The 60,037-nt window shown below is 48.9% G+C and overlaps 4 protein-coding genes and 1 pseudogene across 9 annotated transcripts; 1 reads left to right on the forward strand and 4 right to left on the reverse strand.

Moving 5' to 3' along the window:
* Nucleotides 1-5,530: 5,530 nt before the first annotated feature.
* LOC103642243 (glucose-1-phosphate adenylyltransferase small subunit 2, chloroplastic/amyloplastic/cytosolic-like) lies at nt 5,531-6,406 on the reverse strand (annotated as a pseudogene).
* Nucleotides 6,407-11,304: 4,898 nt separating this feature from the next.
* Nucleotides 11,305-12,869, reverse strand: LOC103640661 (acetylserotonin O-methyltransferase 2). The gene is made up of 2 exons (XM_008664145.3): nt 11,911-12,869; nt 11,305-11,790 (listed from the first exon to the last, which is right to left on the reverse strand). Exons 1-2 carry the CDS (start codon nt 12,802-12,804, stop codon nt 11,491-11,493), a joined length of 1,194 nt encoding a protein of 397 aa, XP_008662367.2. The 5' UTR covers nt 12,805-12,869; the 3' UTR covers nt 11,305-11,490.
* A 4,311-nt stretch (nt 12,870-17,180) lies between these two features.
* LOC103640660 (probable calcium-transporting ATPase 9, plasma membrane-type) lies at nt 17,181-23,898 on the reverse strand. Of its 2 annotated transcripts, XM_035963279.1 has the most exons (8): nt 23,254-23,614; nt 22,858-23,089; nt 21,603-21,657; nt 19,543-21,506; nt 19,306-19,464; nt 18,961-19,132; nt 18,515-18,813; nt 17,181-17,809 (listed from the first exon to the last, which is right to left on the reverse strand). In XM_035963279.1, exons 4-8 carry the CDS (start codon nt 21,466-21,468, stop codon nt 17,501-17,503), a joined length of 2,865 nt encoding a protein of 954 aa, XP_035819172.1. In that variant the 5' UTR covers nt 21,469-21,506; nt 21,603-21,657; nt 22,858-23,089; nt 23,254-23,614; the 3' UTR covers nt 17,181-17,500. The 2 variants fall into 2 exon arrangements, with proteins under 2 accessions (XP_035819172.1, XP_020401355.1); XM_020545766.2 differs by lacking the exon at nt 22,858-23,089 and having other exon boundaries at nt 23,254-23,898.
* A 363-nt stretch (nt 23,899-24,261) lies between these two features.
* LOC103640662 (uncharacterized) lies at nt 24,262-25,807 on the forward strand. The gene is made up of 3 exons (NM_001157922.2): nt 24,262-24,504; nt 24,591-24,919; nt 25,499-25,807. Exons 1-3 carry the CDS (start codon nt 24,373-24,375, stop codon nt 25,662-25,664), a joined length of 627 nt encoding a protein of 208 aa, NP_001151394.2. The 5' UTR covers nt 24,262-24,372; the 3' UTR covers nt 25,665-25,807.
* Nucleotides 25,808-26,142: 335 nt separating this feature from the next.
* Nucleotides 26,143-35,410, reverse strand: LOC103640663 (heterogeneous nuclear ribonucleoprotein Q). Of its 5 annotated transcripts, none has more exons than XM_035963280.1 (10): nt 35,158-35,409; nt 34,235-34,606; nt 34,043-34,147; nt 33,321-33,461; nt 33,061-33,234; nt 32,774-32,978; nt 32,462-32,685; nt 27,314-27,365; nt 27,137-27,216; nt 26,143-26,606 (listed from the first exon to the last, which is right to left on the reverse strand). In XM_035963280.1, exons 1-10 carry the CDS (start codon nt 35,392-35,394, stop codon nt 26,544-26,546), a joined length of 1,653 nt encoding a protein of 550 aa, XP_035819173.1. In that variant the 5' UTR covers nt 35,395-35,409; the 3' UTR covers nt 26,143-26,543. The 5 variants fall into 5 exon arrangements, with proteins under 5 accessions (XP_035819173.1, XP_008662372.3, XP_008662370.3 ...); XM_008664150.3 differs by having other exon boundaries at nt 34,235-34,633; XM_008664148.4 differs by lacking the exon at nt 27,314-27,365 and having other exon boundaries at nt 34,235-34,633; nt 35,158-35,410.
* Between the last annotated feature and the right edge of the window lie 24,627 nt (nt 35,411-60,037).

Below are 60,037 nucleotides of genomic sequence, written 5' to 3' on the forward strand. Positions count from 1 at the left end.
ACATTTTCATCTCTCGTAGCGGTTTCCCATATACCTTATTATAACCACATTTCTTATATCTACTTTTTATTTACTACAAATTTTTTATCTACTAACAATTACTTGTGGACTCACTGCTATAGGAACAAACAGTGATACGCTATATCCGAAGAGAGAGAAGAGGGGACAACGCGTAGGGACGGCGCTGCGAGCGTGGGGCGCCCCCTACAGGTGCCATGCAAGGGGAGAGGGCTGGCTGGCGACAACTGCTGCAGCCAGCCTTAGGCTATCCGCAGCGGTTTCCCCTAAATTTTTTTCTCCTATATCACTTTTTTGCGTCACATCATCAACATTTCACCTCCTATTTTTTTCATCTCCCGCAGCGGTTCCCCCTAAATACTCCTCCTATACCCTACTACAACTATAAAATATTATTTTCTATATCTACTATCAATTTTTTATCTACTAACAATTACTCGTGGACCCACAGCACAGTGTCGTAGGGGATGAACAGTGAACCTCTGGATTGAGGGGGAGAGAGAAGAGAGCCGGCACATAGAGTGGCGTGTAGGGGACAGCGCTGCGGAGTCAGGGGAGGGAGCAGTAGCCTCTACGAAGGGGAGGGGCTGTTCAGCGCTCTCGGCTGCGGCCAGCCTTAGACTGTCCGCAAGGGATGCCGCGCGACGCCCCCTCACCTTGCCCTGTAGCTTGCATGACGGCTATAGGGCGGCCCCAGTGCCACAGCGGCTCCCCCTAGGAGGTGCCTTACGCGGAGGTAAGCTTCTCTCTCCCCTTCGTTCTGTCGTGTGTATGGGTGCCCTCCAATCACTGTTCACGTGGGCTCACTTCCAATTGTTAGTAGATAAAAAATTTATAGTAGATGAAAAGTATGTATAAAAAATGATATTTTATAATGTAGTGAGATATATGGAGAGTATTTAGGGGAAACCGTTGCGGGAGATAAAAAAATAGGGGATGAAATGTTGATGATGTGATCTAAAAAGTGATACAGGGGAAAAATTTAGGGGTAACGCTTGCGGATAGCCTTAGCGGCCATGGCTCTCAGCTCTGCGCTCTACGGCTGTGCTTTGAGGAAGAATCACTCTCAGTCTCTCACACGGTTAAAAAGAAAAAATAAACTGTTTCATGATGGGAGCAGACTTTATACGAGAGAGTAAGAGAAAAAATACAAGCTTTTTGTCGCTTCCAATTTATTCCTCACTCTTCAATCCCTCATCAGAATCGCAGTATAAATCGGAGAATTAGCTTTTCTAAACTAAATAATTATAGAGCGGACCTCTGCAAACGAACCCTAAAATAAACAACATGTCGGTGCATAAAATTAGGCTAAGATAAGGTTCCTGCATGGCCCCTTTTGAGGCCGTGGTCACGTCACGTGGACAAAGTTTATGCCGCTAGCTCATGACAAAGGCAAGAAATAAGAAGACGATGAACAAACACGTGACTGATAATTGCTATATATATTGTGTTGTTAGTATTGCATTATTTGTCCTTATAATTGCTGTCCTGACTGGGCTAGTGTACCAGACGCTGGGATAGTGGCGGTTACTGTAGACCCTGAAAGCGTACTCTCTCACGAAGGTTCGTCCTAATTTAATATTTTGACTAGATATATGCCCGTGCGTTGCTACGGAATCAATATATCCATTTACGAACATAGTTGTTTCATAAATTAAATTATTTGAAAGGAATCAAAGTTATATGATATGATCATTTTAGAATTTGCATGATTAAGAGAGCTGACATAATCAGATAAGGACATGAACACATATGAAATTTTACCAGTCATCCATGAAAATTTAAAATGGCAAAGATGTCATATATAGAAAGCAAAAAAAACAAGAAATTACCAATATACTCACTATCGGAAACTTCACACAAACAACATCATACCCCATACATAACCTTCCTTCTTCAACTCCACATTCACTTCTTGTCTGCCATGCTAGAATTAAGAAACACCTTCAGCACAAAGCACACAAAACAAATCAAGTAATCTAAGTCATTGGGTTAGTCATTAGTGTTTACCGGTACAACGAAAAACCGTGTCATCATGTTTGGTGACTTGCGCAGTAGCCATCACGATTGTCGCAACACACAAGCCAAAGAGCCTATACAATGGCCATACGCTGCAACGACACACAAATTATTTGATCAAATATACAACATAAATTCTATACCAACAACCTCGTATAGTGGAACATCACATAATATGTGGAAAACATCACATAATAAATTTAGTGTTGCGGTTTAGATCAGTTAGGACATATGGTTGCTATTTGTACTAAAATAAACTCTCTACATCACCATAGCCAGGAAGACCATCCACCCAGTCCCACTTGCCACTGCTCCCCATCTCATCTTCCTCCCACATTGCAAGCTTCCCGCGCACTCGCTTACCTGCGAACCACACCTTCCCATCGCCTCCGAGAACTTTGACCTTATTATTGCCCCCGGCACATCGGTCGGTATGGCGCCTCCCTGCGAGGCAGCCTCGCATAGGCCAGTGAAGCAGCAATACATATTGGGCGGCATGCGCCCAGCTTCCTCCCACTCCATGGTGGCCAGATCTTGGCGGAATATTAAGACCGTGGAGCACGGCGCGTCCATGGCGAAGGAGGACCTGAGCCCGTCGATCATAAGGACCCGCCGATCATAAGGAATGAAGAAATGTTGGTGGTCCTTTTTAACGATTCCTTGTGTTGAATCAGGTAGCTCATACAGTTGCATTGTTGACAATTTTGTTTCCCCGGCACTCTCATACAGTTCATCAGACGGTGGGGCCCTCAAATCTGAAGTAACTTGATCGTCGAGTGTGCTAACTACGACTTAGGCCCCGTTTGGTTTGAGGGACTAAAGATTAGTTCCTCCATTTTAGTCTCATTTAGTTCCTAAATTACCAAACAGTAAGACTAAAATAGGAACTAAACTGTTTTAGTCCCTAGTCCCTTAAGATGTGGCTAAAAGGGACTAAAACATATTAATTCCATATTTTCCCCCTCATTTAGTTCAATTGTAATAATAACAAGAGAATGTTTAAGGACATTTTAGTCTTCTTATGAGTAATTTAGTATATTCTTACTAATTTTAGTCCCTAGAACCAAATAGGTTAGGGACTAAACTTTAGTCTCATAACTAAACTTTAGTCTCATATCCTCAATGTAGTTGCTCAGGATGTAATTGCTTCAATTCATGGTGTGATTTACAACATCCGTGAGAGTATCAAGTTCATAAAAGCTTCTCCAAATCGTGAGGAGAAGTTTGCTGAGATTGCTCTGCAGCTGGAGATTCCCAGTACCAAGACTCTCTGTTTAGATGTTACAACCCAGTGGAACACAACTTATTTGATGCTGCTGGCTGCCTTGGACTATAAGCAGGCGTTTTCTACACTGGAGACATGTGATGATAATTACAATGAATCTCCTTCAGCAGAGGACTGGAAGAAAGTTGAGGCTACCTGTAATTACCTGAAACTGCTATATGACTCTGCACATAGTGTCATGGCTTCAGCAAATCCTACTGCAAACATCTTTTTCCATGAAGCTTGGAAAATTCAGCTTGAGCTAGCCAATGGCACAGAACATGAAAATCCCATCTTCAGCAGTATTGCCAAGGATATGCATGAGAGATTTGACAAATACTGAAAGATTGCAGCCTGGTATTAGCCATTGCTGTTGTCATGGATCCACGTTTCAAGATGAAGCTTGTTGAGTTCAGTTACTCTAAAATTTATGGTGCTGAGGCTATGAAATATGTTAAGGTTGTCAATGACTCTCTGCATGAGTTGTATAAGGAGTATGTGGCACAACCACTCCCCTTGACTCCTGCTTATGTTGAAGCTAATAATGTGGCTGCTAACGCAAGTGTGAACCAGGGAAATCCTTCTTCCACTGGTGATGGTCTTCTTGACTTTGATATGTACCTTTCTGAAAATAGAAACAAGTGCAAACTAATCCAAGCTACACACTACGGTACTGACTAATATAATCCGCTGGTATAATAAAATCTGGCACTGGCTACTTCCTGATCTTGTCTACAAAGGCCCGATCGATGTGACACTGCTGTTGCTGCCATCCTTTGAAAAGGCATGTGCTTTAGCTTCGAGATGGTAAGCTTCCTTCTCCTCTGTTTCTCGCTTCCAGATCTTCGTCCACAGTGCCGTCGGGGATTTAGAGCCACGGGAGCAGCACTGCCAAAGCCGCGCGCTGCCACCTCCGTGTTCAAGTAACACCCGTGTTCAGGAACAACGAGAAACAGAAAGACACAAGGCTGAGACCTGTACTCGTAGAAGCAAGCGGTTTGCTCATTCTCAGGCTTGTCCCAATTATGCCACCCAGCAGGCTCTATGCATAGATCCATAAGTTTCTGCAAAAACAACCCTCCCGAAGGGCTCCCAGGGCTGGCCTAGGTACATGTAGGTAGCTTCTCCGTTACCAGTAATAATACACCTAGATAGTGTCATGTCATTGGGCAGGTAAGTTTGTTAGTAAGAAGGAAATGGTAAACACGCAGCTTGGAAGATTATCTACCCTAGTCTCTAGATAATCATGTAGCGGGCAGGATTGAACAGACCCTTAAAACTGCAACCACTTTCATGTAATTGGCGCACAAATGTTTCTTCCAATAATTGATGATAAAGCATGTGCTTTTCATCTGTCCATCCAGTAGATGAGCATACCACGAGAACATCCTGGGGCATGAATGGAAGAACTTTACCATAGGTCCTCCAAAAGAAATGATGACTACAAATTTTAAAAACTGAGATATGAGTATTTGTGGTCTTTGGACTCTTGGTCTCTAAGTGACATGATAGAAATCTGGGAATACTGCTCAAGCATTACAAGGGTACATCCAGAAGAAAAATCTGCATTAAAAAGAACAGTTAAATAACCAGCTACCACCTCCACCACCACAACAACAACAGTAATAAAAGATTTAACCAAAATGAGATAAATAACAACTAATCCATTAAATTGGTAAGTACAACTCAAATGAATTACCATTTTCTACATGTCTACTTGGCCCTTAAACGAACTTGAGCAGGTCCATCTTCTTCTTGGTGTCTGACCTTAGTCGCACGCTGTCAGCAACCTAATCTCACGAACTCAACCCAATATCATGAAGAACGCTAAGCATATAATCTAGTACAAATCGGAGAAGAGTTTGGAAGGGTAGCAGCTAGGGAAGTAGAATGGAGAAGCACAACAGCTATCCTCTTCTAGAAGGGAGAGGATCTGGGTACATAAGAGAGGAGAGGGAAGGAGAAGATGAACAACAGTAATCTGATGCTTCGGTGCCTCTCCTCCTGGTCCTCCCTGCTCCTATGTAGTGTTCCTTTTAGCTTCCTGGGCCGGCATGGGCCGTGTGGGCTCACATTTCCTAACATTCCCCCCTTCTTAAAAATCGGCTTGCCCCCAAGCCGATGTGTAGCATTACTGCCACCCGGATCCTAGGGAAATTGCAAGCACGCCCCAAAAGCACCAGGAACTTGTGTTGTAATGTTTGCCGCTGCAGCCTCCGCATCCATGGCCTATGTAACCCGTGCTGTCTCTTTAGGATTCTGCCTTGCACCTGGAATAACCTCACTTCCAAAGTCATTGGCTTCAGGAAATTGTTCACGGAGGAGCTGAAGCATTGCATCTTTGCTAAAAACATAGATACCCATGCTAGCAATATAAGGCATTTCCTTTGCCCTCACGTCATCAAGGCTAAGTATGGTGGTGTCAACCATCATTTCTGTGAACTGCTCTCCTTTCGTTTTCTCAGCAAACTCAATGATCCTCCCTTCTTCATCGATTTTCATGAGGCCAAATGCAGTTGCACGTTTCTCAGCCATCGGTAGGGCAGCAACAGTAATATCAGCATATGTTTCTCTGTGTGCCTAAATGAATTTTTCGTAGTCCATCCGGTACAGATGATCACCAGCAAGAATTAGAAACTCCATCACATTATGCTCCTCAAACAACCACAAGTACTGCCTTACAGCGTCTGCAGTACTCTGAAACCAGTTTGGATTATCTGGGCTCGGCTGTGCAGCTAAGACTTCAACAAACCCTTCATTCTTGTACCCTCCAATGTTGCTCCCATAGGCTCTTGAGAGGTGACGGTTGAGGAAAGCAGAGTTAAATTGCGCTAGCACATAGATCTTGGATATGTTGCTGTTGAGACAACTGTTGACAGGAATATCAATCAGTCTATAGTTGGCACCCAATGGCACTGCAGGCTTGGCACGCTTCTTTGTCAAGGGGTACAATCTAGTCCCAGCACTACCAACAGAAGCCTCATCATCGCTGTAATCAAGCCGCGGCGGGACTGCCCTTGGTGGCGGCCATGGTTGCTTAATTCCCCTCACAAGCTTTGCAGAACCAGGACCAAAGCGAGCAATGTACTCCTTCATCGAAGCCATCTGTTCCTGCTCCCATGGGTACTGCTTCAGTTGACACTCTTCAAGCTTCAATTCAAATCCACAACACAGTCATGCCCCTGGAAGTAATTTGTAGGCTCCTCATCATGGGTAGCCAGCAAGCCATCCTTCTTAAACAAACCGACGAAAGTCCTAGCATTCCAGACCAGCATAAGCACCCGGACACCTTCTGTCAGCACACTGCTCTTGAGCAACTCGCCAAAGGTAACATTGCCACCAGGTTTTGGCCTGTTGTTGTCCCTGAGCAAGGTAATCTCTGTGTCCACGATCCAGTCCATGATGTCAACCAATTGTCGAGTATTGTCTGCACAAAGGCCTTCCATATTTGCACCTGTGCAGTAGCTATTGATCAGAGCATTGTACATCACCGCAGATGGTACCTCCTCGCCCTTAGTCAACATTTCGTCGAACACCTTCGCGGCGTCCTCCATCCCATCCACCAGGTCTGTCCCCGTTCTGACTATGGACGACAGCAGGCTGTCCACCATGCCTTTGCTGATGCTTTGGGGGTTCACCTCCACGATGTGCTGGCCTCTCTTCACCACCACGGGTTCGTTGTCCAGCACGTTGTCGAGATGGTCGAGCATCTCCTTGTACCAACAGGAACCAAAGTCCGGATCTGCCTCGTTGTGGTGCTGCGTGTAGACGACGGGAGGAGAAGCCGCTGGCTCCCTCCCCACCCCGCCGGTCCATGTAGATGTTCTCCATGTCGTGCTGCACCAGGAAAGCGTCCAGTGTGGCACTATTGCCGTTCCCGCCGGTGGGGGGCGCAGCCAGCCCGGTGAGCCGCGGCCTCCCCCAGAAGGAGCCTGGACGCGGGGTGGGGTGGGGGCCGTTACTTGACGGTGACGGCTGGAGCAACTCGCATCGGCGAGGGGAACGGACGGGGACGGCCCGCGCCAGTGCTGGACTGCTGGTAAAGCAAGCGGTGCGGGTGGCGTTGGGCTGCAGAATGTAGATGCAGACTTGAAGGCCGCCGGGTGGGGGTGGTGCGGCCGGCGTGGGTGGATGGGCTCGCCCCCCAAGTCTCGCTCGCGCATCCCTGCTTGATCTGATGGCTGCCAGGCGTCGGAGACGATGCAGCTCGCCAGCGGAACCGGGGCACCGCCCTCCCTGTCGAAGTCCTGTGGATCCGCGCTGAGGCAGAACACGGGCCTTTCCTCCCGCAATCCCTCGAAGAGCGGCGGGAAGAGCGCACCGCGGAGGAGGTCCCGCACCTCGCCGAGCTTGGCGGACGCGATGGAAATCCCCGAGTCATCGCCGCCGCTCTGGCCGACCGCGCAAGGGAGAGACGGGAGCCAGTCGGGACTTGCCCACGGGGTGGTGGTAGAGGACCCGGCTCCACCGCTGCTTCCGCTTCTCGGCTGGGGCGGTGGCGGGCAGTCGCGGACGTGGACGCGACGAGGAGGCGGACGTGGGTAGCCCGGAAACGGCGAAGTAGCGGCAGAATCGAGGTGCCTGCTTTCCTTGTGCCTCTGCTGCCGCCTCGGCTCGCGACGTTGCGGGCGCTGGCGGGCGGGCGGGAGTAGGGAGGCGCTGGCGCGGGCGTGCAGGAGCTGGATTCGCGGCGGATGCGGCGCGCGGGAGCTGGATTCGCGGCGGGTGCGACGCGCGGGAGTGCGGAGGACGGCGGGGCGTGAGGCGCGGGAGGCGGTTGCGGGGCAGGGAGCGGGGGCAGTCTACACTGCCCCCTTAATAGTTAGTAGAGAAAGTTTGACCGTTAATAACAAAATATTTATAAATATTAACTAAATAAAAATTAAACTATTACATTTATTATTAAAACATCTACTATTATAATATATAATTTCTTAAATTTAAAATAATTATTTTTATAGGTATTGTTGGTTAAAGTTTTAAAACTTTAATTTAAGATAAACTTTCATGACTTTAAGATAGAACAGAGGGAGCACGTTATAGTGGTGGTACTGTAGACGCTATTGTGTTTGCTAGGAAGAATAATAGACTAGAGTTAAAGCGCGCTAAATGTAGTCCACTAATTGAAGTTTCTATTATAATAACTGATTGTAAACTGGCTTGGGATGTGACGATCATATGGAAACTTTAGAAGCGATTGAAGTTTCTATTATAATAGATGGTTGAGAACTGGATTGGGACGTGACGATATGGGATAAGGTGCAACAGTTTCCTTTTGAGGATAATGTTGATAGAATCAGAGCTTGTTCTGTTTCATCAAAATCCATATGGATTATATTTAAAAGGGGACTGGATAGGTTTTAATTATATCAAATCAAAGTGCTTTATAATTTTTTCTCAAACCCTTTCAATCTATAATGTATAGGAATAACCGAACAAGGTCTCGTATCGGAACTTAGGAATAGATTCAAGTTTATATCAAATCCCTCCATAACGCTGACCGGTAGCTAATGGAAGCGATAAGAATTTCAAACATATCCGCCTGCGCACGCGCGTACGCGCCGAGCGACCGTTTCTGGCGGGCCTGGCTCAATCTGGTTATCCACATAAGTGAAACAAACAAAATGTGTTTTAAGGATTTGTGGATGCAGTTTCTCCCCCCGTACAACCAACCAAACGGACGGATAGTGTCAGTGCCTGGATGACACGTGTCTAGTGTCGTGCATGGACCTTCACCCGGCACGATGGGCTGGCACGAGCACGACACGATTAGGCACGGCTTAGACCAACTTATAGTCTGTAGATATGATTGTGATATATACATGTGGTTGTGTTTTGTTATGGTTTTAAGCATAATAAATTCACTTTATAATGGTATACTTGTTTAAGTTCTAAAATTGTATATATAATTTTAAAGATCTTCTATGTTTTTTGAGCTCTCAAAGTAAAATAGTGTCTGGGCTGAAATAGACGCTATTAGGTGTTAGTGCCGTATAGTGCCGGCACGACATGATTATGCACTATAGTGTAGTGTCTGGGCCGATGGCTAGACACTAGTACCGACAGAGCACGACACAATTATTAATAATGCCTAACAGTGTCGTGCATAATAGTATCATGCCTAATAGTGCTAATGTCAGTGTCGTGTCGGGTGGCCTGTTTGGCCTCCTATAACTATAGATAGCCAATAAGCACGAGGCCCGCGAGCCCAGCACGAAGCCCGCTGTTTGGGTCCGGTCCGAGCCCGGCACAGCCTGGTTCTATGCGGGCCCGGGCTGGCCCGACACGAATAAGCGGGTTGGGCTCGGACAGGAAACTAGGCACGGTGGGATAGCCCGGCACGGCCCGTTTACCTCTAAGCCCGTTTTTTTACACTAAAACGTGCTTACCGGCCCGTTTAGCCCGCTTTTCGGTCTGTTTTTTCGTGCTAAACGGACCAGCCCGGCCCGTTTAGGCCCGCTGCAGGTCAGGCTCGAACAGGAAATTGAGCCCGTGTGCTTATTAGACGGCCCGACCCGGTTTTCTAACCGTGCCTAACGAGCCGGGCCTAAAACGGGTCAGACTTCACCATGCCAAGGCCGGGTGGCCCGTTTAGACATCTCTAGCTACCTATAACCTAAGGTGATAAATAGCGCCACCTCATATAGACATGGGTTCGGCAGCTTAACAAGGCACAAGCAAGCAGCATGGCCATTCCGGCAGGTCGACAGATGTGACCGTGCGGGGGCGAGACTCGTTGTTCGGTGCGACGGCGAGGCTTGGCTACGACGTTGTCGCGGCGAGGCATGCACCACCGTGGCACGAGCACGAGTGACCATATTGAGATTGGTAGTGATAGTGATTCAACCAAAGCGAGATTGGTAGTGATCTATAATAACCTGCATTGAGTTGTTGCATCTAGTGGCACTAATAGTGACCGTATTGAGCTACATGATTTTTGTTACTCGTGTTGGTTGCCACCACCTAGATTGCTTGGAGATATCAGAAGATTGTCGAGCGACTTTTTGGTGATTGTTGTCGGTTGAACATTATATTGTAAGGGGCTCTTGTGGTAGTCCTCGTGGGAGATTCATAAATACCAACCATAGTAAGGCCATGTTCGTTTGATCCCAAAACCATAGGGATTGAGGGGGATTGGAATGGATTGGAGAGGATTTTGACTTGTAGGGGATTTAATCCCCCTCAATCCCTATGGATTGGCACAAAACGAACATGGCCTAATATGGTGGCTTGTTAGGGTGCCTCATTATAGTGGTTCTTACACGGTGCTCTTTCTGAGCTTGGCTTGTTACGTCGATTAAACATGTGAATCACCTAGTTTAGACTCGCTACAATGATAAGCAATCAATCCCCAAAGTTAAATATCATGCATGTTATCTCTTGTCTCGTGTGGTTTGCTATCCAAATTTATCCTTGCTATTATATATACATATTCATATATATCCTTAACAAGCTACTCTCTCCGTTTCTTTTTAGTTGTCGCTGGATAGTTCAATTTTGTACTATACAGTGATAACTAAAACGAAACGGAGGGAGTATCAGTTTGTCTAGGGAAAAAATAGCCCTTAGAGCAAGTAACAGCTTCCACATATCTTTTATATACATTTCTTGTATAAAAACGTTTCATAGGATATTTAGCGTCCTCTAGGCATATAAAGGTCTTTTTAATTAAGTGGTATTTAGCGTCCAGCTAGCTACATTTGGGATGCATCTCCCATCAGTAGCTTCAGACGATAAGTTCGATGTGCAGCAGGGATGCATGGGACAAAGCTCTACCTAGCTGGACATTTCTCGATCTATGCATATGGGTCTGGCAAGTGAACCAGCATGGGGGTGTCTATGCCATTTGTTAAGCAAACAAATAAATTGGAAAACATATATGGGGCGAGATGGAAATTCCAGACGACGTCAGTGTGACGACTCCTTGTCAGCAGCATCTTGATTTATCTCCGTATATATATGCAATTATTTTATGCATGTGCATGTTGCATTTCTCTAATCAATTAGCAACGCCGAGATTCTCAGTTCGTTCAGGGGTTTTCAGTTTTTCCATTTCTGCTGGTGGTACAAGTACACAATAAATTAAAGCCTTGCTTGCCCTGGTTGCTTATGAACAACAGTAACCACTTGGGTTTCATGCATGGGAAAACCTTATATAACGATAGAATAATGCATGGTAACAACCTTCATCATGGGAAAACCTCAATGATAGAATGGAAACCTATCGTGGGCGTGATCTTGTAGTCACTGAACCCAGCTCTCGAAAATATTTCTCTCCATTCGTGCTCCTCCCGCTCGGACCCATCGTACCGCATCATGTACATATCAAACAGCACCTGCGTCTCCTTCACAAGCTTGTCCGGTGATCCATAGCCGACCACCACGTTTATGATGATCACCTTGCCTCCAGCTTCTCTGCCGGGAATTGCTCGCTTGCACTGTCCCAGTATCTTCACACAGTGTTCGTCATCCCAGCAGTCCAAAACATGCTGAAAATTAAATTATTCCATATGCTTATATATATATAGCTAGGTCACTCTCTAGCTACTAATGTGTATGTAATAATGATGAGGAATATATAATACACGCATGGATATGTACGTACTTACCCTTAGGAGAACAGCGTCTGCAGGTGGAATAGACTCAAACATGTCACCGGCGACGAACTGCACCGTGCTATTGATGATACGATCAGTACCGGCGGCGGCCGCTGGTGGCACCTTGTTGTCGATCACTTGTTTGAGGTCTAGCACAGTGCATTTGATGTGCGGAAAGGCGTTAGCGATGGCAATAGCGGCGGCGCCATGGCCCCCTCCAACATCGACCAGCGAGGTGAGCCGGCCGCCGCCGAAGACACTGCTGGCGCCTCCGCTGGTGTCTTTCAGCATGATGTCCATGGACAGGCTGGTGTCCGCGACGCAGGCTTCGTTCATGGCTCTGTTGTACGCGGCGTCGCTCTTCGTCAAGCTCCATGGGGGCACGCCGAGTGCCGTCTCGAAGAGCGTCGTGGTCCCGCCGTCTCTGAACCACTCCTCCATGTCGAAGAAGGTGGACACGGACGTGCTCGGGCGCGCCAGGAGCCGGAGCAGTGCCGACATGTCAGGCGAGGACGCTGACGAGGTCGCTGATGCCTCCTTGTCCTTGTCACCGACGAGGACGCTGGACACGGGGGTCAGCGTGTAGACGGTCTCGCTCTCACCCTCGTCGCCGCCGGCGGCACCAAAGATGCCGAAGCAGGCAAGCATGCGCATGAGCCGACGGAGCTGCGCGCGCTTGGCCGGGTGGACACCCGTGCCGCTGACGAGGTCGGAGACCGTTGCTGCGCCGCCGCGGCGGTGGATGGCGCCGGGGATGCCTAGTCCAACCGCGCACAGCAGCGCCGACGACTTCACGTGGTGAAGGCCGTGGTGGTACAGCTCCACGTAAGTTTGGTGGCGATGGTGGTCGTTGTGGAGAGGCGGAGCGTCAGGCTCTTGCTGCTCTGCATGGGCACAAGGCGACATGACGGCGATGAGATAGATGTTGTTGATTACTTTTTTTTTTCTTTTCAATTGCCATTCATCGTTCATGGACATCCATTGGCCCCCGTTTTATAGGCGAGAGAGGCTATGTTTTCATGAATTATAGAAGCTACATATTATGGTGAAAGGATAGGAGAACAAAATATCACTTTAGAAAAATAAATAAGCTCAAATAAGCTAGTATTAAGTACCTTATTCCAGTTTATTTATAACCCTAAATTGATATTTTACTCTTCTATCCTTTTACTATAATCCAACTTATATAATTTAGAGGAAAATAAACACACCTAGAAATCTAGCTATCTAGCTAGCGGGCAGAGACGTGGAGATTATAAAACTCTAATAATAACACGTTCATGAATAAAATCTTAGATTGGTTGTCTACACACCACTTGACATGGCGTGACAAATGAACATAGTCGCGTCACGTTCGCTGGCGTGGCTAATAATAAGGGGTGTTTAGTCTATCCGCAGCGGTTTTCTCTAAATTTCCTCTCTATATCACTTTATTGTGTCACATCATTAACATTTCATCTCATACATTTTCATCTCTCGTAGCGGTTTCCCATATACCTTATTATAACCACATTTCTTATATCTACTTTTTATTTACTACAAATTTTTTATCTACTAACAATTACTTGTGGACTCACTGCTATAGGAACAAACAGTGATACGCTATATCCGAAGAGAGAGAAGAGGGGACAACGCGTAGGGACGGCGCTGCGAGCGTGGGGCGCCCCCTACAGGTGCCATGCAAGGGGAGAGGGCTGGCTGGCGACAACTGCTGCAGCCAGCCTTAGGCTATCCGCAGCGGTTTCCCCTAAATTTTTTCTCCTATATCACTTTTTTGCGTCACATCATCAACATTTCACCTCCTATTTTTTTCATCTCCCGCAGCGGTTCCCCCTAAATACTCCTCATATACCCTACTACAACTATAAAATATTATTTTCTATATCTACTATCAATTTTTTATCTACTAACAATTACTCGTGGACCCACAGCACAGTGTCGTAGGGGATGAACAGTGAACCTCTGGATTGAGGGGGGAGAGAAGAGAGCCGGCACATAGAGTGGCGTGTAGGGGACAGCGCTGCGGAGTCAGGGGAGGGAGCAGTAGCCTCTACGAAGGGGAGGGGCTGTTCAGCGCTCTCGGCTGCGGCCAGCCTTAGACTGTCCGCAAGGGATGCCGCGCGACGCCCCCTCACCTTGCCCTGTAGCTTGCATGACGGCTATAGGGCGGCCCCAGTGCCACAGCGGCTCCCCCTAGGAGGTGCCTTACGCGGAGGTAAGCTTCTCTCTCCCCTTCGTTCTGTCGTGTGTATGGGTGCCCTCCAATCACTGTTCACGTGGGCTCACTTCCAATTGTTAGTAGATAAAAAATTTATAGTAGATGAAAAGTATGTATAAAAAATGATATTTTATAATGTAGTGAGATATATGGAGAGTATTTAGGGGAAACCGTTGCGGGAGATAAAAAAATAGGGGATGAAATGTTGATGATGTGATCTAAAAAGTGATACAGGGGAAAAATTTAGGGGTAACGCTTGCGGATAGCCTTAGCGGCCATTGCTCTCAGCTCTGCGCTCTACGGCTGTGCTTTGAGGAAGAATCACTCTCAGTCTCTCACACGGTTAAAAAGAAAAAATAAACTGTTTCATGATGGGAGCAGACTTTATACGAGAGAGTAAGAGAAAAAATACAAGCTTTTTGTCGCTTCCAATTTATTCCTCACTCTTCAATCCCTCATCAGAATCGCAGTATAAATCGGAGAATTAGCTCTCTAAACTAAATAATTATAGAGCGGAGCTCTGCAAACGAACCCTAAAATAAACATCATGTCGGTGCATAAAATTAGGCTAAGATAAGGTTCCTGCATGGCCCCTTTTGAGGCCGCGTGGTCACGTCACGTGGACAAAGTTTATGCCGCTAGCTCATGACAAAGGCAAGAAATAAGAAGACGATGAACAAACACGTGACTGATAATTGCTATATGTATTGTGTTGTTAGTATTGCATTATTTGTCCTTATAATTGCTGTCCTGACTGGGCTAGTGTACCAGACGCTGGGATAGGGGCGGTTACTGTAGACCCTGAAAGCGTACTCTCTCACGAAGGTTCGTCCTAATTTAATACTCCCTCCGTTTCTTTTTATTTGTCGCTGGATAGTGTAAAATTGCACTATCCAGCGACAAATAAAAAGAAACGGAGGGAGTATTTTGAAAGTTTGACCGTTAATAACAAAATATTTATAAATATTAACTAAATAAAAATTAAACTATTACATTTATTATTAAAACATCTACTATAATATATAATTTCTTAAATTTAAAATAATTATTTTTATAGATATTGTTGGTTAAAGTTTTAAAACTTTAATTTAAGATAAACTTTCGTGACTTTAAGATAGAACAGAGGGAGCACGTTATAGTGGTGGTACTGTAGACGCTATTGTATTTGCTAGGAAGAATTATAGGCTAGAGTTAATAAAGAGCGCTAAATGTGGTCCACTAATTGAAGTTTATATTATAATAACTGACTGTAAACTGGCTTGGGATGATGTGACGACCATATGGATACTTTAGAAGCGATTGAAGTTTCTATTATAATAGATGGTTGAGAACTGGATTGGGACGTGACGGTATGGGATAAGGTGCAACAGTTTCCTCTTGAGGATAATGTTGATAGAATCAGGGCTTGTTCTGTTTCATCAAAATCCATATAGATTTATAAGGGCACTGGATGGGTTTTAATTATATCAAATCAAAGTACTTCATATTTTCTTTTGAATCTCTTTCAATCCAAAATAATGTATAGGAATAACCGAGCAAGGCCTTATATGGGAACTTAGGAATAGATTCAAGTTTACATCAAATCCCTCCATAACACTGACTCGTAGCTAATGGAAGCGATAGGAATTTCAAACATATCCGGAAGAGCAAGGTCCCACCAAAAGTTAAGTTCTTCATGTGGCTATATTGGACACTATGCAGTTTTAAAAAAGGACGATATGATTTAAAGAAACTGAGAACGGTAATTGAAACTAGCTGATACCTTTACTACTGCATAAATAATCTCCAGTACCGGTTAGATACCGGCTACAGTACTAGATTTTTAACTGACACTATGCAACTTTAGGCTAGTGACAGTGGAGATCGACAAACAATATGTTATAAGGTTCTAGTCAGACTGTCCGCAAAGCTTGACGCTTCCCCTTCGGTGCTGAAGCGGCGACAGTATATCAATACGCGCTGCAACATTTCACGCTAATTGTTCCTCTTCGTGCTACAATACTAGGAGAGCAAGCAGTGAACCCGGCTGGCGTCGCCCCCCTGCCTGGAGTTGTGTGTCTGCCGACATTTGTTGGTTGGAGAAAATAGATGAAGGGTGATAAATAGGTAGGGAAAATAATATATTATGGTTGTAGTAGGGCATAAAGGATTAATTTAAGGGAAACTGTTGTGGAAGTAAGAAGAGAAGGGGATGAAATCTTGGTGACGTAACACAAAAGTGAGATATGGGGGGAACAAATTTAGGCCTTGTTCGTTTGCGTCGGATTGCACCCGGAATCATTCCGGCTAATCAAAGTTTATATAAATTAGAGAAGCAATCCGGCCGGGAATTGTTCCGACCCACCAATCCGACACAAACGAACAAGGCCTTAGGGAAAACCGCTACGGATAGCCTCACAACTACAGTAAAAAGAAGCTGCATAGAGGGACCTTAATTGGTGCTGCAGATTTAGAGTGGGCACCGAAAACCTTATTTAGAGAGTCCTCTCTCTCCTACTCGTACAATGTTGGCATCAATGGTATAAGTTGAGTGGGTATAAAATATAATTGGAAAGAAATAATATAATATGTGATAGTTGGTATAGAGTTGAGATATATAATAAATATGACTGCAGAGTCTTGTGTTATAGGGTAAAGAATTTTGATGACGAGGATATAATATTCTTTTTAGGGTAGGAATTTAGGGTAAAATACCATTTTGGATCATAAATAAGTTAAAATAAGCTACCTAACTTATTTCAGTTTATTTGTGGTTTTAAAGTAGTATTTTTATCCTTCAACCGTTCTACCATAATCCAACTTATATTAGTCCGGTTACATGGTCGCCTTGTGCTAACATTCATGTCTCCATGCAAATAGCCGCACTGATATGTTGTCAAATATGAGGGCCGTGATAGTTGAGGAGCTAGATTGAACTTTTTTCCCGAGATATATAAAACGATTGAATAGGCCTTGGGCCTTTCCGAATAGACTCGGGAGCACAGGCGAAACGGACACTAACCCGGTCCGTCAGGCCCAATGTAAGCAAAGCCATCCGAACAGGAATGTAAACAAAGCAAGACAGTTAATTAATGTACTTCCATTAGTGAGAGGCTTTGTTTCTAGTATGACTAGGGGTGGTAATGGATCACAATCCGATTAGTTCAAAAATGAATAGTAATAAAGTCCGACTGATCTTTTAAAGTTTGTAATGTAAAATTTAGACCCCTAAGTATGACCCATCAAAATAGAGGTGCCTTGTGGTCACCACCATCTCTTTTTACATAATATAATCTGTTAAAACTGAACCTAGACAGTGGTTGGTTGGTTGGTTCCGACGAGGTTCCCTCACGCGAAAAAAATCAGCACGTCGTCAGTACCTTCTCCGGCGCTCAGGCTCAGCTGTTATATGTTGTCAGGGCCGCCGGGCAGCGGCGCGTAGCCATTTGGACTGGCGCGAACTCCATCGTCCGGTTCAACTGGAACGCACTTGAGGACGGCGCCGACGACCAAGCTGACGGATCCGAGGCCGACGCTCACCAGCCACAGCTGCCAGCCGAGTGGGACGGTGCTCGCAAAGGTGCCGAGGAACTCGACGATCACCACCTGGAACGCTACCGTCGCGGCTATGATTCCGACGAAGATCCAGTTGCCGAACATGCCGCGGAAGACGTTGATCTTCTGCATCTCCCTGCTGTTTATCTCGTTGAACACCTGATTGATGCCACATGATAAACAAGCTCGTCGTCAGACTGACAGAAAGACAGACACCTTGACCAGATCACCATAGGCGCGTCTAGTGCTGGGAATTGGGCCGGGCCGGGCCAGCCCGGCCCAAGCCCATCGTGCTTCGTGCCAAACGGGTTCGGGCCAGGAAAGCCCAAACATTTTTTGGGCCGTGCCGTGCCAGCCCGAAGTGTAAAAACAGTGGCCCAGCCCGGCCCTAAACCACGTCGTGCCTTCGTTGGGCCGTGCCGGCCCAAGCCCGGCCCGTATATTTGACCACATAAAATCAAAATATTATAATCATATAAAATTCATAGCTTACTAAATTAAAGATATTAAACAATTATAACATTATTTAACCACATAAACTCCAAATATAACAACAATATACAGTCGATATCTTACTAAATTAAAGAAATTAAATAGATTGGGCTCAATTGGGCCGTGCCGGCCCAAGCCCGGCCCATCTATGCGTGCCGTGCTGGGGGCCCGACGGGTCGGAAATTGAGGCCCGGCCCAAGCCCGACTTCGGGCCGTGCTAGCCCGGCCCATATTATTTCGTGCCGGACCGTGCTTTGGGCTCTTATTTTCGGGCCGTGCTCGTGCTGGCCCGAAAAGCCCGGCCCAGATTCCCAGCACTAGGCGCGTCACATAAGTGAATGAATATGTTGGCAACGGTGGATGCAGACCCACCTGGCAGAACACGAAGGAGTTGAATATGAGCGTATTGACAACGGGTTTGGAGTCCGCGCCATGGATGTTGAGGAGACGTTCCCCGCCAAACATGAGAGCTCCAAGCACGGCCAGCTGGTACAAGCTCTGCCCGACGATGTTCCGCCACATGACCTTGGTGATGAAGCTCTCTCCGCGCCCGACAGGCGGCCTCTTCATCATGTCGTCGTTGGGAGGCTCCGTGGCTAGAGCCAGAGCTCCCAGCGTGTCCATGATCATGTTGACCCACAGCAGCTGCACCGCCGTGAGAGGAGCGCTCCCTGTCGTAGCAGTACAGTAGTACAGCACTCAAAGCACTGTTACTCCAGATGGCATAGCAGCAGATATACCAAGAACCACTAACTGAACAGCCATGGCCCATGGCCATTATATTGCAAGAGGAATGTCATAGGTAAATGGCCCCAAACCTGTAATGCATGCCGAGACAAAGTTGATGACCAGAGCCACAATGTTGACGGTCAGCTGAAACTGCACGAACTTCTGGATGTTTATGTAGACCGCGCGGCCCCACCTCGCGACGTTTATTATGGTTGTGAAGTTGTCGTCCAGCACTATCACATCGGCACTCTCCTTGGCTACCTGCAAGTATGTAAGCTTATACTGTTATTTATCTTTTCAAGGGACGCACAGAATTGCCGAAGGGCATGATGGCCTTGCAATTGCAAGTGAGGAGTTCTTAGCTTCTGATGGCCTTGCAAGAGGTTTTTACATTCACAGTAAGAACAGTAGAAATTGCGAGGTATAGTTAGTACCTCTGTTCCTGCTATGCCCATTGCAAGCCCAATATCTGCTTCATGCAATGCTGGAGCGTCATTGGTACCATCGCCTGTCACAGCAACCACCTCCCTGAACATACCTCGCAGGTTTTTCACAAGGGTATGCTTGTCAAGCGGCAGAGAACGAGCCATAACCTGCCAGTGTCGAAAGGTACATACAGTTGAGAAAATTGATGGTAGATATGAGAAAACTGATGAAAAATCGAATTGGACCTGGATCTTAGGTATCAGGTCCCTCATCTCCTCTGGGCTTTTGTTTCTGAACTCTGGCCCTTCTATCGCTACGCCGCCGTCAGTCAGTATCCCACACTCTTTGGCTATAGCTTTAGCCGTGTTGATGTTATCACCAGTCACCATCCGTACCACGATACCGGCAGACATACAGGCCTTGACAGCGTCCTTGACTCCTGGGCGCACAGGATCCTTGATGCCAAAGATACATATCAGAGTAAAGCCTCCTGCCGGACTATCTGCATCCTCACCGAAACCATCCCCTTCCTTGTACGCCAGGCACAGTGTCCTTAACGCGTCTGAAGCGAACGAGTTGATGGTGCCTAAGACGTCCTTCCTCCGAGCTTCCGACAACGGAACGCCGTTCCCGTCGCCGTCAACCATGGCGTCGCACATCTGCACGATGATCTCTGACGCGCCTTTGACGTACCAGCGGTACCTGCCGTCGGGTAACGATACCAGCACCGCCATCATCTTCTTGACCGAGTTGAAAGGCTCGACCTTGACCTTGGTGCAGCTCCTGTCTCCAGCATCACGACGTCGTGCTTCTAGCTTCAGTCCAAACTCCAAGATCGCCCTCTCTGTCGGGGTTCCCAGAACAGCCTGCCCGCCGTCCTTCTCTCTGACCACCTCCGCGCTGGTGTTCTCAAACACGCCCTGCAGGAGCAGGCCCAGTGTGGCCGGCCGAGAGACGGCGGCGGAGCTCAGATCTTCCAGACCGCTGCCACTGCTGGAAACTGATTCTGAAACCTCGGACACCCATATCCTGTCGACCACCATATGGTTGGTGGTCAGAGTCCCCGTCTTGTCGGTGCATATAGTGCCGGCAGACCCCATCGTCTCGCACGCCGAGAGATGCCTGACAAGCGCCTTATCGTTCATCAGCTTCTTCATCGCGAACGCCAGGCTCAGAGTAACAGCCAGAGGCAGGCCCTCAGGGACGGCGACGACGATGATCGTGACCGCCGTCGCGAAGTAGTCCACTATAGCCAACGCGTCCGCAGAAGTCCACCTGCTGGAGAGACCCACCGTGAAGGTTTTGTCGACGAGGAACCTCACCATGAGGACGACGAACGTGAGCGTGGCGAACAGCAGCCCGATCTTCCCGATGACGGTCGCGACGCCGTTGAGCTTGACCTGCAGCGGCGTCTCGTCCTCGCCTCCCTCGCTCAGCGTGCTCATCAGCCTGCCCCACTCGGTGTGCATGCCGACAGCGGTCACGAGCATCTTGCCTGACCCGTCCTGGACCTTGGTTCCTGCCAGGATGAACGGCTTGGCTCGAGAGATGTACACCGGCTCGCTCTCGCCCGACAGGCTGGACTCGTCGATCAGGAGGGAGTATCCGTGGACGTAGAGCCCGTCAGCGGGCACCTGGTCTCCGATCGACAGGTGCACGACGTCACCGACCACCAGGTCGTATATTGACACCTGCTGCCGGCACCCGTCCCTGGTCACATGCACAGACACCTTCTTCTTCTCGTTGTCCAGCTCCTTGAACTGGAGCGACTGCCGGTAGTCACTGACAGCGGTGACCACGACAACCAGCAGGATGCTGAGCATTATCCCCAGGCCGTCGTACACGCCCCTGGGCCAGCCCTCGGACGCCAGGCCGACGGCGGCGGACAGCAGAGCGCAGGCCATCAGGATGACGAGCGTCACGTCCTGCAGGGCGTCCCAGACGAACATCCAGAAGCTTCGCCCAGGCTTCTCCGCGTACCGGTTGGCGCCGTAGACGGCTCGCCTCGCGTCCAGATCGTCGTCGCTGGCGGCGGACACGCCGCGGTCTGGCGACGAGCGTACTTTCGCGCATATCCCGTCCACCCCGCCGTGCATGCTCAGAGCCTTCGCGTCGTGCTTGCTCGTGATCGACGCCAGCTCGTCCGGGCTGATGCAGAACCCGGCCTTCATAATGTCGTCGGTTAGCCGGTAGTCTTTGTGCTTGCCACCTTCACGTACGTCAGATGCTTGGCCGGTTAGATCGAGTTTTTATTAGTAGCAAGGCGCACCATGCGTAGAGAAGATGAAGCGCAACTTGGCCGTACCATCGATGAAGTGGAGCGCGGCCTGCTGCACGTAGAGGGCGACCCGGATCTTTTCCTGGCAAATGAAAGAAAAAAAAAAACAAGGAATTACCTACAAGACATAGTTTTTCCTTATCATGAACATAGTAAGACATGAGACGCAGACAGATGCGCGGTGCTAGATTATACTAGTATTTTTCTTCGAGAGATTCTGATATTTGCCATCAGCAAAAAATATGTTTGTAAAATTGTCATCAGGGCCATATTTCATATACTCAGCTTGACCCACAATTCATAAACACATTGATAATTATAACAAGAAGACAACGTTGTGAGTGATAAAAATCCAATTATCTCATTTTTCTTCTTTCCTCTTCTGTTGTAAAATAGTAATATACTAGTATTTTTCTTCTTTCCTTTTCTGTCTAAAATAGTAATCATTTTAGCTTTTATTTTTATATCTATACTTAAAGGATCGATAAATATAGATATATATATTAAATATTGTATGAATCTATTAATTATTTAAAATTAATTTTAATTTAGAATAGAGGGTGTATTGTTTTTTTCTTTTAAACAAAAATGAATCTGTACCCACCACGCCACTAACCCCGCGCGCCAAACAAAAATGTATACACGAAACCAGAAAATAGCTCGAGACAAAGCACTGGATTCTCCCAGGAAAACAACAGGGGAAAAGGTAGAGCCATTTGACATCCAGCCGATGAGTATTGTAATTTAAACAAGGATTAGCTATGTTAAAAACGAGGAAAACAACAGGGGCACAATGCAATGCATTCCTTGTTTAACAATTTCTACACAGCGACGGAATCTTTTTTGTCGAATACGCAGGAGAGCTGCGCATCTTTGTTAATAGAAGAAGATTACGAACACAAATACAAAAACAAGAGCTGGCCAACCAGCTCAACACAGAGCCGACTACTCGCTCAGAATACAACCAAGGGCTTTCGCGCCCGCTCTCACCCACTCGCTAGCAACACCAAGAGCGGAAGAAACTACGGCGTCAACTGAGGATGCCTCACTCCGGAAGCACCTTGCATTTCTCTCTTTCCAAACTTCCCAAGTCACCAACGTAAAGAGAGAATCACCGCCCTTCCTGGCGCCCGGTGGCCACAGCTCCCGCACTCTTTGCCACCAACCAAGGACGGAATCTTAGATTGAATATATAATCGTGCCAGATGAGTGACTACGACTGTGCAAGTGGAGGGAGCCCGCACCGAACCGATCGAGTGGAACCAATAGCAGGGCGACTTACGTGGGCATCCGGGGGAGGGGTGCGGTGGTGGGGGAAGCTCGCGTTCGTTTCACGCCGGCCCAATGGCTGCGGTTGGCCCGTGAACGGTGAACGGGAGGAGGCGCCGATCCGATCGTGGCGGCTCGTCTCGTCTCGTCTCCCGCCGGCGGCCGGCCACCTGGCCGAGGTGTGGGGTACGGTTGGACGGCAACAGAAACGCTAGAGCTCTCTCTCCCTCTTCCCCGTCGGTTCCCTAATGTGGACCATAGTAGTTTAAGATCTAGTAGTCTGGACAGGTGGATCATCGTCTAGTACTCTAATCCAATGAAGGGTTATTCCCGAGAGCTAGCAACAAGGGTTCCATCAGGAGGAAGAGTCGTAGTAGACTAGTAGTAGCAGTACGGGCACGGTACGTACCTGGGTGGATCGGCGCTTGAGGTCGTTCTGGCGGCGCGTGGCGAGGTCGGCGACCATGCGGAACCGGCGGCGCGGGTTCTTGACGACGGAGACGGCGTCGCGCCATCTGCGCAGGGCCTCCTCGGAGCGGTTCTTGGGCGGCAGGTCGAACTTCTCCCGCAGGTCCTTCTCCAGCCACTCCATCCCGGTCTCCGGCGCCGCGGCGCGCGCCCCCCACCCCTCCCTCGTTTCCTTGCACAGCCACTGGACAGAGGAGGAAGCGGAACGGATGCGAGGGAGACCACACCGCCACCAGTCCACTACCCTCCTCCACAGGATGTGCGATCGCTGGCAAGGCAGGGCACCCCCTATCTCATTTTCACTATATAATATAATGTATAATAAAGTACATATATAATATTAATATATCCTCGCGGTCGCCGGTGGCGGTGGAGGTGGAGGGTCGTGATCTGCCTGACGTTGACTCGCCGTCCAGGGGCCCCACTTCGCCCCCCAATCAGCGGGCGCCTCCCCCGCGGCTGCTTTGGGGCCGTCCCGTGCATGTCACGTACGGTTACGGCGGTTGGAAATCTGTCGACTGTCGTTGCCATCGCTGCCTAGAAACCCAGAATTTACAAGGGAATAAAAAACCTGTCTCCTTGCTAAAAAAAGAAGCAATGCCCATAGATTTTCATGCCCATGCATAGTATACAGTTTGGAACAAAAGCACTTGCAATGCCCGGTCCTTGTCCACTTGCCAACCAACCACTCCCCTTCAACCACTTCCACCTCGGGTACTGAAATTTTCTGTCACAGACGCGTCCACTGTCACGATCGCTGTTATCTGCAAACCTTTCTCCCTCTCTCTCTCTCTCTCATGCTGTCAGAAATCGATAACATTAATGAACGGCTGTTTCGTTTGTAAATTAATTTGGCAGCAACTAAACTGTTGCAAAAGCAAAAATAGGCTATGGAGAGGCATAGAGACTTCCTTTTGAGTTTTGAGGGTCCACCAGCCTATTTTGCAAAAAAAAAAAATGCTTCCTTTGTTGTGTTGTACTGTTGTGACTCCTTGCGGGCTGCGAGCCTGCGAGACCGAATCGATCTGCATCGCCCCGCCCCGCCCCGCCCCGTGCGCCAATGTTCCTGCGGCGGCTGAGAACGTCCGCCGCCGTCCGCCGGGGCGCGACCGACGGCGCAGTCCTGGCCGCCGTCCGCGCCGAGCTGGCCCTCGAGCTCTCCTCCTCGGCTCCCCCTCCATTCCGTTCCGAGGTAACCCGCATCCCTAACCCCCGCACCGCATCCAGCCCAAGAAGCTCTGCTCACGCCTTTGCCCTTGCCCCCCACTCCACTCGCAGCTGGCGCCCGACTTCGACACCGTGTCTGACGCCCCGCGCGCGCAGGACGTGCTCCTGCGCCGCCGGGACGGGTCCGAGGAGGTCCTCGTGTCGGCGCTGCTCGCCCCGCTGCGGTTCGTGGGCCGAGACCCGCTGCCCAGGGCCGCGCTCGTCAAGGTCTTCGTCAGTAAGCCTGGCGCGGCGCCCGTCCTGCACTTCGACTGCCGTGCGTCTTGGGTGGGGGAGGAGGAGCGCGGCGGCGGCGCTGCTGACTACGCTATCAACGCTGTCCGGTACCACTCCTCTCCTGGCGCCGGTGGAGCAGACGAGTACGAAGGGCCGGCGTTCAGGTGGGTGCTGCTCGTATGCCCTGCTTGTTTCTTTTTTTTCTCTTTTAAAAATACTTCTGCGGATGCTGTTTTTTTTTTGTTTCCTTTTGCGTAATGCATACACAGAGATTAGAGCTGGCTTTACTGCTCATGTAAATCATATGAACTAGACTAATGAATAAAACTGACCTTCTGTAAGACGAGTATCTCCTTCCCACACATACGTATGTTATGATTTTGATCAACATCGTGTACACATTCTGCAAAGATGGCTGCCATTTTTCATCTTAAATTTGTCACAGTATAGCTGAGGATGGCTTCCTGAAATTTATAGATAGTTAATCCATGCAGGATTAAAATTGTAAATAGCATTGCATTGCATGTCAAGACTAGTGCTGTTATTCTTTGCCCCTTCTCGTTCCTAAAGTAGTTGACTGACAATTCTTCAGATCATGGTATGCCGGTTCACCAAGGAATCATAAACGATGCAAGTTCTCCAGAACAGAACATCAACACAACTGCCTGCCTACTAGAGTTTTTGTTTGTAGAACTGGCGCATCTGCATTCAGTGACAGTGTTTGCCTTTCTTTCTTTGCGCAGAGATCTGGATCCTCGGCTACAGGCTGCTTTACGAGAGTATCTGGTAGCGAGAGGCTTCAACTCCAAGCTGGCAAGTTCGATTCTTCAACACCTCCTTCAGAAGGAGCGCAACCAGTATGTGAATTGGCTGAAGACTTTGGAAGAGGCGTTCGCCAAACATCACTGACCCAATGAAACGATTAGTGGATCCTTCTACATAGCCTGGATTTGGCACTCTACTATCCTTCAGTGCCTCCCATTGGAAAAATCCGGCCAGAGTGTAAACCTTCTACGTCTATTTTCCATGACCAAAGCTGTCGTGTTCTTTCCCATTTAACACTAGAGGTATTCGATGACTGCGATACAGTTTTGCAGAGAGCTCGGCCAAGACTCCTAAAGTTTACCGACAGAAGGAAATACGGACAATTATCTTCATAACTAGCGGCAGATATTAATTTTTAAAGTTGTCGAATTTTAATAAACTAAAAGTTGGCAATAAGCTACCTTCAGTTTTGTACTAGAGCAAAGACAGCTTTTTGTCCGAAGCATTTGTGGGTTTTCACCCTTCCATAGAGGTATCTGATCACTGTTCAAGCGATACAATTTCACTGCATATCCACCGGCCACACCACTACTAAAACTCATCACACCTAAAGTGACCAAACTGACACAATGTAAACCTCAGACACTAACAGCATAGTTATTCATGAAGCTGGGGAACAGATACATTTTACCACTGCATCCCAAACCACATCTGCCACTTGGAACTGTTATTACTCTTATCACAACAGCAGCCTGTGTTACAGACACGAGACGCACAGCGAAAAAACTAACCACTAGAAAGTACGGTTTCCAGCATCAGTTGGCGTCTGCATCATGGTTGTACTGCAGCAGAGATACTCTGAATATGCCTACTAGGTTCTAACTTCTAAGCGCTAACAGCGACAAGCATCAATAGGGACGGCGCCGACCCCTGCGGCTGTTGGTGTTACTACCACCACTGTCATCTCTCCTCTGTTGTCGCCTTCCACCGGAGCTCGATCCACCACTGCCACCATAATGACGATCACCTTGCTGTGGCGGCGGAGGCGAAGTCATGGGCACAGGCTGCTGTCCTGCAGGCTGTGGTCTGCCAAAGACCAAGGATATTAATATGAAGGAAATCAACAGGGAAATACCACTGCAACAGTTGGTTCAGAGAACTGCTCTTAAGATCTAAGATGAGGAGATGAAAATGCTGCAAGGACCAAAGAAAACTTCGCAGAAACTCCTAAAACAGAGATACTCTTCTCACCTAGATTCTCTAGGTCTGTCTCTCGCCAAATTCAAGAGCCACAGATACTAAATAAAATACATGTGCCTTAACAGAGACCAGACATTTGATAGGCGTGCCACACTTCTTACATCCTTCAGTTACTACATCTATCGTGTACTGGATAACTTTATGTTATAAGCACACATTGATCGAACCATTTCTTCTCTGTAAACTAATGTATTAACAAGAAACCACCATATGTTCATCAATGGACCCCCACCAACAGGTTTTACAACAACATTGGGAACCAGATGTAGCAGGTGTTGGGCTTACTCTAGCACATCAATGGAATGTATACGGTATAAGCTTTATAGAATAATACTTAGAATAGAAGAAATACTTACACGTATACAAGACGACCATCTGGTAGAACCATTGGGATCATTGTCGAACCTGGAGGAGCACCTGGAACATACAACATTGGCTGCACAAATACCATAAACAATAGTTAGTTATAAGATACCACCCTCCTGTCATGTGGGGACAAGTCTACACTAGGAGGCGCAGGGCCAGGGACGTACGCCGAGCAGAGGAACGTGCGGCCAGGGGGGACGCGCGCACAGCTGGCTCGAGCTGATCGAGTAGATAAGGCAGATGGATATTATTAGTTTTCCCTTAGGAGTTATCAGTTCCATAATTTCAGGAGTTTGTTACTCCAGTTAGTTGGGCTATGGCCCTATATATTCTTGTAACCAGGACCATTAAGGCAAGCAGATTATTAGCCTCATCTCTCTCTTATTTTCTAAAAGCCTACGGTAGAGGGGAATAACCTCACCGGAGAAGACGGCCGACGGCTACGAGCTCCGTAGCCGCGGTCCAGCCAGCCAAGGGTTTAACGCCCTTGACAACCTGGTATCGCGATCTAGACGATCCTCACCATCCCAACTCAACACCTCTTCCGCAGCCTCCATCAGCCGCCAATTTCAGCCGCCGCCATCACCACAATCTTCCACTGCCTCCTCAACAACACCAGCCACCATGACCGAACCTACCCTCGCCGACGTGCTTGCATCGCTGAAATCCCTCACCTCGGAGCTCCAATACATGAAGGCAGAGGTGACCGCCTTGAAGGAAAAATCCGACTCAACGTCGGATAACGGCGACAGACGACGGTCGGATGGAATGCGTGATCCGGACCCGCCACCGCAACACAAAAAGTGGGATTTTCCCCGCTTTGACGGCACGACAGATCCAATGCTCTTCCTCAACAAGTGCGAGGCCTACTTTCGCCAGCATCGCACTATGGCGGAGGAACGCGTGGGACGAGCTTCGTACCATATGGACGACATCGCGCAGCTGTGGTACACCCAACTACAAGAGGACGAGGGCACACCAACGTGGGGGCGATTCAAGGAGCTCCTGAACCTGCGATTTGGGCCTCCCCTCCGTTCAGCCCCAATGTTCGAACTCGCCGAATGCCGGCGTTCGAGCACAGTCGAGGAGTACGCCAATCGTTTCCAAGCCCTCCTGCCTCGCGCGGGTCGCCTTGACGAGGCTCAACGCGTAGCTCTTCACGGGGGGTCTTCTTCCACCACTCAGCCACGCCGTCCGCATTCACGGACCAGAGACGCTCGTGGCAGCCATGAGTTTAGCGCGGCAGGTGGAACTAATGGAGTCTGAGCGGCCGGCGCAGCAACCTCCTCGGGCGCCATCGCGCGGTCAGCCATCCGCATACAACCCTCGGGCCGCACTACCTGCGACTCCGCCACTGATGGCACATTCCGCCCCTCCGGTGGTCGCCCAGCAGGGCCGAGGCGAAGGGAACCAGCGACGCCTCACTCCGGACGAGATGGCAGAGCGGCGCCGCCAAAACCTGTGCTTCAACTGCAATGAACGGTATACTCGGGGCCACAACAGGTTCTGCAAGCGCCTTTTCTTCATCGAGGGCGTGGAGATCGACGACATAGACAGCAGCGCTGCTGCAGCAGCCGACACAGGGGAGACGGACGCGCCCATCTTTTCCCTCCATGCAGTGGCGGGCGTGTCCATGGGCAAGACCATGCAGATCCGCGTCGTGGTGGGCGCGACAACTCTCATCGCCCTCCTCGATACTGGCTCCACCCACAACTTCATTGTCGAAGAGGCGGCACGACGATCCGGGCTGCCCATCCTACCCCGACCGCGACTCACGGCAACGGTGGCTAACGGCGACAAGGTGCCATGTCCGGGGGTCATCCGACATGCCCCAATCACCATCAACGATTTCAGTTTCGCCGTCGACCTGTTCGTTCTACCGCTTGCAGGGTATGACTTGGTGCTCGGCACCCAGTGGATGGAGAACCTCGGGCGTTTGACGTGGGACTTCACCGCGGGCACAGTGTCATTTGTGCGCCATGGCCGCACGATCTGCTGGGCAGGGGTGCCGTTTCCGGAGGCGGTGGAGTCCTGTGCGGCCGCGACATCGGCGCCTTTGCTCGATGAGCTCCTTGTCGGTTTCGGGGATGTTTTCAGGGAGCCGCAAGGACTGCCACCCGCGCGCAACTGTGACCATGCCATCACCCTCAAGCCCGATGCACAGCCGGTGGCGGTTCGCCCCTATCGCTACCCGGCTGCACACAAGGACGAGATGGAGCGGCAATGCGCCGCAATGATCACACAGGGCATTGTCCGGCGTAGCGTCTCGGCGTTCTCATCGCCGGTACTCCTCGTTAAGAAGGCGGACGGCGCATGGCGTTTTTGCGTCGACTACCGGGCCCTGAACGCACTCACCATCAAGGACGCGTTCCCGATTCCCGTCGTCGATGAGCTGCTCGACGAACTTCACGGTGCCCGCTTCTTCACCAAACTCGACCTACGGTCGGGATATCACCAAGTTCGCATGCGGCCTGATGACATCCACAAGACGGCGTTTCGAACTCACGACGGCCTCTACGAATTTTTGGTGATGCCATTCGGATTGTGCAACGCCCCGGCAACATTTCAGGCACTCATGAACGACGTCTTACGGCCATTTCTGCGGCGCTTCGTACTTGTCTTTTTCGATGACATTCTTATCTACAGCCAGACATGGGCGGAGCACCTGCGCCATCTTCGCGTCGTGCTCACTGAGCTCCGGCGACACCAACTCTTCGTCAAGCACAGCAAGTGCGCGTTCGGCGAGCAGTCGGTCTCCTACCTGGGCCACAACATCTCGGCATCCGGCGTCGCCATGGACCCGGCCAAGGTGCAGGCCATCCGCGACTGGCCTGTACCTCGGTCCGCTCGGGCTGTGCGCGGCTTCCTCGGCTTGGCGGGCTACTACCGCAAATTTGTCCACAACTACGGCACGGTCGCCGCTCCGCTGACCGCTCTCCTAAAAAAGGAGGGGTTCTCCTGGAACGACGTTGCGGTCGCGGCTTTTGAAGACCTCAAGTCTGCAGTCACTTCAGCGCCCGTCCTCGCCATGCCAGATTTCGCCAAGTCCTTCACCGTTGAGTGTGACGCTTCCTCTTTTGGTTTTGGCGCGGTCCTCATCCAGGGAGGCCACCCGATCGCCTTCTTCAGCAGGCCGATCGCTCCTCGTCATCGCGCACTCGTTGCCTACGAGCGTGAGCTCATCGGCCTTGTTCACGCCGTGCGGCACTGGAGGCCGTACTTGTGGGGACGCCGTTTTTTGGTGAAGACAGATCACTACAGCCTCAAATACTTGCTGGACCAGAGGCTCTCGACGACGCACCAGCACCGTTGGGTGGGGAAGCTTCTCGGCTTCGATTTCGCCGTCGAGTACAAATCCGGAGCAACGAACGTGGTCGCCGACGCGCTCTCACGCCGCGACACGGAGGACGGCGAGGAAGGAGCCACGCTAGCGCTCTCGGCTCCACGCTTCGACTTCATCACTCGACTCCGACAGCACCAAGGCTCGGACCCGGCACTCGTAGCGTTGCGCCAGGAGATCACCAGCGGCGCACGGGGCGCGCCCTGGTCCCTGGTTGACGGCATGATCCAATACAAGGACCGGCTCTACATACCGCCTGCCGCCACTCTGATCCAGGAAATAGTCCAGGCGGTGCACGAGGACAACCACGAGGGCGTTCAGAGGACGCTGCACCGACTCCGCCGAGATTTCCATTTCCCTAACATGAAACAATTGGTGCAGGATTTCGTTCGGGAGTGCAGCGTTTGCCAGCGTTACAAGTCAGAACACATGAATCCGGCGGGACTTCTCATACCTCTGCCTGTGTCGAACAGTGTCTGGACTGACATAGCGCTGGATTTCATCGAGGCGCTGCCCAAAGTGCGCGGCAAGTCCGTCATTTTGACAGTGGTGGACCGTTTCAGCAAGTACTGTCACTTTATACCACTGGCGCACCCGTACTCAGCAGAGTCTGTCGCAGAAGCTTTCTTCATCAACATTGTTCGTCTGCATGGCGTACCACAGTCGATGGTGTCGGATCGCGATCCGGTCTTCACATCAATATGCTGGCGCGAGCTCATGCGCCTGACAGGGACCAAGCTCCACATGACTACAGCATTTCACCCTCAGTCGGATGGACAGTCCGAGGCGGCTAACCGGGTCATCATTATGTATCTCCGCTGCCTTACAGGGGACAGGCCGCGACAATGGCTGCGTTGGCTTCCGGGGGCGGAGTTCATTTTCAATACGGCGTACCAAACATCCCTGCACGACACGCCATTCCGTGTCGTCTACGGTCGCGATCCACCGTCACTCCGATCGTACGAGCCAGGCGACACGAGGGTCGCTGCCGTCGCCCGGAGCATAGCAGAGCGCGACGAGTTCCTTGCCGACATTCGCTCTCGGCTAGAGCAGGCGCAGCAGGTTCAGAAGCGCTACTACGACGCCGAACATCGCCAGGTGGTCTACCAAGTAGGCGACTGGGTCCTCCTCCGCCTGCGTCAGCGTGCAGCCTCCTCGCTTCCTCAGGCCTCGACGGGAAAGCTAAAGCCCCGCTATTTCGGGCCCTACTGCATCACCGAGATGATCAACGACGTCGCCGTCCGTCTCGACTTACCAACCGGAGCCCGCCTGCATGACGTGTTCCATGTCGGACTTCTCAAGAAATTCCATGGGACTCCGCCAGCAGCACCTCCACCTCTGCCGACAATTCACCATGGCGCGGTTGTCCCAGAGCCGGAACACGCGGTTCGCTACCGACTTGCACGTGGTGTGCGCCAAGTGCTGATTCAGTGGAAAGGTCAATCAGCTGCATCGGCCACCTGGGAGGACATCGACACATTCCGTGCCAAGCATCCAGCGTTCCAGCTCGGGGACGAGCTGGGTCTCGACGGAGGGGGAGATGTCATGTGGGGACAAGTCTACACTAGGAGGCGCAGGGCCAGGGACGTACGCCGAGCAGAGGAACATGCGGCCAGGGGGGACGCGCGCACAGCTGGCTCGAGCTGATCGAGTAGATAAGGCAGATGGATATTATTAGTTTTCCCTTAGGAGTTATCAGTTCCATAATTTCAGGAGTTTGTTACTCCAGTTAGTTGGGCTATGGCCCTATATATTCTTGTAACCAGGACCATTAAGGCAAGCAGATTATTAGCCTCATCTCTCTCTTATTTTCTAAAAGCCTACGGTAGAGGGGAATAACCTCACCGGAGAAGACGGCCGACGGCTACGAGCTCCGTAGCCGCGGTCCAGCCAGCCAAGGGTTTAACGCCCTTGACACTCCTGTATATGTATCTCCTCATGCATTGGGACAGTGTAAATATAAGATTTCATCTACCTGTGCAGCATGAGCACCAAGCACACCATAAGCACCTGCCAGTCCATTTCCATACGGATTGTAAGCGCCTGCCACTGCCAGGCCATTTCCGAGTGGGTTATAGGCTCCCATCAGTCCATATCCAACTGGGGTATAACTTGGGAGCAATGGACCTCCTTTAGGTGCTGATGTATCGTCCTTCTTATCAGCAAGAGGCTTTGCAAGTGAACAATCCAGCAGCTGACCTGATAGACAAATAAAAAAATCATGGCCTTCTTCATACATGAAGCAAGATTGACTAGCTACAGAAGGAAGATAGAGAAGGAAAGTCACCGTCAAGTTCGAATCTCTCAGTGTCTTCCAGAGCCTTCATAGCCATGGATCGTTCTTTGAAGTGAACAAAACCATATCGATTTTCATGACCAGCTTTTGCAGGAGGAATAACAACCTTTGTAACTTCTCCAAGGTGCTCAAATAGTTTTTTCAGTTGCTCTTGAGTAACAGCCTTGGGCAGGTTTTTTACATATAGTGATTTAACCTAAAAAAATACGCACATTCATATACAATATCGTGATAGAAGAAACATCAAATGTATCATTGTGTCATATGGTGCTCAGAACCTGTGCAGTAGAGGCAGATTCACCACCATTCTTAGTATCTGCCCAACTGACATTAGGGGCATTTTTATCTAGTTTGAATTCTGGGGTAGACATCATCTTCTTAGCATACTCTGCGCAAGCCTGGTTGTAGTATTCAATAAATCCATAACCCTTGTTCGTATCTGAATGTGGTGCCTACAATAAATATACATTCAGAGTAATAAAGTAGCTGTAATGGTGCACACTAAAACTGTTAAATCATCCTAGTATTGTATCCATACCTTCACGAGATTAACTTTTAAAACTCCAGGGCCAACTTCCTCTGCTGCTTTTTTAAATTCATTCTCTGTCCAGTTATAGGGTATGTTCCCGATAAATAGCCTGTTTTTAGCCTGTGAGGAAGAAACTCTTATCTTCTTTCCCTGTTATTACAAGAACCATAATAATAGGGTTCTAGTTAGTATCAAAATAATCTCTTGCGCGTTCAAGAAAAAGTTAGTATCAAAATACAAGATACATGAATCAGCCAATCAGGTAACAAGCAAAGTACAAGCATGCATTCATGTTCTTTGGGTTGTAAAACTAGGTTTGTATAAAATGTATTCACAAATATTTTAAAAGACTCCCCCCCCCAATTGTTGTTGAAACATAATGTACAACTATCCTCCACAATTCTGATTTCTGAAAATATAACTGAACATGGGTCTGCACAGTATTTCAAACTCAATAGTGTACCGCTGCAAACTTTTTAAAAAGACCAAGTGGATGTGAGTGCAATCATATAAATTGCACTTAGCTATGCCTAAAACTGATCCATGAAACTAAACATAAGTCCATAAAATACAGTTTTCAACTTGGTTCCCTACATGGAAAGATCTGCTTTATCGAATACTTGCCTTATCACATATACCCATCCTGTTGTAAAAGATCAATATAAATAATGGCAATAAATCGCTGGCATGGATAACATGAGGATCAACTCTGAGTTCAACCTAAAACCAACCTTTAGATCTTTATTGTTCAACTTCTGGATGGCCTTTGAAGCCAGCTCTTTAGTTCTGAAATTGACAAAGGCATACAGCCTACCACTCTTTCCTGGCATTCGCACCTGCAGAAAAGAAAAGAAAAGAAAAAATTATGAATTTAGAAGAAAACAAATGCAGAAGCTAGCACAGAGAAAGCTGGGAGTACTCACTTCGACTACTTCCCCAACAGACTCGCAGAGTTTTTTGAGATCATCAGAAGAGACATCAGAGGCGATGCCCCCAACATAAACTTCGGATCCATGAGGAGGAAGAGCAAGAAGTTCATCATGACTCCCTTTTCCACCCTCATCCGTATCAGCATCCACCATTTTACTGTCATGTTTAGCATCAACTTGGCGTACAGCTTCAGTCTGTCCATACTCGTCCTCTGTCTCTTCATACTCGACCTCCTCCTCAACTTCCTCATACTCAACTTCTTCCTCTTCGTCTACCTCATCAGGATCGTCAAACTCCAAACGGTCTTGTTGTTTCACCAATTCAGCTGATTTGGTGGAAGCAGAATTCTCTGTCCACCTCGGCATCTTCCAAAGCTCAAAGATCCAAGGAAACTTTGGAAAGAGCACAGGAACCAACAATATTGGGGGAGCAAATTGATGATGTATGGATAGGAAGAAAAACAACAGAAACAGCTAGAAAAAATGATACGCAATGTTCTGAAACTGGGTTCAGCCATTGGCATCCAAGTGGGAAATGGGACGTCAAAGTAAGCGACTGTTAAGGAACGAATGTAGAAATAGCAGTACGCGCAGATGGACAGTATGGAAGGCTTTCAAGAATGTGATAGCATCATCGACCACATGACATGAGGATGCAAAAGAGGGCAAGCAAAGAAGATGCTATCTGAAGTATAACTGAACAGGCTGGTGTAATTGCAAGGTACCAACATTCCATGAGGACAGGGGCGGATCTAGTAAAGGGACACCCAATATTTTTTTGCAAAAAGTTAGTGGGCATCAAATAGCCAAACAGATTGAAGTTAGTCTTTGAGAACTCAATTTCAAAAAAAAAAAAAAACTGCGAACTCGGTTTCGCTTTCGCACGGCATACAGGAAATAGAAGGGGGTGGGAATACCTGGTGGGCGCTCTTCGCCCGCGAAAGCGAGGGCAGCGGTAGACCACCCAGTCGCCGCAGACAGGGAGGGATGGAGGGAGCGCAGTGTGAAGGTGACGGATGCGGCGGCGGCGGCGAGCGGAAGAGAGGAACGCGAGGAGGGAGACGAACAGAAGCGAGGGAGCCTGGTCGGCAATGTTTCGGCTCGCCTAGACGCAGACCAACAAGATTTCCTCGCCCGCTCTTCAGCTCGCGCATGGGCCGGCCCACTCCACACCATGTGCATGGGCCAATAAGACTATAAGAGGCATTCCACTCATAAAAAACAATGATCTAGAATATAGATGTACATTTGGTCGAGACATGATAAGCTGGTCCGAATAAAAAAAAGTACAGTTTAAACACGGCACAGTCCGAAATATTTTAGTGACAGACCGAATTTAGGCTAAGGTTACGGCCCATGGGAGGGCATGAACACGGCCCGTTTAAGGCGTACACGAAATAGCTCATGTAGAGGCACGAAAAGGCACATATCTCTATCTCTACTATATTAAAGCACTAGTTTCAACGGTCGTCCCGCATCAATATTTTTCAAAAAAAAAACTCTACATTTATTTAGAATCAACCACACTTCTATAATTTCTTCTCTACTACTATAATAGGAGAATTTATGTAAAAAATAAGGTGAAATTGTGTATAAGTGAGTGTTTAACATTGGTTGTTAGTTCTTTATTCACACCCACCTAATTAATAGAATATATATATTTTGTGTTTTATTAAAAACAAAATTTATCCTATGTCATATATATATACCGTAGCAATATACGGACATATAATTAGTATTCATTAAGACAACACTTCATTCCACGCTTTCATGTACTTGATAAAGAACACAAAGCTAGAGATGATGCTAGTTAGATGTTTTTTGTAACTTTGAATTAGAGTATGTGATGTAATTTACTTTTGTTATGAACATTAGATAATGAACTAAACTTACGAACTCTGTATAGAGTTGATTATACTATTTTTCCTTCTAACAAAATGATTTTTTAACGAGGTAGTCATTGCATAGCTCTGGTAACTTAATACAAATATTAAGTTTGCTTTTGGTCAAATTTATTTGTCTTGTCTTTTATTTGTTTTTTGAATCTGTTTTGAATTTCGGGCCCTTATGTGAATTTCGAGCCAAAAATGAATTTTGGACTTTTTATAACTCGGGTCGCCCGAAATGAGCCCGACACGTTTAAGTAATTATGTGTCAGGCCGTGGACCGAGGGCTAGGCTCGGCACATTTAAGTAATTATGTGCTAGGCACGTGGGCCGGCCCATCATGGCCTAAAATTTAAATGGGCCAGGCTGGCTCGAAATTTAAACGGATCGGGCTTTTTTGGGCTTGAGCCGAGCCGGACGGTTCGAATATACACCTATAATCTAAAATATGGGGAAAAAGCTTCGTTGTAAAAAACAAAATATAAATATAAAAAATAATTGAACATAAAATATAATAAGTAAAATACAAAATATAATGAAATGTCTTATGGTACATAATCAAAATACACAATGAATAATGTATGAACAAGCGGCAAAATACATCATAAAATGTCGTATGGAGTTTACGTGAACAATAAAAAATATACTCCATCCGTCCTAAAATAATATTCCTTTTAGTTTTATGTATATATTCAGCTAGATTATGATGAATCTAGACACATATACAAAACATATACATCAATTATTGTATGAATCCTTTCAAATAGTAAAACAAATTTTAGTTTGGGATAGAGGAAGTATTATAGACCATCATATATAGATACCGCATAGATAACCCAAAGTATACCTTGAAAATTTCCATTTATTACCTGTAAAAAAATCCAAGATACATCATGATTATACTAATCATACTATATGAACACGTATGTCATAGAATATAGCAGTAAATAAAAAGTAAAAAAGTAGGGTAAAATAGCGAGCTAAGAGCAACTCCAATAGTTTCTTTAAGAGGGTAAAACATAGGGTAAGATAGCGAGATTGGGAACACTTATGATCTGGATGGATTCCGGCAGCGAAGGCTAGAGCACCTAAGTGAGGCAGGATTCACAGTTTCTGAAAAGGAAAAAAAATTGGTTCCACGGAAAAGCAGGAAATTTCGGGCATTATACGTCAAAATCAAATAAATTTAATATTTTTAAAACAAAAATGCTATGATTTATATTAAACAACGTCAATTTCGGAAAACATATTCCTTTCGGACCCCCTAAATTCAAGGAAATTTCAGGAATTTCATACCAAAATTGTGAACCTGAAAGGGAAATAGGCTTACACCTTTTCCTAAAATTGATTTTGGTGGTTGAATTGCCCAACACAAATAATTGGGCTAATTAGTTTGCTCTAGTCTATAAGTTCTACAGGTGCCAAAGGTTCACAACAAGCCAATAAAAAGACCAAAGATGAGTTCAAATAAAGAGAGCCAAAGACATCCCAAAGGCACCCTGGTCTGGCGCACCGGACTATCCGGTGTGCCACCGTCGGACTGTCCGGTGAAGCACCGGACAGTGTCCGGTGTCACACCGGACTGTCCGGTATGCCAGCGGAGCAACGGCTACTTCGCGTCAACGGTCGACTGCAACTGCATTCAATGCACTACAGTGCGCGCCAGGGTCAGAGCACGCGCAGTTGGCGCACCGGTCAGTCTACAGGACCTGTCCGGTGCACCACCGGACAGCCCAGAGGCCCCACCAGTCAGAGCTCCAACGGTCAGAACCCAACGACCGGCTGACGTGGTTGGCGCACCGGACAGTGTCCGGTGGCACACCGGACTGTCCGGTGCGCCATGCGACAGCAGCCTTTCAACGGCCACTTTTGGTGGCTGGGGCTATAAATACCCCAACCACCCCACATTCAATGGCATCCAAGTTTTCCACTTTCAACACATTACAAGAGCTATAACATTCAATTCTAGACACAACCAAAGAGATCAAATCCTCTCCCAAGTCCGGAATCACTCCAAATCAAATAGTGACTAGAGAGAGCGACATTTGTGTTCATTTGAGCTCTTGCGCTTGGATTGCTTCTTTTCTTTCTCATTCTTTCTTGTGATCAAACTCAATTATAACCAAGGCAAGAGACATCAATTGTGTGGTGGGCCTTGCGGGAACTTTGTGTTCCATTTGATTGAGAAGAGAAGCTAACTCGGTCTAAGTGACCGTTTGAGAGAGGGAAAGGGTTGAAAGAGACCAGGTCTTTGTGACCACCTCAACGGGGAATAGGTTTGCAAGAACCGAACCTCGGTAAAACAAATCATTGTGTCTCAGTCCTTATTTGCTCACGATTTATTTTTCACCCTCTCTCGCGGACTCGTTTATATTTGTAACGCTAACTCGGCTTGTAGTTGTGCTTAAGTTTATAAATTTCAGATTCGCCCTATTCACCCCCCTCTAGGCGACTTTCAATTGGTATCAGAGTCCGGTGCTTCATTAGAGCCTAACCGCTCGAAGTGATGTCGGGAGCATCCGCCAAGAGGGAGATCGGGACCGGCGAGAAGTCCGCCACAAGCCATGGGAAGGCTCCATCCGGGGAGTCCGCCAACAAGGTGAAGGGATCCCCTTCACACAACAAGTCGCGTCGGAGCGGTGACAAGAAGAAGAAGATGAAGAAGGTGGTCTACTACGAGACCGACTCTTCGTCACCATCCACCTCCGGCTCCGACACACCATCCGTAACTTCTAAACGCCATGAGCGCAAGAAGTTTAGTAAGATTCCCCTACGCTACCCTCACATTTCCAAACGCACTCCTTTACTTTCCGTCCCATTAGGCAAACCACCTATGTTTGATGGTGAAGATTATAATATGTGGAGTGATAAAATGAGGCATCATCTAACCTCACTCCACACTAGCATTTGGGATGTTGTTGAGATTGGAGTACAGGTACCATCACCGGGGGATGAAGACTATGATTCGGATGAGGTCGCCCAAATCCAACACTTCAACTCTCAAGCCACCACTATACTCCTCGCCTCTCTAAGTCGAGAGGAGTATAACAAGGTGCAAGGATTAAAGAGCGCCAAGGAGATTTGGGATGTGCTTAAAACCGCGCACGAAGGAGATGAAGTGACTAAAATCACCAAGTGGGAGACGATCGAGGGGGAGCTCGGTCGGTTCCGACTCAACCAAAGCGAGGACCCTCAAGCAATGTACAATCGGCTCAAGACCTTGGTGAACCAAGTGCGCAATCTCGGGAGCACAAAATGGGATGACCATGAAATGGTCAAGGTTATTCTTAGATCACTTGTTTTTCTTAACCCTACGCAAGTTCAATTAATTCGTGGTAATCCTAGATACACACTAATGTCTCCCGAAGAAGTGATAGGAAATTTTGTGAGCTTTGAGTTGATGATCAAAGGCTCAAAGAAAATCATCGATCTAGATGGCCCCTCCACGCCTAAAGCACAACCGGTCGCATTCAAGGCAACGGAGGAGAAGAAGGAGGAGTCTACATCAAGTAGACAACCCATCGACGCCTCTAAACTCGACAATGAGGAAATGGCGCTCATCATCAAGAGCTTCCGCCAAATCCTCAAGCAAAGGAGGGGGAAAGATTACAAGCCCCGCTCCAAGAAAGTTTGCTACAAGTGTGGTAAGCCTGGTCATTTTATTGCAAAATGTCCACTATCTAGTGACAGTGACAGGGGCGACGACAAGAAGGGCAAGAGGAGAGAAAAGAAGAGGTACCACAAGAAGAGGGGCGGCGATGCCCATGTGTGCCACGAATGGGACTCGGACGAGAGCTCCACCGACTCCTCCTCCGACGAGGACGCCGCCAACATCGCCGTCACCAAGGGACTCCTCTTCCCCAACGTCGGCCACAAATGCCTCATGGCAAAGGACGGCAAAAGGAAGAAGGTAAAATCAAAATCCTCCACTAAATATGAAACCTCTAGTGATGAGGATAACTCTTGTGATGAGGAGGATAACTTGCACACCCTTTTTGCCAACCTAAACATGCAACAAAAAGAAAAGTTGAATGAATTAATTAGTGCTATTCATGAGAAGGATGATCACTTGGACTCTCAAGAGGACTTCCTAATTAAGGAAAATAAGAAGCATGTTAAGGTTAAAAATGCTTACGCTCTAGAAGTAGAAAAATGTGAAAACTATCTAATGAGCTAAGCACTTGCCATGATATTATTGTCAACCTTAGAAATTAAAATGCTAAAATAATTGCTAAGGTTGATTCAAATGATTGTGATGTTTTAATCCCCAACCTTAGAGATGATAATGTTAGTTTACTTGCTAAGATTGAAGAATTGAATATCTCTCTTGCTAGCCTTAGAAATGATAATGAAAAATTAATTGCTAAGGCTAAAGATTTAGATGTTTGCAATGTCACAATTTCCAATCTTAGAAGTGAGAATGACATTTTACATGCTAAGATTGTTGAACTAAAATCTTGCAAACCCTCTACATCTACTATTGAGCATGTTTCCATTTGTACTAGATGTAGAGATATTAATGTTGATGCTATTCATGATCACCTAGCTTTAATTAAGAAACAAAATGATCACATAGCTCAACTTAATGCTAAGATTAATGAGCATGACTTAGAAAATGAAAAATTTAAATTTGCTAGAAGCATGCTCTATAGTGGGAGACGCCCTGGTATCAAGGATGGCATTGGATTCCAAAAGGGAGACAATGTCAAACTTAATGTCCCTCCTAAAAGATTGTCAAACTTTGTTAAGGGCAAGGCTCTCATGTCTCAGGATAACGAGGGTTACATTTTGTACCCTGCCGGTTATCCCGAGCATAAAATTAGGAGAATTCACTCTAAGAAGTCTCACTCTGGCCCTAATCATGCTTTTATGTATAAGGGTGAGACATCTAGTTCTAGGCAATCAACCCGTGCAAAATTGCCTAAGAAGAAAACTCCAATTGCATCAAATGATTCTAACATTTCATTTAAAACTTTTGATGCATCTTATGTTTTAACTAACAAATCCGGCAAGGTAGTTGCCAAGTATGTTGGGGGCAAGCACAAGGGGTCAAAGACTTGTGTTTGGATACCCAAAGTTCTTGTATCTAATGTCAAAGGACCCAAAACTGTTTGGGTACCTAAAATCAAGAACTAAACTTGTTTTGTAGGTTTATGCATCAGGGGGCTCAAGTTGGATCATCGACAGTGGGTGCACAAACCATATGACATGGGAGAAGAAGATGTTCTCCTCCTATGAGAAAAACCAAGATCCCCAACGAGCTATCACATTTGGGGATGGAAATCAAGGTTTGGTCAAAGGATTGGGTAAAATTGCTATATCTCCTGACCACTCCATTTCCAATGTTTTTCTTGTAGATTCTTTAGATTATAACTTGCTTTCAGTTTCGCAATTATGTAAAATGGGCTACAACTGTCTTTTTATAGATATAGGTGTTACTGTCTTTAGAAGAAGTGATGATTCAATAGCATTTAAGGGAGTGTTAGAGGGTCAGCTATACTTAGTAGATTTTGATAGAGCTGAACTCGACACTTGCTTAATTGCTAAGACTAACATGGGCTGGCTCTGGCATCGCCGACTAGCACATGTTGGAATGAAGAATCTTCACAAGCTTCTAAAGGGAGAACACATTTTGAGACTAACAAATGTTCATTTTGAGAAAGACATGGTTTGTAGCGCATGTCAGGCAGGGAAGCAAGTTGGTGTTCATCACCCACACAAGAACATCAGTACGACTGACAGGCCACTCGATCTCCTACACATGGACCTATTCGGCCTGATAGCTTACATAAGCATCGGCGGGAGTAAGTACTGTCTAGTTATTGTGGATGATTACTCTCGCTTCACTTGGGTGTTCTTTTTGCAGGAAAAATCTCATACCCAAGAGACCTTAAAGGGATTCTTGAGACGGGCTCAAAATGAGTTCGGCTTAAGGATCAAAAAGATTAGAAGCGACAACGGGACGGAGTTCAAGAACTCTCAAATTGAAGGCTTCCTTGAGGAGGAGGGCATCAAGCATGAGTTCTCTTCTCCCTACACCCCACAACAAAATGGTGTAGTGGAGAGGAAGAATAGAACTCTTTTGGACATGGCAAGGACCATGCTTGATGAGTACAAAACTTCGGATCGGTTTTGGGCGGAGGCGGTCAACACCGCTTGCTACGCCATCAACCGGTTGTATCTACACCGAATCCTCAAGAAGACATCATACGAACTCCTAACCGGTAAAAAGCCCAATGTTTCATATTTTAGAGTCTTTGGTAGCAAATGCTTTATTCTTGTTAAAACAGGTAGAAAATCCAAATTTGCTCCTAAGGCTGTAGAAGGCTTTTTTATTAGTATATGATTCAAACACAAGGCCATATAGAGTCTTTAACAAGTCCTCTGGGCTAGTTGAAGTTTCTTGTGACATTGTGTTTGATGAAACTAACGGCTCTCAAGTAGAGCAAGTTGATCTTGATGAGCTAGGTGATGAAGAGGCTCCGTGCATCGCACTAAGGAACATGTCCATTGGGGATGTGTGTCCTAAGGAATCCGAAGAGCCTCCAAATGCACAAGATCAACCATCTTCCTCCATGCAAGCATCTCCACTAACTCAAGATGAGGATAAGGCTCAAAATGATGAAGGAGAAGATCAAGAAATTGAGCCTCCTCAAGAGGAGAGCAATGATCAAGGGGGAGATGCCCATGATCAAGATGAGGAAGATGAACAAGTTCCAAGACCGCCACACCCAAGAGTCCACCAAGCAATCCAACGAGATCACCCCGTGAACACCATCCTCGGCGATATTCAAAAGGGGGTAACTACTCGATCTCGGGTTGCTCATTTTTGTGAACATTACTCTTTTGTTTCCTCTATTGAGCCACACAGGGTAGAGGAAGCACTACAAGATTCGGATTGGGTGGTGGCGATGCAATAGGAGCTCAACAACTTCACTAGGAACGAGGTATGACATTTAGTTCCACGTCCTAACCAAAATGTTGTAGGAACCAAGTGGGTCTTCCGCAACAAGCAAGATGAGCATGGTGTGGTGACAAGGAACAAAGCTCGACTTGTGGCCAAGGGATACTCACAAGTCGAAGGTTTGGATTTTGGTGAAACCTATGCACCCATAGCTAGGCTAGAATCAATTTTGCATTTTACTTGCCTATGATACTTACCATGGCTTCAAGCTTTACCAAATGGACGTGAAAAGTGCCTTCCTCAACGGACCAATCAAGGAAGAGGTCTATGTTGAGCAACCTCCCGGCTTTGAAGATAGTGAGTATCCTAATCACGTATATAAACTCTCTAAGGCGCTTTATGGGCTCAAGCAAGCCCCAAGAGCATGGTATGAATGCCTAAGAGATTTTCTTATCACTAATGGCTTCAAAGTCGGAAAGGTCGATCCTACTTTATTTACTAAAACACTTGCAAATGATTTGTTTGTATGCCAAATTTATGTTGATGATATTATATTTGGGTCTACTAACGAATCTACATGTGAGGAATTTAGTAGGATCATGACACAGAAATTCGAGATGTCTATGATGGGGGAGTTAAAGTACTTCTTGGGATTTTAAGTAAAGCAACTCCAAGAGGGCACCTTCATTAGCCAAACGAAGTATATTCAAGACATTCTAAACAAGTTTGGGATGAAGGATGCCAAACCCATCAAGACACCCATGGGAACCAACGGGCATCTCGACCTCGACACGGGAGGTAAATCCGTCGATCAAAAGGTATACCGGTCGATGATAGGTTCCTTACTCTATTTATGTGCATCTCGACCGGACATTATGCTTTCCGTATGCATGTGTGCAAGATTCCAAACCGACCCTAAGGAAGCTTACCTTACGGCCGTAAAACGAATCTTGAGATATTTAGTTCATACTACTAAGTTTGGGCTTTGGTATCCTCGGGGATCCACATTTGATTTAATTGGTTATTCGGATGCTGATTGGGCGGGGTGTAAAATTAATAGAAAGAGCACATCGGGGACTTGCCAGTTCTCGGGAAGATCCCTGGTGTCTTGGGCTTCAAAGAAGCAAAATTCCGTAGCTCTTTCTACCGCCGAAGCCGAGTATATTGCCGTAGGCCATTATTGCGCGCAATTACTTTGGATGAGGCAAACCCTTAGGGACTACAGTTACAAATTAACCAAAGTTCCTCTTCTATGTGATAATGAGAGTGCAATCCGCATGGCGGATAATCCCGTTGAGCATAGCCGCACTAAACACATAGCCATTCGGTATCATTTTCTAAGGGATCACCAACAAAAGAGGGATATCGAGATTGCATATATTAACACCAAAGAACAATTAGCCGATATCTTTACCAAGCCACTAGATGAACACACTTTTAACAAACTTAGGCATGAGCTAAATATTCTTGATTCTCAGAATTTCTTTTGATGTTTTGCACACATAGCTCATGGGTATACCTTTGATCATATCTCTTTTATATGCTATGACTAATGTGTTTTCAAGTGCATTTCAAACCAAGTCATAGATTGAAAGGGATTTGGAGTCTTCGGCGAAGACAAAGGCTTCCACTCCACTCCATCGAATCACTCACCCTTCGCTGTCACTCCGCTCTCCGACTTTGGTATAATCTTCACTCATATATTATTAGCCAAAGGGGGAGAAAGTAGTTAAAAAGGGCTTATATTTCACTCAAGTATCCGTTTTTGGCGATTCATGCCAAAGGGGGAGAAAGTATTAGCCCAAAGCAAAAGGACCGCACCACCACCAATCAATTTTCAAAAACTTGAGAAAAGATTTTTCAATTGGTATCTTATTTGTAAAGAATTTCAAATTGGAACAACCCTTTCAAAACTAATATCTAAAACCCTCTTGAACACTAAGAGGAAGATTTTATTGAGGGCGAGTTTTGTTTAGTCAAAGGAAAAGCATTTGAAACAGGGGGAGAAAATTTCAAATCTCGAAAATGCTTCTCAAAATCTTACTCATTCACCTTTGACTATTTGCTAAAGGACTTTTAAAAGAATTTACAAAAGAATTTGCAAAAACAAAACATGTGGTGCAAGCGTGGTCCAAAATGTTAAAAATATAAAGAAACAATCCATACATGTCTTATGAGAACTTTTATTGGTTCAATTCTTAGTAACCTTTGCACTTAAATTATGCAAACTAGTTCAATTATGCACTTCTATATTTGCTTTGGTTTGTGTTGGTATCAATCACCAAAAAGGGAGAGATTGAAAGGGAAATAAGCTTACACCTTTTCCTAAAATTGATTTTGGTGGTTGAATTGCCCAACACAAATAATTGGACTAACTAGTTTGCTCTAGTCTATAAGTTCTACAGGTGCCAAAGGTTCACAACAAGCCAATAAAAAGACCAAAGATGGGTTCAAATAAAGAGAGCTAAAGACATCCCAAAGGCACCCTGGTCTGGCGCACCGGACTGTCCGGTGTGCCACCGGACAGTGTCCGGTGCACCAGGGCACTCGACGCTGAACTCGCTACCTTCGAGAAAATGGGAGGCCGCTCCGCTATAATTCACCGGACTGTCCGGTGTGCCAGCGGAGCAACGGCTACTTCGCGCCAACGGTCGACTGCAACCGCATTTAATGCGCTACAGTGCGCGCCAGAGTCAGAGCACGCGCAGTTGGCGCACCGGTCAGTCTACAGGACCTGTCCGGTGCACCACTAGACAGCCCAGAGGCCCCACCAGTCAGAGCTCCAACGGTCAGAACCCAACGGCCGGCTGACGTGGCTGGCGCACCGGACAGTGTCCGGTGGCGCACCGGACTGTCCGGTGCGCCATGCGACAGCAGCCTTCCAACGACCACTTTTGGTGGTTGGGGCTATAAATACCCCAACCACCCCACATTCAATGGCATCCAAGTTTTCCACTTTCAACATATTACAAGAGCTATAGCATTCAATTCTAGACACAACCAAAGAGATCAAATCCTCTCCCAAGTCCGGAATCACTCCAAATCAAATAGTGACTAGAGAGAGCGACATTTGTGTTCATTTGAGCTCTTGCGCTTGGATTGCTTCTTTTCTTTCTCATTTTTTCTTGTGATCAAACTCAATTGTAACCAAGGCAAGAGACACCAATTGTGTGGTGGTTCTTGCGGGAACTTTGTGTTCCGTTTGATTGAGAAGAGAAGCTCACTCGGTCTAAGTGACCGTTTGAGAGAGGGAAAGGGTTGAAAGAGACCCGGTCTTTGTGACCACCTCAACGGGGAGTAGGTTTGTGTCGGCGTTTCGAGACCGGGGGTCCCTCAGGCCGACGAGTGAGTGCCGCGTGCCCCAGCCCAGATGGGTCGAGCGCGTGGGCGAGCACAAAGGGGGGAGAGAGCGAGGCGGCCGGAGTCCGGCGTGAGAGAGGTGGGAATCCCGCGGCCTTCATGTTCGTCCCGCGCCCAGGTCGGGTGCGCTTGCAGTAGGGGGTTACAAGCGTCCACGCGGGAGAGGGAAGCGAGCGGTCCCAAGAGAGCGCCTGTCCCGTCCTCGTCCCCGCGTGGCCAACCTTCCCTAGGAGGGCCCTGGTCCTTCCTTTTATAGGCGTAAGGAGAGGATCCATGTGTACAATGGGGGTGTAGCAGAGTGCTACGTGTCTAGCGGGGGAGAGCTGACGCCCTAAGTACATGCCAATGTGGCAACCGGAGAGATCTTGGCACCCTGCTGGTGTAATGTCGTGGTCGTCGGAGGAGCGACGGTGCCTGGCGGAGGGACAGCTGTTGGAGCGGTCGAGTCCTTGCTGACATCCACCTGCTTCCGTAAGAGAGCTGAGAGCCGTCGTCGTCACAGAGCGTGCGGGGCGCCATCATTGCCTATCTGGCGGAGCTGGCCAGATGGGACACCGGTCTTGTTCCCTGCGGCCCGAGTCAGCTTGGGGTAGGGTGATGATGGCGCTTCCCGTTGACGTGGCTGGCCTGCGCCCTAGGCTGGGCGATGTGGAGGCTCCTCCGAAGCCGAGGTCGAGTCTATCTTCCATGGCCGAGGCCGAGTCCGAGCCCCTGGGTCGGGCGAGGCGGAGGTCGTCGGCAGAGGCCAGGGCGGAGTCCGAGCCCTGGGGTCGGGCGGAGCGGAGTTCGCCGTCTTCCGGGACTTAGCCCGAGTCCGAGCCCTGGGTCGGGCGGAGCGGAGTTCGCCGTCTTCCGGGACTTAGCCCGAGTCCGAGCCCTGGGTCGGGCGGAGCGGAGTTCGTCGTCTTCCGGGACTTAGCCCGAGTCCGAGCCCTGGGTCGGGCGGAGCGGAGCTTCCTATGGTGCCTTCGGCAGGGCCTGACTGCCTGTCAGTCTCACTCTGTCGAGTGGCACTGTAGTCGGAGTGGCGCAGGCGGCGCTGTCCTTCTATCAGACCGGTCAGTGGAGCGGCGAAGTGACGGCGGTCACTTCGGCTCTGCCGGAGGGCGCGCGTCAGGATAAAGATGTCAGGTCACCTTTGCATTAAATGCTCCTGCGACTTGGTCGGTCGGTGCGGCGATTTAGTCAGGGTTGCTTCTTAGCGAAGGCAGGGCCTCGGGCGAGCCGGAGATGTGTCCGCCGTTGGAGGGGGGCCTCGGGCGAGACGGAAACCCTCTGGGGTCGGCTGCCCTTGTCCGAGGCTAGGCTCGGGCGAGGCGTGATCGAGTCGCTCGAATGGACTGATCCCTGACTTAATCGCACCCATCAGGCCTTTGCAGCTTTATGCTGATGGGGGTTACCAGCTGAGAATTAGGAGTCTTGAGGGTACCCCTAATTATGGTCCCCGACAGTAGCCCCCGAGCCTCGAAGGGAGTGTTAACACTCGCTTGGAGGCTTTCGTCGCACTTTTTTTGCAAGGGGACCAGCCTTTCTCGGTTGCATTTCGTTCCGGTGGGTGCGCGCGAGCGCACCCGCCGAGTGTAGCCCCCGAGGCCTCGGAGGAGTGGTTTCACTCCTTCGAGGTCTTAATGCCTTGCGTAACGCTTCAGCTGGTCTGGTTGTTCCCTCATGCGAACTGGCCGTAGCCCGGGTGTACGGTCGGGGCCCAAGTTCTCGGGCTGGTATGTTGACGCTGTCAACGGTTTGGCCGGAGCCGGGTTTGCGAAAGCAGCCCCCGAGCCTCTGCACAGGGCGAGAGGGCGATCAGGGGCAGACTCAGCTTTTTTACATACGCCCCTACGTCGCCTTTCCGCAAGGAGGAGGGGGGGAAAGCGCCATGTTACCCTCGATGGGCACCGAACATGGTGTCTCCGGTGAGCTGCAAGCGGGTAATCCGAGTGGACGTCCGTGCCCCGTTCGTTAGGGGTCGGCTAGGGGCCCAGAGGCACGCCCAAAAGTACCTGCGGGTGATCTGCCGGACCCGGTCCCCTGGCGACGGGGTCCGAGGGCTCGATGCCTCCCTCCGATGGGATTCCGTTACAAGATCGCTCCCGCTGGTCTCAGAAATGTCCTAGGGTACCTCGGGAGCGCAGCCCGAGCCTCGGTTATGTATCGAACGTACCCCTGGTCATCCCTCGCTCGGTGTCTGAGGCGACTGTGAACCCTTCGGGGGCCAGCCTTCGAACCCCTGATCAGTAATGGGCGCGGAGCCCGGGTAGCCTGAGGCGGCCGTGGAACCCTTCGGGGGGCCGGCCTTCGAACCTCTGACCAGTAGTGGGTGTAGGGCCCACGCGATCTGAGGCGGCTGTTGAACCCTTCGGGGGGCCAGCCTTCGAACCTCTGATCAGTAAGGAGGCTCGGAGCCTGGTTCCTTCACGGGGAAGGATCCTTTTCGGGGTATCCCCCTTTCCCGGTCCCTGTTGCAATAGATAGAGAAAGAGGAAAAAACGAAAAGGATACGGAATCGAAACGACGCGGCGTACCTTTTTTGGCGCGGTTATTTCGGCGAAGGCGAAGCGTCGCCCGCTTCTCCTGCCAGAAGCGCCGCCTGTCCTGCCGCGGAGTTAATGCGACGGGGCGAGTGGTTGGCGGGGCGGCCGTTGCGCGTGCGCGAGCCGCTCGAGGAACGGATCACGGGCGCGTCGTCTTCACGCCGTGAGAGGGGGTTATCTTGCTGCCCCCGGATGGGATGTGAGCCTGGCTGACGACGTGACCGCTGCTCCCGCCCGCCTGCCACCGCCATTACTGCCGGCCCACTTTTGGCCGCGTTTGACCGCCGCGTCAGGCTGGCGCCGCTGGGTCGTGCGCTGGGTCGCCTCGAGTCGCGGTACTGGTTCCGCAATCGAGGAGGCGCGGTGGTGGCGCAAGTGGCGGTGCAGTTGCTTGCATACAGCATCCGGCACGCCGGTTGCGTGACGCGTGGGCCTGGGCCTCCACACTGGCGTGTCGGGGGTCGGAGAAGCGCGTCCACTTGGCGCGGTTGCATGCCGCCTGCATGGCTGCCCGCCTCTTTCGCCCGTTGGTTTGGGCAAAAGTGGAGGGTCACTTGTAACCGCTGGGCAGTTGTGTGCACCATGCGCGGTGGTTTGGCTTCTTCTGCTCCGAGCCGGTTTGCATGACATGTGGGACCCAGCCCCCGCGCCGCAGGGGAGGACCTTGGAGCGTGTTGGAGAAGACTCAGCCCGTGACGGTTGGAGGCGCAAGTAGGGAGAGTGGCCTTTAAAAGGAGGGCGATCCCTTTCGGAAGGCGACCATGTCTTCTCCCTTCCTTATGCATCGTGTCTTTCCACCTTCCAAGCCCCCGGATGAGGGATGCCCGCCGTCTTTTTGCCTTATCGTTGGAGGAACGCAACTCCGTGGGAGTTGGTACCTTTCAGCCATCGTTCGGCTTCAAGGATTTTCATCATGCAGCCCGGCTGCACCCCTCCGCCGGCGGTCACCCAAGATGGTGACCTCCAGCTTGATGGTGGGGGAAAGCGAGTCGGGCTGCGGCCTCTGCCCCTCCCTCAGCCTCAAGGATTTTCATCACCAAGGCTGGGGAGGGGAGTGTGCGAGTTGGGGTCGGCCCCTGCGTGGGCGGCGGCCCGCTCCTTCACTCAGTGATCGGAGGGAAGGGCGGTCGTCGTCCGTGGCGCCGGCAGCTGCACCGTGCCTGGCTCTCGGATGCGAGTGGCTTCGGAGCCGCTCGCAGCGCCGGCGTCTGCCACGACAGCTTGAAGAGGTCCTTCTGCCGGCGCTGATAGCCAAGGCCGGCCACGGACCGACCTCCAACTCTATGGCCTTCTGCCTGTCCTTGCCTCACGAGTTTGGGCATGGGCGGGGGCCTCCTGGCAGCAGCATCCGCCCTGAGGTCAGTGTTGCCGCTGTTCGGCCCCCCGGGGCAGAAGTCGTCGTCGTCGCCGCTGCTGGAGCAGGTGACGGCGCGCCGTTCGTCGGTCTTCTGTTGCTCCGCAGGCCCACCCCAATCGAGTGGGGTTGTTCATACCTGCGGAGGGGGAACCGGAGTTCCGTTTGTAATGGCACTTCGAATGCCAGTGTTTTGTTCATTACGGCTTTCGGGGCCTGAACATGTATGTAATTTTGGCACGGAGCCGTGTTTTTTCCTCATTTTCGAGCACTAAGACTCGCCTGTTGATTATCTGAACCGCTTCACTAAGCATGAGTCGCCCCGTGTCAAGGTGACGAGTGAGGTATCCGTATCCCGGAGGCGTAGGAGTCCCTCGGCTCGGTCGGCCTTGTTGTTTGAGGCTCCTCTAGCTTAGTTAAAGGGACCCCTTGGCCGCTCTTCGACGAGCCGAGGCCAGGGGTAGCGGTATCAGCATGAACAGAGGCAGAGTTGGCTCGAAAATGAAACCTGGTTTGTCGGAGCCTAGCTGGGTTGTCCGTCAGCGGGACCGACGCCGGAGTCGATCAGCCGAGGCCTCGGGTCGGGCTGGCGCCCTTGGAAGATGGTTGGCCGAGGCCCTAGGGGTAACCGGCCGAGCCGCCTGCTCGGGCCGGATTCCCGGAGAAGTCCCTGGCAGCGATTGCCCGGGCGTGATGATGACGTCGTCCTCCAGAGCGGAGATCCTCAGACCGCGTCGCCGTCCGAGGCTAGGTCGGATCTCGCCGAAGGTGTCGTCGATGCCGAGGGTGCTGCTGTCCCCTTCCAGCGCCAAGACCCGAGCTGTTGGATGTTCCAAGCGTTGCCGTAGACCTCGCCTTGGCTGTTGGCCAGCTTGTACGTTCCGGGCTTCAGAACTTTGGCGATGACGAATGGCCCTTCCCAGGGGGGCGTGAGCTTGTGCCTCCCTCGGGCGTCTTGCCGCAGTCGAAGCACCAGGTCGCCCACCTGGAGGTCTCGGGGCCGGACTCCTCGGGCGTGGTAGCGTCGCAGGGACTGCTGGTACCGCGTCGAGTGTAGTAAGGCCTTGTCCCGAGCCTCTTCCAGCTGGTCCAGGGAGTCTTCTCGGCTAGCTTGGTTGCTTTGATCGTCGTAGGCCCTCGTCCTCGGGGAGCCGTATTCCAGGTCAGTGGGGCAGTGGGCAAGACGGCCTTGGCCCCGTAGACCAGGAAGAACGGCGTGAAACCCGTGGCCCGGCTCGGCGTTGTCCTCAGGCTCCAGACCACCGAGGGGAGTTCCTTCATCCACCGCTTGCCGAACTTGTTGAGATCGTTGTAGATCCGAGGCTTGAGCCCTTGTAGAATCATGCCGTTGGCACGCTCTACTTGCCCATTCGACATGGGATGAGCCACGGTAGCCCAGTCCACCCGGATGTGGTGATCCTCGCAGAAATCCAAGAATTTTCTGCCGGTGAACTGGGTACCATTGTCGGTGATGATGGAGTTCGGGACCCCGAAGCGATGGATGATGTTGGTGAAGAACACCACCGCTTGCTTGGACCTGATGTTGTTCAGAGGTCGGACCTCGACCCACTTAGAGAATTTGTCGATGGCTACCAGCAGGTGCGTGTAGCCCCCGGGCGCCTTCTGCAAGGGACCGACGAGGTCTAGACCCCACACAGCAAAGGGCCAGGTGATGGGTATCGTCTGCAGAGCCTGAGCAGGCAGGTGGGTCTGCTTCGCATAGAATTGACACCCTTCGCAGGTGCGAACAATTCTAGTGACGTCCGCCACCGCCGTTGGCCAGTAGAAGCCTTGCCGGAAAGCATTCCCGACAAGGGCTCGAGGCGCTGCGTGATGGCCGCAAGCCCCCGAGTGTATCTCTTGGAGGAGTTCCTGACCTTCGGCGACGGAGATGCATCGCTGGAGGATGCCTGAGGGACTGCGATGGTAGAGCTCCTTCTCATCACCCAGCAAGATGAATGACTTGGCGCGTCGTGCCACCCGCCGAGCCTCGGCTCGGTCGAGGGGTAGCTCTCCTTGGCGGAGATATTGCAGGTACGGGGTCTGCCAATTTCGATCAGGCGTGGCCCCGCTCCGCTCCTCCTCGATGCGCAGTGCCTCGCCCTCGGAGGCCGAGGGTACCTCGGGCTGAACCGAGGGCGCCTCGGGCCGAGCCGAGGGTGCCCCGGGCTGTGCCGAGGGTACCTCGGGCTAGACCGAGGGCGCCTCGGGCTCGGGCGAGTCGTCGATCTTGACGGAGGGCTGATGCAGATCCCGGGAGAAGACGTCCGGGGGAACCGTTGTTCGCCCCAAGGCTATTTTTGCCAGCTCGTCCGCAGTCTCGTTGTAGCGCCGAGCGATGTGGTTGAGCTCGAGCCCGTAGAACTTGTCTTCCAGGCGCCGAACCTCATCGCAGTAGGCCTCCATCTTCGGGTCGCGGCAGTGGGAGTTCTTCATGACTTGGTCGATGATGAGCTGCGAGTCACCGCGAGCGTCGAGGCGTCGGACCCCTAGCTCGATGGCGATCTGCAACCCGTTGACCAGAGCCTCGTACTCAGCCACATTGTTGGACGCCGGGAAATGGAGGCGTAGCACGTAGCGTAGGTGCTTCCCGAGGGGCGAGATGAAGAGGAGGCCCGCGCCGGCTCCCGTCTTCATCAGCGACCCGTCGAAAAACATGGTCCAGAGCTCCGGTTGGATCGGAGCCGTCGGTAGCTAGGTGTCGACCCATTCGGCTACGAAGTCCGCCAAGACCTGGGACTTGATGGCCTTCCGAGGGGCGAACGAGATTGTCTCGCCCATGATTTCCACTGCCCACTTTGCGATCCTGCCTGAGGCCTCTCGGCACTGGATGATCTCCCCCAGGGGGAAGGATGACACCACAGTTACCAGATGAGACTCGAAGTAGTGTCGCAACTTCCGCCTCGTCAGGATCACAGCATACAGCAGCTTCTGTACTTGTGGGTAGCGGATCTTGGTTTCGGACAGTTGAGAGCACCTAGAGGGGGGGGGGGTGAATAGGTGATCCTGTAAAACTTCAAAACTTAAGCCACAAAAACTTGTTAAGTGTTAGCACAAGTATGGCCAAGTGGCTAGAGAGGAGTCAAAACACAATAACCACAAGAAATCAATCACAGAGATGACACGGTGGTTATCCCGTGGTTCGGCCAAGTACAAAACTTGCCTACTCCACGTTGTGGCGTCCCAACGGACGAGAGTTGCACTCAACTCCTCTCAAGTGATCCAATGATCAACTTGAATACCACGGTGTTCTTGCTTTTCTTTTCTCAATCCCGTTTGCGAGGAATCTCCACAACTTGGAGCCTCTCGCCCTTACAAAAGATGTTCACAGAGAATCACGGAGTAAGGGAGGGATTAGCAACTCACACACGACACAAAGATCACAGCGAATACGCACACACAAGACCCAGACTTGAGCTCAAAAGACTAGCACACTAGAACGGAGCTCAAATCACTAGAATGTCGAACAAGTGCGCGAGATTGATGTGTGAGTGATCAAGAGTGCTCAAAGAATGCTTGGTATACTCCTCCATGCGCCTAGGGGTCCCTTTTATAGCCCCAAGGCAGCTAGGAGCCGTTGAGAACACATCTGGAAGGCTATCCTTGCCTTCTGTCGTCGGGCGCACCGGACAGTCCGGTGCACACCGGACACTGTCCGGTGCCCGATTTGTTTCCTTAAACAGCGCATCCGACCGTTGCTGTCAGAGTCAGATCTGCGCACCGTTGGCGCACCGGACATGTCCGGTGCACACCGGACAGTCCGGTGCTTCCTTCCGACCGTTGGCTCGGCCACGTGTCGCGCGCCGATCGCGCGGCCGACCGTTGGCCCGGCCGACCGTTGGCTCACCGGACAGTCCGGTGCACACCGGACAGTCCGGTGAATTTTAGCCGAAGTCGCCGGAGAAAAACCCGAGAGCGGCTGGTTTGCTCCGCGCTGGTCTGGCGCACCGGACAGTCCGGTGCCCCAGCCCCTTTGGCTGTACACAACCACTCTCCACTTCTTTTCTTTTCTTCTTTCTCCTGTTTCTAACACTTAGACAAGATGTTAGTACACAAAACTAATGTACTAAGGCTTAGAAACATACCTTTACTTGTGATTTGCACTTTGTTCATCAATGGGCATATTTTCACATTTAAGCACTTGTGTTTGCACTCAATCACCAAAATACTTAGAAATGGCCCAAGGGCACATTTCCCTTTCAATCTCCCCCTTTTTGGTGATTTATGCCAACACAACATAAAGCAACTAGAACAAGTGCAAAATCACTTCAAATAAAAACTGACTTTGAGTTTTATTCAATTTTGGCATATATGGATCATTCTTTGCCACCACTTGGTTTGTTTTTGCAAATCAAACTCAAATCTCTATCTCTAAGTCAAACACACATGTTGAAGCATAAAGAGAGTCATTCCAAAAGAGATTGATCAAAGATTTCAAAAACTCCCCCTATTTCCCATAATCAACACTTCTCCCCACAAGAAGCTAACTTTTGACAATAGAGACAATAAGAGACAATAAAAGCTTTTGACAAAACAAAAACTCTAATCTACTATTTTCAAAATCTCTCAAGTGGTAGCTGATCCATTTATCACTTTGGCCTTTATTTTCTCCCCCTTTGGCATCAAGCACCAAAACGGAATTAATCTTGGCCTTTTAACCCCATTGCCTCACCAAAGTCTTCAATTAAGAGCAAATGGCAATAAGATTTCATGAGATGAACTTGGAATTAGTTACCCTCTCATCGGAGTGCAGTGGAAGTCTTTCATGGTCCAAGTCCACCTTTTCCCTTTCAATCCTCCTTCGAGACTAAATTATCAAACTCAAGCACATGGTTAGTCTCAAAGGGTCAAGTTGTAACACATCTCCCCCTAAACATGTGCATCACTTTGCAACGGACTTGTGAGGTCCAGGGAGTGTTTGTACAACTTGAGCACCATAATAAGCAACAAAATGCAAAAAGGAACATGATCAAAAGCATAAGTACATGTATGCTACAATTCAATCCAGGTTCCGCGAATCTATGACATTTAGCTCACTACGCAACCTGCAAAAGGTCTTCTCATCTAGAGGCTTAGTGAAGATATCGGCTAGCTGGTTCTCGGTGCTAACATGAAACACTTCGATATCTCCCTTTTGCTGGTGGTCTCTCAAAAAGTGATGCCGGATGTCTATGTGCTTGGTGCGGCTGTGCTCAACAGGATTCTCCGCCATGCGGATAGCACTCTCATTGTCACATAGGAGTGGGACTTTGCTCAGATTGTAGCCAAAGTCCCGGAGGGTTTGCCTCATCCAAAGTAGTTGCGCGCAACACTGACCTGCGGCAACGTACTCGGCCTCAGCGGTGGATAGGGCAACAGATGTTTGTTTCTTAGAGTTCCATGACACCAGGGACCTTCCTAAGAATTGGCACGTCCCCGATGTACTCTTCCTATCGACCTTACATCCAGCATAGTCGGAGTCTGAGTATCCAACTAAGTCAAAGGTAGACCCCTTTGGATACCAGAGCCCGAAGCAAGGCGTAGCAACCAAATATCTAAGAATTCGCTTCACCGCCACTAAGTGACACTCCTTAGGATCGGATTGAAATCTAGCACACATGCATACGCTAAGCATGATATCCGGTCTACTAGCACATAAGTAAAGCAAAGAACCTATCATTGACCGGTATGCTTTTTGATCAACGGACTTACCTCCTTTGTTGAGGTCGGTGTGTCCGTCAGTCCCCATCGGAGTCTTTGCGGGCTTGGCGTCCTTCATCCCAAACCGCTTTAGCAGATCTTGCGTGTACTTCGTTTGGGAGATGAAAGTGCCATCCTTGAGTTGCTTCACTTGGAACCCAAGGAAGTAGTTCAACTCGCCCATCATTGACATCTCGAATTTCTGCGTCATCACCCTGCTAAACTCTTCACAAGACTTTTGGTTAGTAGAACCAAATATTATGTCATCGACATAAATTTGGCACACAAACAAATCACCATCACATGTCTTAGTGAACAGAGTTGGATCGGCTTTCCCAACCTTGAAAGCATTAGCAAGTAAAAAGTCTCTAAGGCATTCATACCATGCTCTTGGGGCTTGCTTAAGTCCATAGAGCGCCTTAGAGAGCTTACACACATGGTCGGGGTACCGTTCATCCTCGAAGCCAGGGGGTTGCTCCACGTACACCTCCTCTTTGATTGGCCCGTTGAGGAAAGCGCTCTTCACATCCATTTGGTACAACCTGAAAGAATGGTGAGCGGCATATGCTAGCAAGATTCGAATTGACTCTAGCCTAGCCACAGGAGCAAAGGTCTCCTCGAAATCCAAACCTGCGACTTGGGCATAACCTTTTGCCACAAGTCGAGCCTTGTTCCTCGTCACCACCCCGTGCTCGTCCTGTTTGTTGCGGAACACCCACTTGGTTCCCACAACATTTTGCTTCGGACGAGGCACCAGTGTCCAAACTTCATTGCGCTTGAAGTTGTTGAGCTCCTCCTGCATGGCCAATACCCAATCCGGATCTAGCAAGGCCTCCTCTACCCTGAAAGGCTCAATAGAAGAGACAAAGGAGTAATGCTCACAAAAATTAACTAATCGAGATCGAGTAGTTACTCCCTTGCTAATGTCACCCAGAATTTGATCGACGGGATGATCCCTTTGAATCATCGCTCGAACTTGGGTTGGAGGTGCCGGTTGCGCTTCTTCCTCCATCACTTGATCATCTTGTGCTCCCCCTTGATCAAGCGCCTCCGCTTGAGGTACCTGTTCGTCATCTTCGGTTGGGGGATGCACCATAGTTGAGGAAGAAGGTTGATCTCGTTCATCTTGTTCCTGTGGCCGTACTTCTCCAATCGCCATGGTCCGTATAGCGGCCGTCGGAACATCTTCTACATCATCACAATCAACAACTTGCTCTCTTGGAGAGCCATTAGTCTCATCAAATACAACGTCGCTAGAGACTTCAACCAAACCCGATGATTTGTTGAAGACTCTATACGCCTTTGTATTTGAGTCATAACCTAACAAAAACCCTTCTACAGCTTTGGGAGCAAACTTAGAATTTCTACCCTTCTTCACTAGAATGTAGCATTTACTCCCAAATACACGAAAGTACGATACATTGGGTTTGTTACCGGTTAGTAGCTCATACGACGTCTTCTTGAGGAGGCGATGAAGGTAGACCCTGTTGATGGCGTGGCAAGCAGTGTTAACGGCTTCCGTCCAAAAGCACTCGGGGGTCTTGAACTCTCCTAGCATCGTCCTCGCCATATCGATGAGCGTCCTGTTCTTCCTCTCTACCACACCATTTTGCTGTGGTGTGTAGGGAGCGGAAAACTCGTGCTTGATCCCTTCCTCTTCAAGGAACTCCTCCACTTGAAGGTTCTTGAACTCGGACCCGTTGTCGCTCCTTATCTTTTTCACTTTGAGCTCAAACTCATTTTGAGCCCTCCTGAGGAAGCGCTTGAGGGTCCCTTGGGTTTCAGACTTATCCTGCAAAAAGAACACCCAAGTGAAGCGGGAAAAATCATCAACAATAACTAAACCATACTTACTCCCTCCTATGCTCAGATAGGCGACGGGTCCAAAAAGGTCCATATGCAGCATCTCCAAGGGTCTTGATGTCGTCATCACATTTTTGGTGTGATGAGAGCCTCCCACCTGTTTCCCTGCTTGACAAGCTGCACAAGGTCTATCTTTTTCGAATTGAACATTAGTTAGACCTATCACGTGTTCTCCCTTTAGAAGCTTGTGAAGGTTCTTCATCCCCACATGTGCTAAGCGGCGATGCCACAGCCAGCCCATGCTAGTCTTAGCTATTAAGCATGCATCTAGACCAGCCTCTTCTTTTGCAAAATCTACTAAATAAAGTTTGCCGTCTAATACACCCTTAAAAGCTAGTGAACCATCACTTCTTCTAAAGACAGACACATCTATATTTGTAAACAGACAGTTATATCCCATATTGCACAATTGACTAACAGATAGTAAATTATATCCTAGTGACTCTACTAAAAACACATTAGAGATAGAGTGCTCATTAGAAATTGCAATTTTACCTAACCCTTTTACCTTGCCTTGATTCCCATCACCGAATATGATTGAATCTTGGGAATCCTTATTCTTGACGTAGGAGGTGAACATCTTCTTCTCCCCCGTCATATGGTTTGTGCATCCGCTATCAATAATCCAGCTTGAACCCCCGGATGCATAAACCTGCAAGGCAAATTTAGGCTTGGGTCTTAGGTACCCAACTCATGTTGGGTCCTACAAGGTTAGTGCAAATATCCTTAGGGACCCAAATGCAAGTTTTGTCTCCCTTGCATTTTGCCCCTAACTTCCTAGCAACAATTTTCTTATCCTTTCTACAAATAGCAAAGGAAGCATTTAAAGCATAATAAATTGTGGAAGGTTCATTCACTACTTTCCTAGGAGCATGAATAGCATTCTTTCTAGACACATGATGAATAGCATTTCTCCTAGACATATTTCTACCATGCATATAGGAAGAACTAGAAGCAAACATGGCATGAGAGTCAAAATCATCAAAAGCATTATAACTCCTATAAGCATTTCTAGTTTGTCTCCTATCATAATACATAAAAGCATGGTTCTTTTGCACATTACTAGCCATAGGGGCCTTCCCTTTCTCCTTGGCGGGAATGGGAGCCTTATGGCTTGTTAAGTTCTTAGCTTCTCTCTTGAAGCCAAGTCCATCCTTAATTGAGGGGTGTCTACCAATTGTGTAGGCATCCCTTGCAAATTTTAGCTTATCGAAATCATTCTTGCTAGTCTTAAGTTGAGCATTAAGACTAGCCAGTTCATCATTAAGCTTGGAAATTGAAACTAGGTGTTCACTACAAGCATTAATGTCAAAATCTTTACACCTAGTACAAATTTCAACATGTTCTACACAAGAATTGGATTTATTTGCTACTTCTAATTTAGCATTTAAATCATTGTTGACACCTTTCAAAGTAGAAATGGTTTCATGACAAGTAGATAGTTCAAAAGAAAGCATTTCATTTCTCTTAACTTCTAAAGCATAGGATTTTTGTGCCTCAACAAATTTATCATGCTCTTCATACAACAAATCCTCTTGCTTTTCTAAAAGTATATTCTTTTCATTCAAGGCATCAATTAATTCATTAATTTTGTCTATCTTAGATCTATCTAAGCCCTTGAACAAACATGAATAATCTACTTCATCCTCATCACTAGATTCGTCCTCACTTGAAGAAGCATAGGTAGAGTTGCGAGTACATACCTTCTTCTCCCTTGCCATAAGGCATGTGTGACGCTCGTTGGGGAAGAGGGTTGATTTGTTGAAGGCGGTGGCGGCGAGTCCTTCATTGTCGGAGTCGGACGAGGAGCAATCCGAGTCCCACTCTTTGCCTAGATGCGCCTCGCCCTTTGCCTTCTTGTAATGCTTCTTCTTTTCCCTCTTGTTTCCCTTTTCCTGATCACTATCATTTTCGGGACAGTTAGCAATAAAATGACCAAGCTTACCGCATTTGAAGCATGATCGCTTCCCCTTGGTCTTAGTCTTGCTCGGCTGTCCATTACGACCCTTTAGCACCGTCTTGAATCTCTTGATAATGAGGGCCATTTCTTCTTCATTAAGACCGGCCGCCTCAATTTGCGCCACCTTGCTGGGTAGCGCCTCCTTGTTCCCTGTGGCTTTGAGAGCAAAAGGTTGCGGCTCGTTGATCGGTCCATTCAAGGCGTCGTCCACATACCTTGCCTCCTTGATCATCATTCGCCCGCTGACGAATTTTCCTAGG

Source organism: Zea mays, chromosome 10, assembly GCF_902167145.1.
Source record: "Zea mays cultivar B73 chromosome 10, Zm-B73-REFERENCE-NAM-5.0, whole genome shotgun sequence".
NCBI lineage: Eukaryota > Viridiplantae > Streptophyta > Magnoliopsida > Poales > Poaceae > Zea > Zea mays.

Coding starts and splice junctions, on each gene's coding strand:
- LOC103640662 (NM_001157922.2), top strand. CDS start 24,373: ATGTTCCTGCGGCGGCTGAGAACGTCCGCCGCCGTCCGCCGGGGCGCG. Junction 24,505..24,590: donor CCCCTCCATTCCGTTCCGAG/GTAACCCGCATC, acceptor CTCCACTCGCAG/CTGGCGCCCGACTTCGACAC. Junction 24,920..25,498: donor TACGAAGGGCCGGCGTTCAG/GTGGGTGCTGCT, acceptor TTCTTTGCGCAG/AGATCTGGATCCTCGGCTAC.
- LOC103640663 (XM_008664148.4), bottom strand. CDS start 35,394: ATGCGCGAGCTGAAGAGCGGGCGAGGAAATCTTGTTGGTCTGCGTCTA. Junction 34,148..34,234: donor CTGTTGGGGAAGTAGTCGAA/GTGAGTACTCCC, acceptor TCTTTTCTGCAG/GTGCGAATGCCAGGAAAGAG. Junction 32,979..33,060: donor AATCTGCCTCTACTGCACAG/GTTCTGAGCACC, acceptor GTATTTTTTTAG/GTTAAATCACTATATGTAAA.
- LOC103640661 (XM_008664145.3), bottom strand. CDS start 12,804: ATGTCGCCTTGTGCCCATGCAGAGCAGCAAGAGCCTGACGCTCCGCCT. Junction 11,791..11,910: donor CAGACGCTGTTCTCCTAAGG/GTAAGTACGTAC, acceptor TTTAATTTTCAG/CATGTTTTGGACTGCTGGGA.
- LOC103640660 (XM_020545766.2), bottom strand. CDS start 23,436: ATGGAGTGGCTGGAGAAGGACCTGCGGGAGAAGTTCGACCTGCCGCCC. Junction 21,658..23,253: donor TCAAGCGCCGATCCACCCAG/GTACGTACCGTG, acceptor TTCATTTGCCAG/GAAAAGATCCGGGTCGCCCT. Junction 21,507..21,602: donor CGCGCTCCACTTCATCGATG/GTACGGCCAAGT, acceptor ACGTACGTGAAG/GTGGCAAGCACAAAGACTAC.